Here is a 71,674-nt window from a genome sequence, read left to right on the forward strand (position 1 = left end):
GGAAATACCAGATATTGTGGTTGGAGCCCACATGGATAAGGACTGCAAATACAACCCAGCACAGCAAAAGCAGAAGGTAAGGAAACTGCTGATAAAGTCTAGACTGCCTGCCTAATGCTTGTGAAGTTAGGTCTTCTGACAGCAGAATGTGTAGAAGCTTGCTCGGTTTCATCTTAATTCTAAGGCGAGCTTTGTGTCCTCTATTTAGATCTTCACAAACAAGTGCTTAAAGCCAGGCTGCAAAAGGAAAGAGATGATGAAGGTTGTTTGTGAGCAGTGTGGTGGCAACTTCTGCATAAAACATCGCCATCCTCTGGATCATGACTGCAAGGGGAGCAGCCACCCCATCTCCAAGGCAGGGTAAGCTGTATTTATGGTACTTTGAGCTCATTCCAAAATTTCAGAGCTAGCAGCAGGGGCTGGTGGGGAGCTCAGACAATAGGGAGTTCTATAAACTACTGGTCAGATCAATAAAGTATCCACTATTTTCTCCTTGTATCTCAAGCTTAGCTTCTGCAAGTCTGTGAGCCAGGATAGAAGCTTGTCAAATGCTTTCTTGAAATTCTTCCAAGCTTACCTGTGTCAGTGTCTGCTCATTGAGAAGAGGCACTGGCTAATTCAAGTACCCTTTGGGGTCTGGATCTAAATACTAAATCCTGAAGTTCTGCCCAGCACCTTGAAGTAACCAAGAGCAATAAAAAATATCTTTCAGGCAGATGTACCTTCGTTGTTCTGTGCAGTAGGACTTTAAGACTTGTGTGACAGATGGAGATAATTAAACTGGATGGAAGAGTGAAACTTCACAGGTGTGTACATAAGCCTGGTTGTATTTCTTTGTAGATATGCTGCTCTGATGAGAGCTTCTCAAGCTGCCTTCAAGTCAATAGGAGCAATTGGAGTGCCATCTGATGGGAATCTGCAGCACAACAGGTACAAGCTGTAGAAGGGAAAAAGACAAACATCATTTAAAAGTAGTCTTGTGTCAACACGATGTAGGAGTGCTGCTGTCCTGCCTCTAGCTGCTGTAGAGTTGGTCACCTTTGCTTGGTGTTGGGAATGTAGTAGAGGTGTTCTGACAGCACAACTCTACATCTTTACTTGTCCATCCTGTACTTCTTAAAGTTGCTATATAGACAGAAGCATTAGGACATCAAATTGTTTTAATGGCAGATTGGTCTTCCATCTCGTCTGTGTGAGGCTTGTTCAAGTTCTGGAAAAATGGTGTGTCAGCATAATGTTGAGGAGAGCATGGCAAGCACTGGAATTACAGTGAATGGCCCAAGTCCTTCCCTGCTGGGCTGGATCTGCTTGTGACTGAAAGTTTTAGGCATGTAACTCTTACAGTGTAATCTTATGTCTTTCAGATGCAGATGATACAGGCTTTTCATATCTGGATCAACCCTCTGTCTACGTAATCTTGTCTATAGATCTCTAAATTTTTCTAGGCAATTAACTTATTTTTGTATGATAGTGTTTTGTGCATTCAATAAACTGTTGTCCTTTCTAAGCTAACTTTGTTCTTGTATTTGGAATAAGATCTTAATATTCTGGAAAATACTCAGTGGAGGAAACTGGGCAGTGGTGGTAGGAAGGTGACTGAAATTAGTGAGAAAGACAGCCAGCTTAGCTTAGGTAATGCTAAGTCTCCCATGCTAACTATGAGTCTCCCAAGATGAAAGGCTGAAATACAAGCTGCTGTCATACATCTCAATCCTTTTGGAAGTGACCTGGCACACAATGCAGCATTCTGCTTGACAAATGGCATACATCAACATGAAGCAAGTTTTTATACAAACTGCCTATTGGTTTCTGACTGTCATTGGAAGTGCTTGATTTATAAAAGCCGTACCTAGCTTTCCTGGGCCCTCTCTAAGCAATTCACTGAAGGCTAGTGCTCACAGAGGCATGTGCAATGCAATTCTTCGTAATTTATTGCCCCTTAGAAATCTGGAATTGCATGGGTATTTTTTGCAGTTTGGAAGGGAAAAAGGAAGCCAGATAAAGCAGCGTTAAGTGTTTGCCTCCTGTAATGAGAATGAGGCCAAAACAGTGTTGTCTAGGGAGGCTGTTCTTGCTGCCCTCCTGAAAAGCTTAAACAAATGAAGACACAACAGATATGCTCCATCTATTATCCTGATCAGCTATCTTGGCTCTTTAAAACTGCATGAATATCCAGCTGCTTAGCTTGAGGCTTGAAATATTGTAGGTTGATGAAATGGAAATGTGCTGTTAATGAACAATGCTAATTCCCCAGCTGAGATCTAAGTAGACCTCTCATCCAGCTAATTGTGAGGAAAAATGCCAGGGCTTACTGATGGTGTCAGGAGGTCAAGACCTCAATTTCATGTGTCACTGGAGCAGTTCCTCTGCACACTGGAGCTGGTGGGCTGGAATGTTGGTTTAGGACTAACTGGAAGGTAATTGCAGTCCCTTGAATCAGCTGCAGCTATGAGTGCCCACTGCTGTTCTGCTGTGGTGGGAAGATGAGCAGTCTGCATAGCAGAAAATGCTGTGTTCCTTGACCTGGGAAAAATGATCTTTGATAAATACTGTAGGGGATGTGAGTGTAAGTGCTATAATGCTTATGCTTTATACAGCCTTGAGGTTGTACTGCAGCTGTGCAAAGGCTGCTGTGTGCTTCTGAAGAGGCTTATTCCTTAGAGTACAAATGCTGCCTAAAATGGTGTAGGCAGTTAGGGTCTGGCGGCCGGAAGATATCGCGCTGTACGGAAAGATAGGGCCCCTCTCCTGCTAGCCAATGGCGTTTAGTTTATGATGTAAGCAGACGGAAGTGACGTTATAAACCCAAGCTATATAATGCCGTGTCATTAAGCAATAAACGCCATTTGCCATCCACCACATTGGTGTCAGTGAGCTGATGGCCCGAGCGGCCTGGGGTTGGTCGCCGTGCCGTTCCTGAACCAGGTTGCCACGCCAACAAAGGCAACAAGTGGTGCCGAAACCCGGGAATCATCGCCTGGCCAGGTGAACGGCAGCTGGAGCGCAGGACCAGCCCAGCGGGGGGGACGCTCCCGGTCCAACAAGGAGAATGGAAGCCCTTGTGAAGGTCATATCACAATTACATAAGCAGTGGGGAATTAATTGTAAACCCGAAGATTTTACTCTCGCAGTTGCGAGGCTTTTGCAAATTGGGGTCATTGACCAGCCGGTGGATATTCTCCACCCCGAAGTGTGGGATAAATGCACTAAAGCATTAGCCGAGGAGACAATGTCCTCGGGTTGTGGGAAACACCTTAAATCGTGGGGGAAAGTCCTACAGGCCCTGCAGAAGGCCTTACAGGAACAGGAGACCTGGCAGGCGGCAAAGAACTGTTTGTTGGCCATCCCGAAATTGGGAGTCGGGGCGGCCACACAGACTTTGCACCCCCCAGACCACAACGATCCTGCTGAGCCCAAAGGCCTGCAAGAGGGCGACATGTCCCCTCGATTCCCGGGCCCCGACCCGCTTACGGAGGAAAAGAAGCGAGTTAAATCCTTCGGGGCTGGGTTAGCCGAGGAGGCCAGGGTCGCCGCGGAGAAACCAGAGTCAGGGGAAGTCTGGGCTAGGCCACCGCCCCCTGCACCCCGAGATGGCCCCGAGCAGAAAGGGGAAGAGCGGGGCGAAGATGCCCTTAGCGGGAACAAGCAGAAAGCGCTAGCAGTAACAAGCGCACACAAACGGGAAGGGGAGGAGAACGAGGAGGAGGAAGGTGGTGGGGGCGACCGGGAAGGGGAGGGGAGCGCGAGCGAAGGGCGGGAAGCCAATCAGAGTGGCCATCCGAAAAAATACGCTTGTAGGGCAAACACCCGGCCGAGCAGAGGGCGGGACGAACCAAGAGGAAGGAGCGGACCAGGAAGGAGGGGCGAGCCAAGGGGGAGGGAACGGCCCGCCCGCAAGGGAAGCAGGCAGGGCCGGAGCCCGACAAAAAGGTACTGGAAAGCGGAAGTAAGCAGTCAGTCGAGCTCCGACTGTGGATCAGACAGTAGCTGGGGATCAGACAGTGGCTGGGGCGAGTGGGTCACAACTGATTCAAATTTAGAGTGGCCGGAAACGGAGATAAACAGAGTCAAGAGCCAAAATATCCCCATGCAAATTAAAGAGGAACCGCGAGGGGAAGAAATCCCTCTCACGGACTGGAGGAAAATAAAGATTGCATGTGCTGACTGGGCCCCATCGGCCGCGTTAGCGTTCCCGGTCCGAGTGATGGATGGGGGACAGAGGATCCACTCGCCAATAAACCCTAAGGATATACAAGCGATTGTTAAAGCAATTGCAGATAAAGGGCTTAATTCTGCCATGGTCTCCACCCTCATAGATGGTGTCTTTGGGGGGGACGATATGCTCCCATTCGATATAAACCAGACTTGTAGATTGATCTTCAACGGGGCAGGGATGATTGTTTTTAAACAAGAATGGGAGGACAACTGTGCGAGACAACTAGCCCAAGTAACCGGGGCGGATCACCCACTGCATGGCTCCAGCCTGCAGCGGCTGATGGGTACAGACCCAACAATGATTACCCCCCAGGCGCAGGCCCAGGGCCTGCGGGCCCATGAAGTTATGACAACTACTCGCGCGGCCAGAGAAGCTATTCGCACAGCCTCTAGCTATACACAATTTGTGGATCACCTCCAGGCAGCGGTCGACTCCTTGACCCTGCCCGCGGAATCAAAAGGCCCGGTTGTTGCAGATGGCTTACATCAGCAGTGTAATTCGGCAACCAAAGGAATCCTACGATCACTGCCAGTGGGGTCAAGTATCGCGGACATGATTAAGCATGTCGCAAAAGAAGAACACCTAGCCCTGATTCAGGTGGCGGTTCGTACCGCAATAGCTAATGCGATGGCATGTTTTAAATGCGGCCAGGCGGGCCACGTTGTGGCAAACTGCCCTCGGTTGGGGGACCCACTAACAGCGCTTCCCCCGCGCCAGAACCGACCCAGAGGACCGTGTTGGGCCTGCGGAAAGAAAGGACATTTTGCTAAGGACTGTAGATCTAAAACTCAGAGAAATGGGAAGGGGAGAGGGCACCTGGGCTGCACACAGCCCTCTCCCACTTGGGACATGAGGCGGCCCAACTATGCCAACCCCGGATGGGGCGAAGCGCTTCCGAACCCGCTACCCCCTCGAGAAGCGACCAACTTCATGGTCCAACCGACGATCCAGCCGAATCAGTCCCTACCTCGGGGACAACAAGGACCACCCCCTGGGGGCGAGACCCCAGGGTGGCCCTGGCAGTAAAGTGTGATAACCCTCCAGTGGTGTCCGCTTAAGTCTATTAAACCGGACCTCCAGAATAAAGCTAATGAAAACTGTGAGGTTTTGTCCACAGGACCACATTATCGGACGTCCTCGTAACTTGTACACCCCAGTGGCAAGAGAGGACGACAAGTCAACAAGCATCCTGTCCACACCTGGGAGCTCCACACTGGCAGAATCCAAACAACGGCGACATAGACCCCATGGAGGGGGGCTACGATGCCATTGTGTGACCTTGATTTTAGGGCTTGTCACTATAAAACAGGTGGAATCAGAGTACCATCCCCATCGGCCATTCAGATAGGTCCTACGAGACCCTGCACAGGATGATAAAGTGATAAGGGAAAACATAACGTCAGGTGCCCCGGCTTTTACGATAACAATTGGCGACTTATTCCCCATAGTGGGAGGACCCAGATCTAAATCATTATGGGGAACATATTGGTATCTGAAGTAGTATTGCAAAATTGAAGGGGATTAGACCTGATGTTCTTACAGCAAGGGGGAGTATGTGCTGCGCTAAGGGAAGAATGTTGTGTATATGCGGACCACACCGGAATAGTGAGGGACACTATGGCCAAATTACGAGAGGGCTTGGAAAAACGAAAAAAGGAACGAGAAGCGCAACAAAGTTGGTTTGCATCATGGTTTAACCATTCACCATGGCTGACCACTCTGATATCTACCTTGATAGGGCCGATCATAATGATCGTGATAGCATTAATCTTTGGACCCTGTATATTGAATAGCCTCGTGTCGTTTGTTAAGAGCCGGCTAGAGAAGATTAACATCATGTTGATAGAATGCCGACAACTGCTTTAAGAACGTTCTTGTTCAAGATTTCCTGTTGCTACCCCCAGTTATGCCCCATTACTCTCAGTTACCCCCCAGTTATCTCTTGCTTAGCGTGCCTTATGTTTTCTATTCAAGTTTGTGATATATATATTTTTTAAGATTGTTATATTTTAGCCAATTTAATTAGGCATAGGGAGGGGGGAAATGTAGGCAGTTAGGGTCTGGCGGCCGGAAGATATCGCACTGTACGGAAAGATAGGGCCCCTCTCCTGCTAGCCAATGGCGTTTAGTTTATGATGTAAGCAGACGGAAGTGACGTTATAAACCCAAGCTATATAATGCCGTGTCATTAAGCAATAAACGCCATTTGCCATCCACCACATTGGTGTCAGTGAGCTGATGGCCCGAGCGGCCTGGGGTTGGTCGCCGTGCCGTTCCTGAACCAGGTCGCCACGCCAACGAAGGCAACAAAACGGAAATGTGGATTTATGGTCTTTGACAGGGGTAGTGTGTAAATAACCACCCTAGTGAGTTGTAGGCCTTTCATCTGAAGGGGCAGATAGAATGGAATTTTCTAGCCAACATGGAACAAAATACCTGTGCTATCTTATCACATTGGGCCAAACATTGATATCTTATGAGGCCGAAGTTTTTGAAGAAGGCTGAAGCTATATGGAAGACTAGTTTGCCAAACTACATATGTAGTGTAGGTGTGAGTTACTGCTGCTGATTCAACGTAGTCTATTTTTATGCAACCGTGGTCAAATTTGTGACGTGACAGTATCTGTAATACTGCGTTTAACCACAGGATGTCACAATAGGACATGCAATTAAAAACCACGATCATTATTTTAGGAAGTCTAAACACAGAAAACATACCTTCCCTATTCACATTGGAACGAAAGCTTAAATTAAGCCTCTAATTTTAGATACCACCACCTGCTCATTATCCTGTGTGCCCTAATGCCGTAACACATCCCTAGCATCTTGCTACAGTATTGAGACTTTTATAATCTTTCTATCTGGCTATGCCTTCCCAAACAATGCTGTGCACCCCACTGGTGGTGTCGGAAGGGGTTTCTAGTGGAAACCCTGTCCTAGAGGCTTTGTCTGGGACAGCAGGATTGGCACCCCATGATGAGGGGAGGAGGTGGAGGGAGAGGAATGGCAGAAAGTGTGATGCTGCCTTGAACAGGAGTAGGAAGCAGGTATACCTCTTCCTACCGGTGCATGTACAGGGAGCTACCACCAATGTCTGCTACCACAGCAGCTACTGGGATCAAACTTAATGAAAACAAAAGCCCTGTTTCAGGCTGTCACGAAAATAAAAGAAGCTCTATCTACATGTGCGTTTGTGGTAAATGTTTTTGCCCTCAAATTACCGAGGGGAAATGGGAGTGTTTGTGCACATGGTATTTATAGAAAATGAAAACATGGAAACCAATTTGTTCCCTAGAAGCCTAGTCCTAGGAGCTGTTTTCTTGCCCTTTCAAACCGCAGCGTCCGCCTCTTCCCATCACGTTCCCTCAGACCCGATGGGGACAGCAGATAACGCTGCCTCACACACAGAGCCCCGAGGATTTGCTGGCTGGAAGGCATCACCATTGTCCAGAAAGCAGCATCCCATTGCCTTAGCCACTGGCACGGCACCCACGGGGTGACACAGGAGCCGGCTGTGGAGGGCAGCGCTCCGGCTTGTGTGTGGGGAAACTGGGTGTCCTGCACGGTCCATGCAGGGGTGGCTGCTGCCAGATCTGCGGCTTCCTGTCAGGCCCTGGTTGGATCCCTGTCGGGATGCGGGCGGGCCCCTGTTAGGCCCTGGGCGGGTACCGGGCCTGGCGCGCATCACCCCGGCAACGGAAGGGCGGTGCGGTCCCGCCCCTTCACGGGGGAGGAGGTGGAGACCTCTTCCGTGGCGGATCTCGTCGCGGAAAGCTGACGTCACGCGCACCTCTAGAAGCCGGCCGAGCACTCCTCACAACGCGTGTTCCAGGTGGGCGCTTCAAGTCTGAGCGAGGCTTTCTATTGGCCAGCCCGTGGATTGGCATGGCGAGGGCCAATCAGGCGCCTCCGTTCTCTCCTTGTAGCCAGTGAGAGAGAGGGGGCGGGCCGCGGCGCCAAGCGTGGGGCTCAGTTAAATGTGCGAAGGAGGCGGGATCGTGAGGTGCGTGAGGGTAGCGGGTGAGGGAGAGGGTGAGTGCTCGGTGTCCCTCACTCCGCGGGGCCGCCATGAGGCGGGGGTTGTCCCTGTCCCGCATGGGGGGGTGAGAGGGGGTCGCTTCTCAGGAAAGGGAACGCAGCCCCGGGGTTCTGGGATGGGAAGGCACCGGGTCGGAGCCTCGCCAGCGCAGCCCGGGGCCTGCTCCGGCCGGGCCCCGCTGCATGTTGTGCCTGGAGTGTCCCTGTGGTGGAGGTGCCGGGGGTCGAGCTCTGTCAGGTGGTACAGGCTCTTACCACCTCCGGCTGTGAGTGTTAGGCTGTATGGGTGCCTGGGTTTTGGGCTGGTCTGTCTTTCAGAGTGTGCTTCAAACTAAATACTTGTGATGGAGACAGCTGTTGTGTTTATGCTGTTACACAGAAAGCGACTGTGTTGGAGCAGCTGTTAGAAGCCTCTTAAATCAGATTTTCTCTCAGAGAAATAATATGCAATTACAACTAGACCTGATTTTACGTCCAGGTTCCCTACAGCTCCTGTTTGCTTTTGCCCTCAAGTAATGGTAAAATGAAAGATAAAACTCATAAGACGTAATTATTTAAGCATGTTTTTCCCCATTAATCTACATAAAACCAGGAAAACTTAGAAGTTTTAAAGAGAACTTACGGTTTAAAACTATCTGTTTAGTAATCAGGTAGGCTTACTTTTTGCTTATGGGTATGTGTGTATGCGCATGTGTATTAATGAGATGACTAACAGTCACGTGTATTAATTTTGAGGAGAGGTCTGACTGGTGTTACCTGAGGTGGACAACTGATCAAACAGATCAGTGCGATGTGCTATAACCTGCAGCAAGCACAGCGTCTGTTACGGGGGATTACTGCCAAGAGGGTCAGGGAAGCGTTTCACGGAGTGGGGCCTGAGAGGACAGTATGTGTTGAGTTTTCTACAGGAGAATGACATTCTAGTTCTACAGTAGCCTAATTATGCTGTAGTCCCAAAGGAAACAGGATGGAAGTTCTCCAAAATGGATAAAAATTCAGTGCGGATGTGTGTTTTGTAGTTAAGTAGCCACAAATCATTCTCGCACTGGTGTAATTATGATATCCTGTATACCAGATTGATGTTTAATATAAAAAAAGGTTCTAATTCCAGTTTGGTGGTTTCTGTTACAGAATAGTTCTGGTTTAGAATGTCAAAAACAAATGTGGAAAAAAAGAAAAAGAAAGCAGAAAAAAGAAAACAGCTAAAGCAGTGTGTGGCCCACAAGGGAGAGATGGAATCAGAAACTGAACCAGAGAAAAAGAAACAAAATCTGCAGGTAAGTTCTCCCATTTTTGACTATTTAATTCAATAAAATGTAGATATATCGTTACCTGTGATGTGAGGGGTTCAGGATTCAGTACTGAGGCTGAATATACTATTTGATTCAGTAGCATCAAGTTCCTTGATGCAATATACCCAGTGTGAAAGCTAAAAGGTGAAGATAAATTAAGCCAAATGTAGATATAGTTGTATCAGGTTGTACATGTTTGCTTTGGATGCTTCTGTGAAAGAGTGGGTGAGAGAATGTGGGTGAAAGGTGAACTAAATGACTTGAAGCAACTGTCATATGGCAATATAGGCATAGCATAAGTCTTCATGTGATCCTGAGTGGCTGGAAAAACATGAAAAGTATTTTCTTGGAAACCCTCTTGATTTTTGGGCAGAATGTCAAGTGGCCAGAAGGTGTCAGCAGTCTCTTTGTGTTATTGAACATTTTATGAATTAATTTTATAAGCATGAAAGTAGCAATATTGAGTTGTTATTTAAGTGGAAACTTAGAGCAGTAAGGTTTTTTTGATGGAAATGGTACATAAACAGGGTAATTCAGTTCTGCTGCTCTGAGTGGTTACTGTAGAATGCGGATCAAAGAAATATGAAGTGGTTTGATAATGTCAAGAAGCAGAGAAAAGAAGGCAAAGGACTTCCAAGGGACTTTTTCTCAGGACTTCTCAAGGTGATGTTAAGCCATGGTCTTAAAAACTCTCTTAGGTTTCCTGACCTAACATAAAATAGATGTGAAAAGCTGTTCATTTATCATGAGATGTATAGGTCAATGGAGATCATATAAGTGAAAGGTAGTACTTCTTATTTCGTTATTAGACTTTAATAAAGTCTAATTGGCAAGAATATTTTTTGAGAGGTTTTTCATGCATAAGCATCTCTGGTTATTACATTTAGAGTTTGTGAAGCGTACTATACTGAAAGCCAACCTACTAGCAGTAGCTAGTCAGAGGTCTGTAAATTCATGCAGTTATGAACTCAGAAGAAATGTTCTTAAGTAGGAAAAGATTGCACCTTTGTCTGTATCAGAGCAAAACCAGGAAATCTGGTATTTACAGCTTAATAAAAGGGAATGTTTCTCATTTTCTATATAGGGTGTGTATTATAGACTTTAGGTTCACAGTACTATAATTCAATTTGCATGAGAATAATTTTCTAGCATAAACCAGTGTGAATTTGAAATGTCAAAATTAAAAATATATTGCTTGTGTCAATTTCATCTAGAAGTAGAAAAAGTCCCTGTTGGGCTTCAAACCCTTTGCAAGTGGGACCTTGTAGGACCATTTGATGTCAAGTGGTAAATTCTTGGAACCCCCCCGTTTTTGTTGGCCATGCAGACTGTAGGACTGTGAAAGAAAAAGCAAGTGCGAAATGCAAAGAAGAATCCTTAATGCTACTGAGGAACACTACTAGGCACAACAGTTCCTGGAATTATAGAAGTTGGTGTCAGTGGGTGGCTTAAACATGTATATAGTGTTCGTTTTAGGGAGTACCATATAAGGTCTATGACAAGCCATTTTTTGGCGTCAGCTTTATAAGCTGTAATTGTTGATAGTAGGAAAGTGTAAGTTAGTAGGCCACTTTTTTTCTTTTTTGTTTCAAATGGCTGTAGAGAATAAAAAATGTTTAGGCAGATCTTAAAACAATTTTACTTCAGAAATGATTAATGGAAGTTACCTCTTTGCCAGTTTATGATTGTTGTTCAGGATGTATGCTCCCAGCTTTGGGTGATGTACTCAGTTAAGTCACAGTGGCAGTTATGCTTCAAAATGCTTTTGGTCACCAAACCTTGACAGCATGGAAAATGTAGTAGAAAACAAGGTAAAATTGTTCTGTGTGTACAGGAAGATCAGGAGGCACTCTGAGGCTGCAGTGATATGCTTAGTTAGTCGGGATGGTTCCAAAGAAGAAATTTGGAACAAAAATTGAGGCAGCTGCTGAGAATGTTTATTTTGCAGCCTTACTTTAATTTTATTTCTGTTACTTTAAAATAAACTGGAACCTTGATATATTTACAGAAATTCCTGAATCATGATGACTGGACTCTGATGAGCTGTGATTGACTTTTAATGCGGCAGCTGAATTAAAGAAAACTTTCTTTTGGCATTCTTAAAGTAAGGATGGGTAGACTCCAGTTTCTCCTAAGGAGTCTCATATGTGATGGAAAGAACTCAGAAGATAGCTATATGATACATTGCTTTTGGTGGGAGAGAGTTTTCACTGGTTCATTAAGTCACTTTCCTGTGATTTACTTTTTTTTTTTCCTATTCTAGTACAGCACTTTTAGTCTCCAAAGTGGAAAGTGTAAATCTCTTAATTGATTTTGTTATAGAGCTGCAGGCAGGCAAGCTGAAATGTATCTGAAGTGACTGGATTTAGTGTACATTGGTCATTCCTTCCTGAAATTTGTTTCAAAAACTCTTTACCAGCCTAATACCAAAGCATTTTTCCTTGGAACAGCTTGACCTTTCAGAGTAATCTTGATGTTTTATTGATTTTCATCTACTCAATTTCTTCTATTTATATTAAATAGCGATGAGCAATTCAAGACCAATATAAATGTTTTCATGAATGATCTTACAACCACACAGTTTTAAATGACACATGTCTAGTGGAGCTGAGCAACGCAAGTTTTAAAACTTAATTCAGACCTGTGTTTATTCTGACAGATTTGCATAATGTTACTGTTTTATTAAGCTACTTGGCAATAAACCTTGGATTTTAAACATTGATTTTATTGTTTGTTTTATTTAAATGCCTGGACATCAGTTTCACCTTCTTCCTTTCATTGATTTTGTAGTTTACTAACATACTCGTATCTTAATCCTTCTGACAGTTTTCATTTATTCTTTTGACTTGTCAAGTGACACAGGCATAAAAAAGAGAGATTTAAATTGTGCTGTCTTTACTGGTGGTTTGAAGTTAAATACTGGCTTCTAAAAGAAAAACTTTCTGAAGGACCTTGTCCGAGACAAATCAATGTTGTTTCAGTTCTTTGAAAAAAAAATCTTTATGATGTTGTTAACATGTCATCTTGAAATAACAGAAGAAGCATTAGAAGTGCTTGTTTGCAATTCCCTTGTCTGGCTTCTGTTTATGGATTTCCTCACTCTTCAAAATTTCAGCTGCCTTAGCGCCACAAAACTTACTGAAACAGCAGTACTGACACAACACTGTAGATAGGGAACAAAATGTTGTGGTTGCTTTTATGAAGGCTATTTGAGTTATACCCAGAATGACCTCACTGTATCAAAGGATCCTTTAACCTTATAATTTTAAGGGGAAATCTTGTTTCTCCAGTTGTTTTCAGAGCTGCAGGGTTTCCACAGAACAGTAACAAATTCTTCCAGAGCTGAACATCTATTAGGCAATTTATGATCCGCAGAAAACAATATTAATTTCCTGGTTTTCCCAGTTTAATGTGGTAAACATTGTAACTTCAAGGAAAGTTACAGTAATTAAGAGGCAGTCAGTCTTTATGAATCAAATCCTGGTTGAAGGGTACTTTAGATAAGGCTCATACTGTCAGTGGTTTCCCTTGTATGTTCCTTGCTATCAGCATTGCAAATGGTTGGAGGAGGGGGAATCAACGTTTTCCCCAGATAAAGGCATAATCAGTGGGAAAGGAATTTAATTTTTGAGATTCCATACGGAGAGTACAAACAATGGCAAATAAACAAGTAGCTCATGGTCTTTCTTTACTCTGAGGGCTTGTGTGCAGGTGCCCAAACAGGAAGATCTGTTTGCTAAATGGAAAATGGCAAAATTTGTAGTGAAAAGGTTTTTCTGCTCAGCTTTTTGGAGGCTATCAGAAAGACCAATAAGGAGTTATTAAGCTAGTACTACAGCAGAGCAAACCACAGAAAAATGATTCTTTAAAATCATTATTTGTTAGTGGTGATGAACCCCATAAAATTATGTTTAAGCTGTGGACATAAATGTTTTGGCATGAGCTTGGTGGAATAGCTGGGAATATTACTTTGATACGATCTCTAATGCTGCTTGTCATGAGGTAACTGGGGTAGTAATTTGAATGTTTAATAAATGCAAACCAGGCATTTGTGCTACAAACTCCATCAAGCAGACACTGTAAAGCTGTCATCAGAAAGTGTATTTATTTATTTGACAACCCACTAATTCATATCAAAGCCTGTTGTTGAAATATTGAGCTGTGGATAATTTGCAAACAAACCCACTAATCCCTTATTGTTCCATTAATTATTTTTCTTTAGTTAATGGGAAGTTTATCTTGTAAGCATCAAAATAACTTGCTATGTATTTTCCCATCCTAAAAAATGCCATAAAGTTATAACGTAATATGATGTTGCAAGATTTTCTTCTGATTACCAGGCTACCAATATTAGCTGTATCTTCTATGCATTAAAAATGTATTTTGGAAACTGCTTGCATTGCAATTCCACTATCAACACTTCCTGCATTTGTTTTGTTTTGCTTCACTGGCTTAATCCTCTATTGTATGCATTAGTGTTATCACAGAATCACATGATGGTTTAGTTTGGAAAGGACCTTAAAGCTCATCCAGTTCCAACCTCCTGCCATAGGCAAGGGCACCTTCCATAGGGCAGGTTCCTTCAAGGCCCTTCCAACCTGGTCTTGAATGCTGCTGGGGATGGGGCAGCCATGGCTTCTCAGGCACCCTGTGCCAGTGTCTCACCACCCTCACAGTACAGAACATTATGCAGGGTTGTTATTTTTGTTTAAGACGTATGTAGAAAAAAGAGACTAAATATTGAAAAAAGGAAAGTAAATTCCAAAAAGTTAATTTTATTTTGTGTAACCCCATAAGTGTATTGTTCTGTCTTTTTGACAATCTTTGAAGTATTTCTAACATGCAGATAGAATTTGGCCATGTTATGAAGAGAAGGTGACATAATCTTTCATATTTTTCCCCCATCTCCGATGCCTGATGTGAGGATGCATCAGCAGTTAGCAGTGGTCTGGTGATAAAGGGAGGTGGGTGGGTGATAGCTATTTTTCAAAATAATGACGTTAAATGTCAGTATGGATATTAGTGTGCTTTTGTTAGTCTGCTGGTTTTGGTCAGTCTGTAACTGAAACGTTGGGCCTATATCTCTTTTCGTTGGGCTGTCTTTCAGTTGAATGTTTGTTCTTGGTTTATTTGTAGGATTTTTTTGTTTTGCTTGCACAGACAAGTTTACTGTTTGCTGGCCCATTGGCTTCTCATTGCCTTACTATATGATGGCCTTCGTGATAGTTGAAAAACAGTCGTGAAGCTATAAAACCATCTGGCATTTCTGACTCACTGTGTGACACATTACTTGGTGGTTTGTCTGCTTTCTTATCTATGTAGTATTTCTCAAATTAGGAAAAAAAAAATTAAAAAAGCCCACCCAAACTTTGAGGGTAGCTGCTTATGGGACTGAAACATTTGTTTCGTGTGAAGACTTTTCCATCAGAATATTGATAGAGTTGCTTTAAATAGTCTTATTAATTTAGCCATACATTTATTTATTTATTAGAAGAGGTAAATTTGATTGTGACACAATATAGTGTTAATAGAGAATGGGAGGCTTTTTGTAAACAGACAAGCCTAAGGAGGTACAAAGTAGTGTCTGAAATATGGATATGCATAGATTAGGCTGAATAATTTTACATTCCTTTGAAAATTATTTTTGTAACGGTAGGAACAGATTTCCCAGGAAAGAGTATTCACAGCTGGGAAAACAGTTGCTACTTTGAAGATGGTTTTCCCAGGCGAAAGGCTCACGTCCCCAACTGTGTTCGATATAAACAATATGTGGTGTATTTCTTACTTTTGTTTAAAGGAATTGTGCATTCTTCATTACATATTAACCAGCGAGAGTTTTGTGCTAATTCTGGGGTTTTGTCTTAATCTGTAGACATTCAAAGTTAATTCTTCACTTTTATTAGTATAACCAAGGTACTAAAGCGAGTTTGGTGGTGAAACACAACCGTCCTTCCTTTGCTATTAAGAGGGGAAATTCTTCATTCTCTTCTTGGAGCCCATACTTGATGTTTCCTCTCAGCCCCTATATTTTACTTAGTGGTGAGACCTTCCTTGATGGTTCTTGTTAGGTTTCCAGTATAAATCTTTGCTTTCATGACTTAGCTGCAAATACTTTCACAAAATGGAAGTTCAGCACAGGATTCCCACCTGTGGGCTGAATTTGGAGAGTAACAGTCAAGCAGTTGTTGGAGTAAGGAGCAGAGGGCAGGTCTGCTTGACTGCGGGTCGCTCAGCTCCAGTCCAGTGACAACACTATTTTCTGCCTCTTGTCAGTTATGATTTTTTTGGGGGGTTCTGTGTTAATGACTTCCAACTCATCATAGAGAGAGATCATAAATGAAAATGGCTGGAAAAGACCCAAACTGCTGAATCTAGAAAATTTGGCACAAAACCTCAAAATATTTGTAAGTTCAGTTAAAAAAATAAAGCTCCATTACATGTTTGAATTCACAAAATGTATTCCGTTTGGCAAGAAATTAAGTTGTAAGCTTGAAAGGATAAATGTTTGCTACACTCTGATAGAGTATAAAGAACAGAGAAATAGGCATTCAGAGGCAGGGTCTTGACAGGGCTTGAAACTTGGAAGTGTGCACAGTATAACAGATTAACGCAAGCCTGATTCTTGTGTATTTGTTACTTCCTCTTTATTGCTCTTGGTACTATTTTTTTTATGTTAATTTAGCAAAAAAAGCCCCAAATAGGACAGACTTGGATATTTAAAATACGCTTATTCTACAAGCAGCTGTTTTTCCCCATCTTGACAGAATGATACCTTTTTCTTTTTTAAACAATGTGGGAGTCTGGTATAAGGGTTTTAATAAAGTACAAATCATTGTGTGTTGATGGAACAGGTTTAAAACAACCATCACATTTTAGATCAGATAAAGGGGGGATGATGGCTGCTTCCACAGTATGAATGAGAAACTAGAATTATTTCATCAGAAGTTTCCTCCTCTAAAATACCTTTTCTGTTTTGATCTAATATTGTGAACCACAGGAAAGATTAGTGTATATTTATGTATGTTAATAAATTACAGCATAGATAAAATGGCTCTTGGGTATTAGATCAAAGCCACAGACATTAATACATACTTGGAAAGTGCTTGTCTGCTACATCCAACAGGTAATTAGAACAGAAAATTCATCTTTAGACTTTTAGAAGCTGCCTGAAATAATGACAGTATAAGCATGAAGGTATTTGACAGGGGAATCTCTTGCTTAAAGAACCAGAGTCTGTCTTTTGAATGCATTTACCTGTTTCTAATTGAATCGCACAAGAGTTCTGCAGGACATTGAACAGAACATCATTAATTAATGTTTTATTAAATTTCTCAGCATTATCTTAATAATTTGCATCTGTAAACCAGGCTTTTGCAAACAGCATGTATACCCAAGGGAAGACAAAACTCTGCTCCTACCATCTTCCAATCTGAAATGTTGAAGTTGTTCAGAGAATGTACTGGAGCCTTAGAGCTGCATCGCTTAAAAAGGGAGCAGAGAGGGTTATATAAAAGGGGATAGTGAATCTTAAGTATGCATGCTTCTAAGAATTGTCATTCTATCCTACCTTTACATACTGAATCATAAATGGGAGTTATTAATATTTACCCACTTGTAAAATAACTAGGTGGTTACAGAACTGTTACACTGAGCTGTAACATAAAACTCATTGAAATCAGTCATGGCGTTTTGGGGGACTCACTGTTGACCTTGGAGCCTTCATGCACCTCATTGGCTGGTTCTTTTTTTCTAGTTACCTTTGGAATAGGCAAGGTTTTCCTATTTTATTAAGAATTGCTTATCTTCCATTGTCCAAGTCTGTAGCTCCATGACTTCCTAAAGGGATTTTTGACAAACCTGTGGAGTTTGAGGTTTTTTTGATTGTTTGTTTTCATAGGTCTTGTAATAAAAGCTTCTGGCCAAGACCCAAAAAGTCTTACTCTGTATCAGAGAGAGTCAAGAAGAGCACACATCTAGCAGGGGATCCTGGTGGACCCCTTGTTATGAACTGAGTGTGCCATGAGGTTTCTGTGATCTGATGTCAACTTTAGCAGCACATCTGCCAGCAAGTGTCTGCTTCTGATCACACGACATTCAACAGGGCCAGGCAGCATCAGGCGTCTTTACATTATAATACAAAAGTAACATCGCATTTCTCACTGTTCTAAGAGTTGTAAGCATTTAATATCAGAAGTAACTCTTCTTGGCTGTACGTATTCGAAAACCAAGCGCGTTTATAAATATGTTCTCACAGGTGTCACTGTATTATCTTCTTGTCTTGCTACCTGGTCATCAGATGGATGTTTGGAATATAATCACATTGTTTAAGTGAGCTCTTGCCTTGATTTCTTTCTCCGTTTGCTGTGTGCACTTCACTCATAACTAAGTATTGGAACACTAGAGTTAACAGGTTACTGCAGTCAGGTAAAGACTGTTTCTCTTTTGTAGTTCTGAATGGGGAGAGAATGAAAGGAAGAAAATATATTTGTCATTATATTATCGTTTCTATTGAGAGAATGCCCAGGAAAGGAAATGTTTTTGCTGCTGAGGCAGAAAGCCAATTTATTTCCACCACTATTAGGCAATTCTACCACCGAGCTCTTTCTGTAGAAATAGTTTTAACTTCAATTTCTAAGGATAATGTAACACTATTCCAATAATTTTCCTGTTTCTTTAGTATGTCCTTTTTTTCACAGTTTTTCTGAAATCTTTAAAGAAAACACATTCCATGCAATTTGAAAAGGTTTTTAAACCTTTTTCAGTCATTTTGCTTGCAGGTCGAGAGAGCTGGGTCTTTTAAGCAAAGTTGCTGCTTTGGAAAGGCTTACCCTGCTGCATTAAAGGCTTATTTAGAGTAGGTGTATTTAAAAAGTTAGGTTTTGCTTTTTGGTAATGCATATTTAGAACTTTAAAACTTCTGTATATATCTGTAGCAGACTGTTTGAACAATCTGAGATCATAGGTTGGAAACTTGAATGTGGTTTTGTCACCAGGGTTGAACAATTTCAAAAGCCATTCTAAACGGTCTCACACAGGTTTTTTGAGACTGAGAAAATCATCTCTAAATTTTGTAGTGAAATTCACTGGACATAAGTAAAGTAACTGAAGTAGTATGTAAAAGGCCGAGTTGAAAGTTATGAGCAGATCTGGAGTGTCTGAAGTCCTGAGGAGGCATTGCTCTTTTGTTGTCATCTTGGGTGGCTGGCTCAGTGTGCCGCTGTTTATTCTTAGCTCCTGGCTGTGTCATGCTGCCATAAGATGGAATGGAAATCTAAAAGGAAGCCAAAAGCTGAGGCTGAAAGTTTGGTGTATCATATGTCAATGTGGAATAAATAGTTTGGACAATGCTGTTGAAGAAAGGACACCTAAATTATAAATATGAATGGAAGGTGTTCAGGCTTTCAAATCTAGCGTGTCTCTCTTTAAAACATAGCTCAGGGCACGTACCACAGTATACCTCTATGGCAGCACGGCTTAAGAGCGTACAGAAAAGATGGTCTATATGCATGTCTTAAAAATTGCTTGTTCCCTATCCTCTGTCATTGTAGACTTAATATAAGTAAGATAAAGTGCAATTCCAAGGTGGAAATGGTTTATTAGTGACATATTTATTAAGCAGAAGGTAGTAATAATAATAATAATAATAATAATAATTTCTTAACATGAGCAGTCTCTGAAGGAGGACTGACTGGGTCTCACTGTGTACTGCTGGGCTGCTGGAGATGTCATCGGTAATGTAAGTCTAAACTTACATTGCAGATGTCAGATTACATTGCAGAGATTCAATCAGTTGAATTAAGGAATTTGTCCCTATGCTGTTCTCTGATGAAAGTTTTAAATATTTGTCTGATGGTCTAAATGTGTAAGATGAGACTTTTGGAGTGGAACAGAAGGACACTGTCCCTGAAATTAAAATCAAACCCCGATCTTTGTTGTTTTCAATCAAAATCAAATTAATTCATTGGTTCACCTTCATGAATAGCTATTAAAATTCAAACCTGCCTTCTTCATACACAAACTTGGTTTTCCTGCTTATGCAGAAACAAGTTCAAATGGAATTAAATGATAATCAGGGTTGAACTTTACGTGCTTTTACTTACGGTAAACCACTTTTTAATGCATTTTTTAATGTGATAATCCTAACCATTTAAAATTGTCCAGACAACCTTTTCCATTCTGCAATCTTCATAAGCAGCTGAGAGAATACAGTAAAATCCTTACACAGGAAAAAATTCCACTAGTTTCTAACACAACTTGATGCCTGGAAGAAGGATTAGAGGCTGCACTGTACAGGCAGTGAATTCTGTTTAAAACACAGATATTTAGTCTGAAATTCTAAAAGCATTTCCTTGTTAAAACTTTGTGCTCAATGTTTTTTTGAGCTTGCATCTTTGCAAATTTAGAATGGATTTTCTATGCCAGATAAGCCATTTTTGATTAATAATAGAAATGTCAGATTACATTGGGGAAATGGAAGATGAATCTGTATCTTTTTCATTTACTAGAAACAGTACTGAAGAAAACAATGTTTGAAGAATTCTGATTTGTTAAATTTTGTTACTTATTTTATAGCTTATCTTGTCTTTTGGAATTGGTGGATTGGCTGTTCCAAATGCCAGTGTTCTCATTTTCTGTGGAGAAGAGAGGAGTGACTTCTCTCACGTGTTGTCTGTATTACGTCAAAGTCTTGCAGAGAACTTGGGACTGCCTGACTCATTGATTCAAAATCCCTTTCACATGCCCTCACATCGTCGTGGAGCACTTCTCACAAACGGATCAAGCTTTAACTTTAGGCAGACTGTGGGGTTTTTTTTAGATGTGAATGTGTTGTGTCTGCAGTCAGTATTTAGTGTGTCTCCCAACACTGTTAGAAGGATACAGAGTTACAGCATCTCTTTAAATGGTCTCAGATAAGTATTTTTCTCATACATTTTGTTACAGGTGAATGAAGACCATTGCTTTCAATCACATCAGGTTCAGACTGGTGCTGGTTTGTGCAGCTTGAATTGATTTTGTTTCTAGATACTCAGTAATACTTTGTGCATTCAAGACCTTTTTGGGTTAAGGTGTTATTTTCAAAAGCAGTTAGTGGTTTGAGGGATTCTTTAATTTTATTTCTTCATTTTTTTCTTTTTCTCTGTGTGCTTTCCTTAATATTAGTCTTTTCTTGTCTGGAGACTTGACATAGACTATTACAGTACAGATTGTAAGCATCTGTGATAAACAGGTTTTTAAACTTCATAGTTTTTATCACTGTAGCATTTTAGGGAGGCCTATGGAATCTTTTCCTTAGACAATTTGTGAGACACCAGAGAGAAAAGTGAAAAAGTTATATCAAAATTCTTACTCCAATTCCCTCTTTCCCTACACTTCAGAAAAGGTTTTCTTAAATGTTCATCACGCTTTTTAATTTTAAAGAAAGCTATGTAAAGCACAGGTCTTTTTGGTTCATGGGTAAGCCATGGTAATGAGTTACTGGAAGGTGATAAGCTGCAGAAAGCATGTTCTACATACAAATACATGAAAGTTGTATGGCATTTCTGTAAATGCCACTTTGTACATAGTTGCTGTTAAAAAAAACCCTAAATTTTTGGGAAGAAGTGTGCAATTTTTTTCACTTGGGAGAGTACCTTTTATTTGAAGGAAGTAGTCTGTTTAGCCATTTCAGGCACAGTTCATAAGCCTGTACCAAAATACTGACATCAGGAAACTCATCAGGTAGCTTAGATTTGTAATTTGGTTTTAAATATGCAATAGGTCATTTCAGCTTGAGTAAATACTGTTTTCTTCATACTACAGTAATCTGTTCTTTACTTTTCACTGATAGCAGGACATTATTGCATATGATCATGTAGAAACAAACTATTTCATAGTATGCATGAGCAGGTATTTGCTGTTATTGTCTGTTTATTATCATAAGCGTCTGAGCAAAACCACTTTCTTGGTTTGTTACCTACAGTGGTGATGAAAGGGCTTCTACTGTAGCCTTGATCAAAACCCAGATTCCTTTATTGGAAGGAAGGAGGAGGGGAAAGAAGTTTACTCCTATAAAAGCAAAATAAGCAACAACTACAACTGGGAAAGTGTATTTCTGTACCCCAGGTACGTTATTTATTCATGGCAAGTGTCAAGATGACACAAACCTAATACATCTGTTATCTCTGAAGATGTGTCTGACTTCACAGAATTGTATTGCCAAGAGAATTATCCATTCCTTCAGTTCTGTGTTGTCTAAAATAGCCATCTTTCAAGGTGTGATTAATGTACATTGGCAGTCACTAGGACATGAGTAATTGTGGCTAATTCTAAAGTGAACATAATGAGGAAGATGTGTGATGGAGCAAGGTGCTGTGAATTTCTTGCTAAGTGTTTGGTGATTAGTTCTATTCAGAGAAGGCCTGACATTGCTTGCACCTTTCTTAGGAGAAGATCTGTTTGGTGTTCCACAGGGAAGATGTGACTAAATGACGTTTTTCCTTAGACTGTGATTAGCAGTCACTTGCCAATAATCAGCACTTGCCACAAACTCCACCCTCCACTTCCTGTTTCACTTGCAGGAATATCTTAGCTATCTGTTTCAAATTCAGTCATCGTCTTGTGGCCTTTCTGTTTATAGGTCAGGTCTTTTGTGGCCAAAGCTTCCACTAGGAAGCTCTAAATATTTCGTGAGAAATATGAGTGGAATCATTGTTTTCACTGTTGGTTTGTTGTTTTTTTTTTTTTATTGCTTAGTAACTTTAGTTATTGTTTTGTGTGTATCTTTAAAAATTCTTTAAAACCCATTAATGTGCTAATTAATTCATATATGACATTTGAAAATAGAACAAAGCATCTTATTCTGCAGAGTTCTGGTGCTTAACTCAATGAGCACAGAAGTGAAATGAGTTTGTTCGCTTCAGAGATGCAGCAGGTGACGTTTTAATGATCTTGCATGCTAATCTCTAGCAACTTTATAGCTTCCTTTGAACAAGTTCAGCAGTAACTTGTGCTAAACATCAGTCAGATTGAAACCCAAGTTATTTTCTAGCAGAAATTAAAACCTATCATTTTCAAGTACATGGTGCTAACCTTTGTTTTCTTAGTATAATTAATCTTCAGATGAACAAAGCAACCAACATGCATCTTAAAATCTTGAAAGACCAGTAGTTTCTGGAGATGGGATGAAGGTTGCACAAAGTGCAGATCTGATAATAACTAATCACACTCCCCACTGCATAAATTCTCCCTTTCTGAAAACTTGGGCTTCTGTCGTTTTCATAAGCATTTTTTATACTCTTTTGCAAGAAGGAAACTTTAAAGCCACAGCAGTTTGTCCTGGCAATCAAAATAGGCTGCTAAATGTAAAGAGATCTGTGTAACTTGCATTTAAATCTGAAGGCAGATATGAATGTAGGTATATGCGCACTGGTCTTTCTGGCGAAAGGCCCAATTATGTCTGTCCTGGGAAAGATTGTCTTGGGCAATCCTTAAAAGGTAGAATGAAGCATTACATTTTGCTTCTGTGAAATTCTTTGAGATGAGCAATATAGTTATAGATGATTTCAGTTTTGATCAAGTGCTGTTGTAAACAGTAGATTACATTTATGAGACGAAAACTAACCACTGTGCTAGATTATATTAAGATTTAGAGAAAGCTCATCATGGAAGACATGCTAGAATACAGTGACAATAGTACTCTGTAGTTCTTCTAAGCAAAGTAATTTATCTTAACATACTTGGATAAAAAAATCAATGTTTTCTGCATCTCCATGTCAATAAGTTGTAATGATTTTTTCCCCACTGCTATGGCAGCTTCATTATTTCGGTGAAAGTACTTTATATACACCAGCAAAGTAGCATCTCTGATCAGTGGGTTACATCTGGAGTCTTTGTAACTTGATAAAATTTTCCTCTATATTGTTGTTCATACATATATAATATAAAATAAAGCTCCTTCAGTGCTCAGCTTTTAATAATCCTGTTCATAATTAAATCTGACTAAAACATATGCTTCTACATTTAAGTCTTGTCGTAAAAACATTTTGAATATAAAGCTTCAATACTCAGTAGAGTGATACTAATATGTATACACACACACAAATGCACTTTTTTCTGTTAGTAGCAAGCATTTTGTTCACTGTTTGCACAGCTTCACAGTCATATGTTTTATACAGCTACTCCTAAATCACACTTCTGATTGCTCATTACTGTCAGGAATGACAGACGTGAAGGCAGCCTGACAAAAGCGATGCAATGTTGACATTTTTGTTTTCTGTTCAATGTACAGTCGCAGTTTGTCTCTGAAGGTTTCCCCTAGAAAACTGTAAATTAAAGGGTTCAAACAGCTATTAGAAAAAGCTGCTAGGTTCACAATATGTCCTGTTAAAGGATAATCATGTCTGAAGGATGGGCTGCTTGAAGACACAGGCTCGCTTTTCTTTTGAAGAAGTTGAACACTAATGAAGACGTTTTCAGGTAGCCAGCAGATAAAGAAAACCAAGACAACAACAAAAATCATTCGAAGAGCCTTCTGTCGCCGCAGACGAAGACTCCTGTGCTTGTGGGCTTTTATAAGAACTCGAACAATTAGTGAGTAACAAAGACCGATGATCACAAAGGGGATAATAAACCCCAAGGTTATTTCTAGCCATTGGATTTCTTTTACATCTGCAAAACAAAAATAGACCTCTCCGGTGTGTTGTAAATGCACAGCTGTAAATGGAACTAGTGCTGCAGAAATAGATGCCATCCATATGAGACCACAGCTTATTCTAGCGTGTTGCATAGTGCGAAATATGTTGGACCTCATTACTTTTGCCAGTGCTATGTATCTGTCAAAACTCATCCATGTCAGAAAGAAAATGCTGCTATACATGTTGATCTGAAGGAACAAAGACATAAAGGTACAAATAATAGTGATATCATAATACTTTTCATCAAGATTAAAAACCTCAATAAGAGAATCAGCAACTAAAATGAGATCAGCTACTGCAAGGTTTATGAAGTAAAGGTCTGGAATAGTCATTTTTTCACGAAAGCTTATGTTGACAACCAGTATCAGAATGTTTCCTACAAAACCAATGGGAAAAAGAAATATTGTGTAAAGACATGATAAGAAAAGACCAATAACATATTGTTGGTGTTCTGATTTATCAGCTAATCTAGAAGATAAGCTTTCATTACACAAATGTGATCCATTTAGGTTAAAAATTGTGCCATTACATATAATGGGTGATAATGAGGCAGAGTAAGTTTCCATGGTTGAAATATCTGCAGAAAAGATACTAGTACTCACAGTTTGGTGATAATGCCAAAAATATCGGGTTTTTGGTTGTTTTCAACCAAGTTCAAGGTAAGCATTTTGATTGGATTGAAAAAAGATGTACACTTTCATATAGGAAATTAAAATTCTTTAGAAGTCACATTAGTTAACACAGACTGAAATATAACAGTACATATAGTAAATTTCTTAAGTTTTTTTTTTACAGGACACTATATACATTGCAAATGAGAGAATTTGCAGTTCCTGTATGCCTTAAGATCATGTAGGAATCTTTTTACCATTATGGTACTTGGGTCTCTTTAACAAAAGCTTTTCATCAATGGTGTTTCTTCATGCAGGCTGGAAGGCAGAGTTTTAGCTCCATTTGTTTTCTTTTAATAATCAATGAACATCCTTGGACCTGCAATTTGTAAATGGAGAATGATTAATCTCATAATCCAGCATTGTACTATGTGCCATAGGCTTCTGCTAACTTAACATACGCAGCTGACGTTGTAGAAAACATCATGTTTGAATATATATACAAAGGTTTAGTTAAAATTATTTCATTTTGCTCTAGATTATAGTATGTCATGAGGGTAGAGCTGTAAAAATTTTGTGTACTCTCAGTATTGGAAAATGTAAAAATAGAGAAAATTAGATGAGTGAGTTTAGTCAACAGAGGAAAAAACCTTATCTATATTTATATATTTGCGTGTGTGTATATATTTATTTCATTATCATCTTGTAAGACTATTGAGTAGCAGTCTGTGTCTGAGAAGGCAACAGATAAAAAGCAGTTGGTTCCTCCTGCTTTCAGTAGGAAGGAAAGTCAAGTCTTGGAAATGAAGGTAATACAAGCAGCATATTGATTTACACCAACACTATTATACCCAATTTGCTTTTCTTTGGGATTAATTACGTTGCACTGACTTCCAGATAGGAATGGAAAATACCAGTTATCTGATTTGTTTACTTGTATGCAGTGAATGGTATGGACTTAAAGGATTGCTGGAAGTTTATATAAAACAAACAAAAGACACCCCAAACAAATAAAACAGCGATAAAATTATAACTCAGGGTACTGTGTGTGAAATTTTAAATATTGTGAATTGCTTTAATCTTCCTCTGACTCCCAAACCCTTGATTTTAATTACACTAAAACATAATTAAAGAAGTTAAATTGTTTACTAGTAAAATTCGTGCATATTTCCCCATTTTAATGACTCAGTTCCTGCCAATTTACAATCTGGGGGAGAAAAAGGAGCAGACCACTAATGGAGCAGGAGTGTAGAATATTTTCAGGCAGAAATACAGCTCCAAGCTTGCTTAAATATATTCATATTAACAGAAGTAGCTAGCAGACACTTAAAGAAATAAAGGTTATCAGTTCCAAAGCTTTTATTTCTTAATGAAACAGGCATAAGTACACTGTAGCCGTTGCTATGCTTTAAATCATCATCATAATGTGAATCTTTACGTTAAAATATCCATATGAAATTACACTTATTTGAAGAAAGCTTGGTGTTTGTTTCAAGCAGCGATGGGAGTCAGATGTTATCTGTTGTTTTTTATGTAACATCCTTTTATTTTTGAATGAGGCAGTAAAACTGCTTTAAATGCAAGACAAGTTAACAGTCTAAGCAGTTGATTTTAAAAGGTTGGTCTGTGGTCAGATTTTAATTACACCTGAAAGGCCACCAAAAGCCAAGCAATTACAAGCATTGCAGGTAACCATGTACTGTGAAACACTTTTATTTTACCTTAATTCCATTTCTGCAGAGCTGATTTTCCTCCGGTCAACAGAAGGCTGTTTCTTGCTCGGGTACACGCTTAATGGATGTGCCAACTTCAACAGTCGTGTCGGGAAGAACTTGCATTTAGGTGTGTAAAGCTGCAGCGAATGCCACCTGTTGATGATGCAGCAGTAAAAAACATCATATAAAAGTCTATTCTGGTTTAAAATGTCTTAAATAAAGGATAGTTTACAGCAGCAAAATGCAGATCTTGCTGCATGTCCTTGGCAATAAAACAAGCTTTATAGATTCCCAGGGTTGTTCTAATTTGTGTGCAGTTGAAGTACTGCTGAACAGCCTTATAAGGCTAGAATTAACCCTGTTTCTGCTGGTTTCTTTTTTACTAGGACTGGTCCAGCATCTTTTCTCTTGTATTTGCCCATTTTATTGTACCTAATGTCCATTTCATCCTCCTCTGCCTCTCGCATTTTTAAAGGTTATATAGTTCATTTAAACCTACAGCTCAGCTGATTGATAATGAAGAGATTTATTTGCCAATCATAAATAAGCATGTTTTACGTAGATATAAAGCAATAATTACTGTTATATTCACTACGATTTTAAAAACCCCTGGACAGTCCAAAGAGGAATATTCTATTGAGAGTAATCTAGCAGCTGCGAAGGGTTGTTTGCTAAACTGACAATATAAATTCCAGTTTTCCTACCTTCAAGTTGATCCCATTTTGCCTATTTGTATTTAAATTTTCAGGTATACATCATCATCCTCATGGTTCTTAGGATTGCTCAGCTGAAAAATCACATGGATAAAATGAGCCTATTTTGCAGAGAATGTGGAGCCTCAGCCTTGCATAAACCCACCAGTGTTGCAGGTGGAGTTTAGCATTTCATCTGTAGGGGGGAAAAAACTACTTGACATTTCCAGAAACACCACCTGCTGGTGGCCAGGATTCTTAGAACAGGAAGAAAGTTAAACCTTTCTCATAAAAGAAATAATTTCTGTAAATTGCTTTTTAGGATGACACTGATCCGATTCCTGAATGTTAAGTGCCATAAATGGATATGCTGAAATGGATGTGCTGTACATTGATGCATTGTTCTGCTGCTACAGGAATAAGATAAATTGGATTTCAGCATTTAGGATTTCAAGAAGACAATATTACAGTTTCAGAAGTGTGGGGTAAACAATTAACAGGTCAGTGTAATGGATGTGTTACATCTATTACAGTGGCCAAATATCTTTAGATTACTAAAGATCTCATCTATAGGAAAGTGAAGCAAAAGTTCCTTACACAAGTGGCTTTGGGAGTAGAAGGCACTTTGCCTTCTAGTGCTATTGAGGCAAATACATGATTTACTGGCTTTTTGTAATGTGCTTTGCATAGGAACACAGGATTTTTGCTGTGTTACTAAACATGTTTTTTAAGATGCTCTTACATGATGGCTCTTTACAAATAGGTTTGGGATAATTATCATTTAGTCAAAAGAAACCTTGCAAAGATTAGTGCTGGACACACAGCTTTCCCTGGAATGGTTTTCTGGAGTATCTTTCTGCAGGGTTATAAGGACGGGAGCCTCAAGTGTTTTACTTTGAGAAGTATACGAATATGTTTGCGTTGTATACTGGAATAATTGTGCTGTTAGAAAAAAATCTTGTGATACCAGCTTTGAAGATCTTAATTTTTTGTTGTCCTGAAGAACAGGGTTATAAAGAGCTGTTGTTGTTTGCTGATCATGTGGTTTTGCTGTACTTAATTCCATCCTTCAGAGCTTTTACTGATCTTGTAAGGGCCAGAAGGATTTTTTACTTTCCTTATTCATAATGTTAGCTTCTGGGTGTTAGCTGTTTGTAATTTTGGTGGCCTGGATTTGATAATCAGCTGGTCTCTCTGTCTTTGGTTTTCTATCTGTGAGTATCAGCTGATTTGCTATTAAAATGTAATATTCTGAGTGCTATTTTTCTGGTTTGAATTCATGATAACAAATATGTCACTGCCATATTTCTAGAATTGCTAGGAAATTCTCTTCTGAGAGACCCATGAAGCAGTTGCTTTTCCTGCTAGGAGAACTGTGAAGCGTAAGAGGCCAAGTCGAGTATTACTATATTGTAACTAGTGTTTTTCACTAAATATGAGATGATGTGAATCGTCTGAATCCTGTTTCCTAAACCAGATGACAACATATTCAGGGTCTTGTTTATGCAGTCAAATTATTGTTACTGATTAATCTATTTTAATCTCACTGTTCATCACTTCCATATTCCATAAAATGCTTAAAACTCATTTCAGCAGTTGCTGAACATTGAACTCTTCTTCTTTCCCTGTCAATTGCTGATACTCCATAGGACTTCATAGGGAGTGCCTTAATGATCCATTCTGATTCACAGCTGTGACAGTATTAAGCATTATGGTTCTGCCTGTCATACCTTACCTTGTTTGTTGCTAAAGCGTGTGAAATGCACTGATGTGATAGCATTTGTATAATGTCAGACCTCAGTAATCCAACATTTAAGATTTTCCTTAAATAAAGGAAATTAAGGTTTATTTTTAAATCTGTAGTAGACAACTTCTGTATAGATCTCAACATGTCTATGACTGTGGAGTCTTTAAGGAACACTAATTGTCCATGATGTACTTAGATGCACCAAGAGCCTAAAAGTGGGTATAGCAAAAGATATGCTATATAATTTAGCAGACTTCAACATATGGGCCTGCTGTTGTGTTGCAAAAAGGTGACAGCTGAGGAGGAAGAAAGTGTGAGGTGTGAGTACAGAGAAAATAGAGATGCTGTCATAATGTTCATGAAGTTTTATGAGTAGATGGATCTCATCCTCCGAATTCTCTCTCATCTTTCTGTTACATGGATACTGACTGTGACTTTTTTCAGCCACTGAATGACATCTGGTTGCGTCCATTACGCTGTTGTAGAGCAGCCTCACACTTTATCCTGTCGGTTCTCAGTAATTTTCCCTTTCTTGCAAATAATCAAACTTAGTTTGACTTGGAATTGTGTTCCATGCCTGCAGCAAACCTTGGCTAGGGTGGATTTTGTGTTTAGGCATTTCAGTTGCCAGTAACTCAGAGAATGCATTTTTCTTACTAAAAATAAGTTTTAGAAGTTCAGCCTTTTCTTTGGCAGGGACAGTGCCCTGCAAACTATTTTGGTAAAAAGTTTTTATTTTTCTTAAAGTGTATATTGCAAGTCTCTTGGGGATAATATAAAGATTTTATAAAACTGGACCACAAAATGTTATCAAGTGAAAGGTGATTCATCACATGACTTCAGGCTCTACCCAGATATGATGAAGAAATACAATCTGCAAAGCATCAATGGTTTTCACTTTGGTTGTGCAGTCTGGCAGCCCTTTGCAGGGCGCTTGTACCTGCATGGAGGTGAAATGCATTCTTTAATTGTAGTCAGTTAGTGAGAATTTGTCACACATGTGTAGTGTAAACGTTATATAGAGTACTTATTTTGGCTGAATTGCTTTAGCTTTCACCCTACCCCAAAATGTCTGCAACTACCTCAAAATCAAGATAAATAATGCTGTAGCCCTTTCAGGGTTTGTACATTTGAAATTAGAATGTAACTAGGGCTTAGTAATACATGGGCGTAGCAGCTCAAGTTTTGATTCAAGTGTGCAAATCCAATCTCTCTTTAGCTCAGATGTTGTTTTGCAGTGGGATAAGAGCAGATTTGAGTCAGCTGGTTTAGCAAGATGAGTCTCTACATGTTCTTTTCCAAAATGTTACCAACTCAGAAATTCATGCTTAAACTTCAGCAGCCAGCTCGTTTCTTTTACTGGATGGAAAGGTCTATTCAAAAGCAGGCCAAAGTCTTACAAAAAAAGGAGTATTACCAGTGCAGAAGTAAGATAGTCTTCTTTGAATTTTCCAGTGTATTCCTTCAGTTAATTTTGACATCGTGCCTATAAAAATATATGCTCTTTTTCTTTTGGAACATACTGTTCAAAATTAAGGGAAGCCTGGAAGTAGTAAGCGTTCAGCAAAGCTGTTGCTGGTGTAGGGGAAATTAAGCTCTCAGACCAGGGGAATTTTATTTTGTTCTTAAAATACACTTAAAATTATTAGTAATTTAAAATTATTACTTTTAATCTTAGTCAAAGCTGCTCTTTTTTCCCCTTGTGTCAGGTTGTTTTAGAATGCCTTTTGGGGACTGTTTCTATTCCTTACTCTATTGCACATAGGGGTATTTGTGTTCATCTAGTTGGGTACAAGTAGGTTTTCGCTAGGACTGTACATTCATTGTCCTGAATTTTAATGTAAGCTCTGTGTAACTTTATCAAGAATGATTTAGGAAAACATTTATGCACTACTGTAAGTTAATTTATAACTATTTGAATTATTTTAATGCATTTTTCCACCTCTTCTCTACTGTTTACTGTTGATTTCTCCTATTCAAAGTCTTTTCATTGTGCATAGAGATTTCTTTATGACAATATAACTGGCCATCCAGAAAATGCTCTTTTCCCCATGACAGTAGACATGGACAGGGAAGAGGCCAGAGTACATTCAGTCGCATCTCACAGACTGCAGCCAGGAGCTATATCCAGGATTACACAGTCTTGGTCATTCTTGACAAGATATACTTGTTCCCAAATCCTAGATCTGACAGTAAGGCCCTACTGGTTTTATTACTTTGAGACATTTGGTTATGGTTCTGCTTCAGCTGTGTTCCTTGCTGAGAGTATCATGAAGCATCATCCTTCCACCTGTGTTGAACCTTCAGGTTCCTTACAGATTCACTCATAGTTAGACCAGTTTCCAGGTCCCAGCCAACATTAACTAAAGCCAACATTTACTAGGTTTTCTTTTAGGCACCTTTAACAGTAACTCAGGACTCAGAAACAGCACAATATTTATTCTTTCATCCTCAAATATAAAATATATAGAAGCAGTGAATAAAGTAGAATCCTTTGAGCATAATTGCCACACTGGAAAACAACCTACTTATGTATGGCGCAGCTGAAACTGTGATGTTCATCTGAATTGTGATAAACAGCTTGCATCTTGTGACATACTCTTTCACTCAGTCTGTCAGCTTTTTCACTGATGTACAGCTCTTGGAAGTCATCTCCTCAGACTTCTTTCTGCAGGGCTGATATTTGGTCCCTGTTATTTAATCTCCTCCTTCTCAGGTGCAAAACAAAATCTCTGATGCCAGCTGAGAAATCCTTTCAGAAGTACGAAATTGGGTCTTGTATTCAAAGAGATGATTATCTACATACTTCCTTTCTGACCAGGTTCTATAATGGTCTGTTTATATGTAGTGTCCTTTAATTAGCCATCTGTTCATGCTGGCAGCAGAACAAAATTGAACAGGAAAACAGGCTGACATAATACAGTGCAGACATCTTACCAGTTGATTTTTGCATCTCACAGAAACATTGGTTCTCATGGTCATAGCTGACCGAAGACTACGTATTGCCCTTTATTTGCATGTGATGCAGTCATGGTCTTTCAGGACTTGGATGTCTAAGACTAGATCCATATATCTAAATACTGGGTCTAGAAACTGTATTACTGTTGAACAAATATAATTCTTCCATTTATACACTTAGTTATTGTTTTATGGAAGATGTTCCTCTTGACTGATCAGCGCTCACTTTCTCTCTGGCTCAGGCAGTCCGTGCTGATACGCACCAACTCTCCACACAAATCTGGACCCTGTCGGGAAGACCTTTCAAGCATACAACTGCTAAACCAAATCTGTCACTTCCATTAGCATCTGGGTGTCAAGCAAAGGCACATATTTAAGCATAAAAGTGGCTTTTCTCAGAACCCGTCAGGTCACTTGAGCTTTCACCATCACACCACTGTATTTTTATAACTTTGCAATTTAAGTCTACATCTTTATAGAATTATAGAATCACAGACTGGTTTGGGTTGGAAGGGACCTTAAAGATCATCTAGTTCCAACCCCCTGCCACTGGCGGGGACACCTTCCACTTCTGCCCAGAAAAGGGTTGTCCTGGAAGGTGGGGCACCCGCAGCCTCTCTGGACAACTTTTGTTCTATTGTCTCATCACCCTGCTAGTGAAGAATTGTTTCCTAATGTCTAATCGCAACCTCCCCTCTGTCAGTTTAAAGCCATTCCCCCTTTTCCCGTCACTACATGCCCTAGCACAATTTTCGAACTTCCCTGTTGTTTCGGTTCCCTCCAGCTCTATGAGAGGAAAAGCTGATGTCTAAAAAAAACCGAATGTCTAAGACGCTCCTGACCAAATTCAGTTACAGTAACAATGTGCTCAAAGCAAGCGTTTAAAACTTTGCACCTACATCTCGGTCCGCATTGGCTGCTGATTCTGCAGGGCTACAACTGAACTCCTATACTACAGCTGGTTTATTTGCTGATTCAGATTTTCTTCCCCATTTTGCACCATTTACCCAGGAATTCTAAACTAAATGTATTATGCTCCTGTCTTGTCTCTAGCAGAGCCCTGATTTCAGTTTGAAACTTGGGTTCTGCCCAGTTTCAAACATGCCTCACTTCTACTGTTCTGGGCTGGCTTTTCTCCTGTTCTTTTAGTTAGTATATTATTGTGTGACTCTTTCAAGGCATCTTCATACTTCTGAATGAACTCATCAAGAATGGCTTAAATCAATAATTGCTCTAAGTCTTAATGCAGAGTTGAAGCTTAGAATACATTAACAAAAAGCTTTCATTCTTGCGCAGAGTTTTAATTAGCCATCCTGTTGATCTTTCCAGTTCAGTGCCTCACAAAGGAGCTGAAGCTTTCCTTTATGGACCAGCCTTTCCACTAATTTGAAATTTACTTTTTTTTTTTGGCACACAAATTCAGACAAAAACCTTAAGGGCTCCAATAAAAGTATAAGAGGAAAATGGAAAAAGGGAAGAAATGCTTAGTTTGTGTGTATGTGTGTATATATATAATCAAGTGCTACAGTAGACTTATAGTATTACATGCTCTTTCAGGGTTATAATGGATTCTTAAGCCATACTTCGCTGCTGCTGCTGGAATTTACCAGTGTTATAATTAGTTTGTAGGCTAAGAAATTAGAAGCAGCAGCACACCTGAGAAAACACTTTGGCTGAAGATTTTTACCTTTGTTCAAAGTTGCTTTCTGCTGTGTTTTTGCTTGCAACTTTGCCGGGGCAGTGGTAATATTACAAAAGCACACTTCTATGGCAGCAGTACTTTTCTTACTACTTGGTTTTGAAGTAACACTGTAGGCGATTTAAATATATATATATATATATATAACTTGCATATATATGTATATGCAGAAAAACCTCAGACCTTACATGTTTGCTCATAGATCACTGCTAATACTAGCACTAAGAATCTTTTTTTTTAGTTCAGAACTGCTAGCTGTAAGACAGTTCAAGTTTGGTTTCTAAAGAAGGAACAATTACCCTTTTTTGAAGAAGTGAAAAAATGAACCAAAACCCACAAATAAACTCAAAAGTAAAATGGATTGACAGTTCTTCAGAACAACAGGGTATTACTGAGACCCACTTTCATGGGTTGTAACTATTACTGGTATTTCCAGGTGATTGTTGGCAGTGTTCTTCCTTCGGCAGTTCTGGATGACTTTAAGTATTTCATCCTTGCATGGTTTATGAAAACAAAGTATAAGTACCAAACTAGCACAGCTCTCACAGAACAGCACTATTTCTGCAATATTCATCACAAGCTCATTCTTTGGAGTTCCAATGCTCTTCTGTAATTTGAATGTTGTCCTGAAGAGAAGCATAAGGTTGTAAAAGAGATGGCATATAAATATCGTTATGCTTATAATATACGCAGCAGGGTAAGCACGAATGTGCTGTTGTAAGGCTGGAGCTTCAGCAGGTGCTGCTTTTGCGAAGAGAACAGTAAAACAGAATATCTGAAGAAACGATGGGATTGCAAATCCAAAGGTGAATTTAATGATCTCATATTCAGGCCATGCAAATAATGGATCTAACTGGCAGTCTGTTTGCAAGTGGTAGTTATCTGTGCCAACCAGTACTGCCTCAGTCAGTGACAAGCAGAAGGCGTATATAAGTACAAATCCAACACACAATATGGGTCTTTGAGTTGCTTTGCTGAGAGCAGTCCTTGGTGGAAATCTCTTCAGTAATAGTATGAGAAGTGTCAGCAAGAAAGCATACTGAGAATTGAAATAACTGAAGTTGAAAAAAAATGACAGTACATTACACACAAGGTGAGTTGCTTTTAAATAGTCAGGTCTAGTGATAACAGTAAATGATAAAGGAATCATTATAATATTGCTGATGGTGAAGTCTAGAAGAAGCAAGTCTAAGTTTTCTATGACTTTGTGCTGCACATGATTCTTTATGAAAATGATCAAAATACATATGCCAGCTATTAATCCTGTTGGTACAAAAAAAGCGATGTAGCAGTGCATAAGTCTTGATATGATGTTTTGAGAAGCTATGAAGGCTTCGATTTCTTCTGGTGAGTTGAAAGCCAAGTTCTTGCTTGGGTAGCTGATCCAGGTCGTGTTGTGAGAAGCCATCCTTCCCTCCCACACCGTGCGTATTTCCCGTTCAATGGAGTTTGAATCTGAAATGGAAAAGGAAGGTGAAACAGGTTTTAAGGTACAGTTTGTAATTTCTGTATTAAATATTATGTGCAGTCAGGAGTATGAACCATTTGTTCAGAACAGCTGTAGTATATTTTTGGTGGATTTTACATTCCTATGTTAATTTTAAGCCAACTTGCATAATATTTTTAGCCAGAGAAATCTACCCTTTCATTTTTTTGTCTGGTTCCTGCCCTCACCACTACTCCCTTTTCCTCCCCTGATGCAAGCCAGACTTCACTGTGGCTCAGCTCTGTAGACAGCAGCCAGGATTCAGCGCGCTCATGTTGCCTGTAGAATAGATGGGGGAGTTGGCCGTTTGGCGGGCGAGGAAGGAGTTGGCTCTGGGATTAGGTGGAGCCACTTTTCCTCACTATCCTGCCAAAAAAGGGTAAGGACAGCTCCAGTGTGTGGGTTGCAGCTACAGCCACAAAATAACTTCTCTGTGCTGTTGCACGGGTGGGAATTTTGTCTGAACTCAGCTCACAGTCTCAGGGCTCGCGCTGAATACTGAGGAAAGTGCAAAGATAATCACAATATGAAGCAAGAGCCACATTCCTTCTTTGTTTTTAGTTTTGCTTCCTTTCTGGTATGAAAAAAAAAAGCCTTTTGTAACAGCAGTCTGTACTGAGGAGCTCATATAGAATCAATGTGAATGCTTAAGAACTGTTATGAACAAGCTGCTTTCATGCTAAAGCATCTTTATCATTAATAACACTGTCATTTTTAGATATAACTGTTGCATAAAACTCTGAAAAATGATTTTCTGCATGCTTAAATTTGAGAAAATTATTACCAGTGCATTATAAACCTATTGATAAAGTTTTAGCAAGGAATATTTTTTACAGCTGAGTTATAAATTCCTGAAAATAGGGAATTTTAAGAGTAATATGCACAGGCTGTTAGCTGTAATGACTCTATGGTATGTTGATACAATAATTCTGCTACCATATAAATGTTTGGAGGATCCTTTTTTAAGCCAAAAACCTTTGTAAGAGAACATAATATGTGCTAAAGAAGAGCAAGATAATAGACTCACTATTCCTAATGAATTTTGAACATCTGATTAAGTATGGTCCTTAGTACTGGAAGAAGTTAAACATACAGGCAGTTTTACAACAGTGTAGAATGTTGTTTCCTGAGAGAAAAGAACCTTTTTTACTCACAAGGATTTCAGTTTTGTGTTAGGTTAGGGTTTGGTGGTTTTACTTTGCTCCGTTGTATGCAAAGCTGGTCTGTACAAGCAGTGTTATGTAGACGGCACATCAGGCAAAGACAGGACAGCAGAGTTCTCCCGTACAGAAGTTTCTGTACAGTCATACTGGTAACAAGAGTGATATATTTAGTTGTACATAATGCATTTCCCATAAAAGGATTGTAGTGATGTTACTCTTAAAGTGAAAGTAACTTTAAATTGGTAAAAGTTCATAAAGTTGCATTAATGTTTTTAAGCAGTGTTCATTATAGATAAGTGAGTGTCTTAATACTGTTTGACAATTCATTTATGGTTGTTACCTCTGACACTACTTCATATTTCTGATATTTCTAATCTCTCCTCAAAATTGGAATTCTAATACTGGTTTTAATTAGAAAAGTTGACTTATCAAAGTGGCTTTGATTAAGTGTGTATATAATCTTACGTAATTATGATTTCATTTATATAAACCCCGTGGAGTTATGTTTTGATTCAGTGGTGTTCTTTGTCGCCTTTTAAAGACAGAGCCTCTTGCTTTCTAGAAAAGGTTATTTTTTGAGAGATTTCACTCCAGGAAGGCCTCATGCACCCAGGGAAGTTAGTTTTTGTTACAGGTACTCTTGCAGGAGGGGAAAAGTTGGCTGGTCAGAACTCTGGCTGTGTTCTAACCTCTGAGCTGAAGTTTACTCTGTAGGAAGGCATTGATGGGCAGAACTGGTGGAAATCTCTGAAGCAAGTTAAGAATCAATATAATTTTGAAGCCTAAAAATAGATTGTGAACAATCTTAAGGAAAATGGAGTGAAAAATCTCAAAAACGATAGGTGTTGGGAGAAAATACTGTCTCCTTAATTGCGGAAATGCGTGTTAAATGCTTGCAGTAGAGCGTTTGTTTCTGTTCACCTGATCTTTAGTATGAACCACTAAGAAGGTTTCAAGTTTGTACGAAAGTGCTCAAACTGAAGAGTGAGAATAATTAAAAAGAAAAAGCACAAACTTAAACCACACACGTAAAACCTCACAACTGTAGTTAACTGGTTGGCCTTTTGTATTTCTTCATACCGGTGATTTCCCCATCTCTTTTGAAATATAGCTGATCTGATTTCTAAATTATGTCCCATGTGTAATACTGAAGCACTGGGGGGAGGAATCTAGAAAATTTCTCAGTAATCAAGTAGCAGCAGTGCTCTCCACTTTGCTTTGGTTCTGTGCCTGAAAGTGATGTACTGTGCTATTCTCTTCAGACAGCTGCAGCCATGGAGCATGACAGACTTGCTTCTTCTGACTTCCTTCTGCTGCTTTGATTTATCTTTATATTTCCTGGAAATCTGAAGGCCATGAAATTCTAACTTCTACAGTTTATCTCTTCTTAAATACTTGGGAGAAATCTCAAGAATGAAGGAAAGTGAAAGTCAAATTTTGACCTTGTCTTACAAGAGAGATTTGAAGCTTAATCTGCTGAAGGATAGGTACTTTGTGACTGTTAGAGACAGTGGAACCACTTGAGCATCTGCAGAAAGCCCACTCCGTAGTTCCAGGAGGTTAAGAAATAATTACATTTTGAGCTCTTCCACCAGAGGTTTCCAGCGTTACCTTCTAGTCCCATTAGGCCTTTTGCAGAGCTGAATATTTGAATTTAGTTCTGGCACTCTGAAGGTCTTTATTATCTTCTCAATAACTTTTATACCATGAGCCAACTAACCGTGCTTACTGTCCTTGCAGAGACTCTCAGAATAACTTAGCAACATTCAGCTTTTATGGTAACATAATTGCAAAGGAAACAAAGGACATAGTTTTGGGTTTCACAAGAAATCGAGCTGCAGGAAAAACTGCAAGGCCAAAACTCAATTGAATTTGCTCAGGATCTGGCCTTGGTACTGACACTGGCTTCATTTTTGACCCCACAGGAAAGGATTTTCATTTTAGTTAGCTAATCTTTGGGCATTTAAGACAAAGTAAGGAATGTTAGACTTCATGCGGCATATTCCAGTAGTTGCAACTTACTGTGTAAAAGTGCATCATCTTGTTTTCTCTCTCTGTACCCACCAGTTTGCATGTTGTGATATTTTAATCACAGACCATCACCATATTACATAGAGGCTATTGATGTGTTTAGGCTTCATTTGTCATAGGTGTCAAAATGAGTGCCTGAAATAGTTTCATTTGGGTTGTAATGCCCATAATCACAGACCATTATTTAACATTACTATCAAATAGTAACAGTGATGTCAATACTACACTGATTTTCCACCGAGACATTGTTATTCTAATATAAGTGTGTGTCTTTTAAATTGCCTCATCTGGTAAGGGATTTAAACTAAAGAAAAGCCATGTATTCAACTGAGAATTAACATACTCACTTGGGGAATAACACTGCAACTGTATGTGTATAATTATAATCAGGGTATTAAAATTGTGACTTAAGGAGAGATTTCCAGGTGTGTTGTTTTAAAGAGAACTTCCAGAAAATCACCTTAGGATTCCCAAGCAAACAAAATTTTACCACAACAACAGGCTGTTTGCAGATGGGCTGTGGTTAGTCCGCATGAGCATAATGCTTGTTTGAATTCAGTAGTGTGCTCATCACAGGAGAAGAAATATCTGCTAGCAGTTTGTAGCTTATTCCGCAATATTTTTGTTTTGGCAAATAAGGTTAAAGTTAATGCAGATAGTATTTCTACTCCCCCTTAAATTATTCCTAGAACTTTTTATTCTGCTTTAAAAAGAATAAATCGCAATGATAATGGCAGACTGTCTTATTTGGCTCTGGTGTCTCACTAATTATTTCAAAGAGAGGAAGTGCAATTTTGAGTTCAGATTGTGGTAGGAAAGGCTCGTGTGCAGGTGTCTGCAATCAGATATGCCTAATACTTAATACAAGCTAATATAAATAGGTTCTTCTCTCTAACATGCTCACACTTAGATATCTATTTCTAATTTATGACCTTATCCTACAGTCTATTTCTTTTCAGTATTTGTCTCTTCATAATTATTTCAGTGAAGCTTAAGGATATATATAGCACTTTACAAGATGTATTGCTTATCACCTCATGAAGTCGCTGCATTAGGGTTTTCCAGGTGAGATTATAAATTGGACCTTATCAGAAAAATCTGACTCCTTTGCACCCTCTGCAGCTGATGGCTTGAGTATAGTCACAGATGGCATAACCTCTCTCTATATTTGCTTACACTGGAGTGGATGGCTTTAGAGACTTTTATGACTGTAAGGTGCACATCTACCATGGAAAGCAACTCTTACAATTTCTAAGCCTATACAGTTTTAAAACATTCCCAAAGTGTCAGTTTCTTGCACTGAAGTAAATGTATGCTTAGAATAATAATGGGATGGAGGAGCTTGCAACTTCTGCTGTAGTAAGATGAACATATTTGCAAATTTTAATAGACTTTTTTTGGTAATACTTATTTAATTTAAAATAAAAAAATAAGTTCCATGGGAGCAGCAGAGCACCAAAAGGGTGTTTTATTTCTCACATCTTTTATTTCAAAATCCCCATGCAGCTGACCACGTTTTTCATTCAGTTTCCATCATAAAAAAGTAAGGAATTTATTATGCCTTTTTCATCTACTGTGAGAAAATCTGGTATTCCCTCAGTTCTTGTCTGGGTCTTAGATTTACTGCAGGGGCATACATTTCATTTCAAAATGCATGTAATGTTTATGCTCTGCTTGGTGGGGGGCCGTGAGTCCTTTACTCTTTTAGAGGCATCTGTCAGCTTTGAAAGCAAACACCTTGAGACCTGAATGTGGGGTTTGTTTTATCTCAGAACATACTATGAGGTAAACTGACTGTTATTTCTGTTTACTCACTGGTAACTGAGAGTAATATGTAGCGTGTCAAAGCTCACATACATAGAAGCTATGGCAGAAGCCAGGCCCACTCCTGTTGCTCCTAAGATTGATTAGTAAGGCTGATTTGCAATATGCCAATTGCATTATCTGTCCCTGTATTGTCACTCTCCAATATTCTGTCTTTTCTTTAACTCTGTTTCCTCTCACTTTGTTTTAATTGACCATCATTAGTATACTGTGAATTCTTACTTGACTTCATGTGCCCTCGCTTTTTTCTTGTTTGCCCCCTTCCCTTTTTCTGGCCCTGTTTCCCCACTATCATATGCTCTGCCTTTTGTGTCAGCAGTTAAAACAAAAATGTTTGATTCTTACTCTCTGAAGCATGGTGCATACGTTATCCCTCACTTCCAACAGATGGAGCTGAGCAAACGAGCACAGTGTTCAGAGGACAGCTTAAAAATAACAAGCTCTGAAAAGCCTACTTTCAGTACTGAGGGAACCTAGTTTCTAAGATTTCATTGTTTTTAGTCCCTCATCCCCACTTTGATGGTTAACTCATGCAAACGAAGAGCTTGGTTTCAAGGAAACTTTTGTTTATTTGAAGTCTAGAAAGAAGAGCTCCTAAAATGGGGAGTTTCTCCCTGGCAGCTAGAACTCTTCCTCTATAAAAAGTCTGGCAGGGCAGTCTTTCTGCATTCTGTCACCAGCCTTTTGAAGGAAAATATTCTTTCATCTAGTTATAAAAAATACACGATATTCCTTATGAAACTCAGCTTTCTGGGGGCACGTCCTGTATTAACCGCTGAAACCACTGCACATACTTTGGGGGTGAATTTGTCCTTTCTGTTCATATTACATCTGCCACATTAAAAGAAGGGAGCAGCTCACAGCATATGAAAGACTGAAATATAAAATACTATATTCATCTTGCTTGTAATGTCAGAATTCCTACTGAGGTGGTAAAGGTTTACAAAATCCTACCCTTCTGAGAAATTAACCATTTCCTGAGAATCCAAAAGCTTCTATTTTTACTTTTCCAGAATATGAATGAATCAGCACTAACTGAACATAATCTCCAAGCAGCATTGCTGACGTGTTTCCTGTCCTATACAATTCCCGCTCTGTAGTCCGAATTATCCAACAATGTCTATCCTTTAAAATACTGCTCTTAGGCAATGGTTGGAGTCTTCTCTCCAGACCATGGAAGAGTGTTTCATCATCCAGCTATCATCGATTCAAAGGGAGTTAGGTACTTACCGGAAAACAGTCTCTTTTACTCTATTTAATGCTCAACTTTATTATAAATTTCAGCTTTATTGTAAGTTTCAGCTTTCTAAGGATATTTTCCAGATACAGTATTTTACTTTGTGTAGTTCAAATGTTGTTAAAGAAGGGAAAAAAACTAAACCCTTTAAATTATAACTTCACAGTCTGAGCCTCTTGTGATGAATAAAACATTGCATATTCAAAGTAATATAAAGCACTTACCTTCTCAAGAAAATGCTCCACAGATACAAACAGCCTGAGACTTTCACTATGAATAGTCAGATGAAATATAATTATTGTTTGGAGCATATAGCCCTTTTTATTTATGCAGAAAGCAGAGTGTATATATTACAATAACTTCTTTAGCTGCTGTACATCACGATGAAAAATCCAGACGCTCGCTGACTACAAAAACATACAGTTCTGTAAAGGAAACAGGAACTTGGTTTAAGTCATTCAAACCATACACGTTGCCTGTTTAGCAAACCCATGATTTCATCATGTGACTTTAAAGTTCAAATTATCCTCTGCAGAGAGAGATTTTAGAACAGAAAAGAAGTGTTTGGCCCTGCCATTTCTAAGTATGTGAGGCCATCCAGTGGATTTTTTTCCTCTGTTCATGAAGTCATCCAACATGCATTGGCCAGCCTTTGTATTTACATTTTCTTCTAGTGTGCTGTTTTAAGTCCTACAGGTCTAGAAAAGGAAAAGCCTGTTGAATACATACCAAGCAAGGCCCATTGCTTAACAAGGCAAAAGCTCAGCGCAAGTAGTGCATGTGAAAAATATTAAGATCCCTTCTTAAAGATAGAGTGTATTTCTATTTTACTGTGGGTCCTGACTCATGGAACATTCCTAGTATTGTATACATGCAATAAATTATTTTTCCAGATGCTCTGCAATGACCGTGAGGTGTTAAAACACAGGATTTTGAGTCTGTGGTATGTTTTGAGTCTGGCTCAACATCAGTCTTCTTAGTGTCTGTGTTGAACCTCAGAAAAGGTTGGCACATGATTTATATTTTCTGTGGTGCATGCAGCCTTTCTGTCTGGATGCATCAGTAGCATCATGTTTTCTTAGTCCAGCACACAGGGAAGAACATTTTTATTGTAATCTTTTAATAATCTGCAGTGGCTTTCATAAGATTGAGAAGATAATTTGTGACCAGGGTTTGAACAGTGCTCTCTGTTTTCACAGTGTCTTTCTTGTTGCACTTTTATTGAAAACATGTGGAAAGAGCTAAAGCACTTCAAGAAAATGAAAAGAGACAAATATGAATGAGCCTAGATTTCAAAACTGGAGTTGTGGGTTACTTGGAGAAAATATTTCAGCACTGAGTCTACATCTTCACCTGAAGGTTAGCACCGTTGCCCCCAATACTTCTTTGAAGCCAAAGATGCACATAGAGAGTCTTGGGTTGCAGCAGTGGCCCAGATTTCAGCTTTCAGGTTGAAGGTTTATGTTCTTTCTGAAGTAGATGTACTCCAAAACAGCTCTTCAGTAGTTAAGTGGCTCTGTGAATGTGTTTTCCTATGAGCTTACACATGTTATTCAGAATGCTGTAATGCCTATATTTGGTTTGGATCATCCTAGCATAGTAGTTAGTTGGACTGGGTAGGAATATTCAAACTACTCTTTACAAAGGTTTAAATTATTCTCAGTTAATTAGCAGACAGATGGTAGGAAGTAACTCAAGTGAAGGTAAGCGTTAACACAGCAGTGTTAGGGCCCCATTTCCTGTTACTCAGTAACTGCTTTTCTGACAGTGCAAGGTGTACAGCAGAGCTCTAAGGGAACTTACCCTCTGCTGAGAAAAATTATATAAATAGGACCAGAAAAGCAGAAAGAGAAAAGCTTTTTCTTATGTCTCCCATTTTTAAAAAGAAAAATAACCTAAGAGAAAGCTCTCATCTTCAAAATCATGTTCACATTTACAAACATTATTTCATACTTCAGCTGGAACCTGTATTAAGCTTAGTTATTCAGTGGCATTTAGAAGGCAAGAGAACTTATCATACTTTGAATTAGTGTCAAGTACCATCTTACAATTTCAGAGCATGTTCAGAAGACCACATCAGACAGTACCCCCTTTTTACAGGTGGAGCACTTGGCTTCTGAGAAACATATTCTCCCAAGTTGATGGAATAAATTGAAAGTCAGAGGAGAAAAAGAGGTTAGAAAATCAAGGTTATCCTACCCCGTATTCTTTATTCTCTTAAGGTGGTACTCATTCCTATCTTGGTAGCTGCAGTTCCGCCTCATCTAAGGAAGCAGACAAAACCAAGTCTGAAGTCTTGTAACAGATGCCTGGTGTGGTTCTGGCAGCAGCTAACCATGCTGTTACTGTCACAGTTAATGTGTTACTAAAAGAAAACCAAGATATTGCTGTTGTGTGGCCAGCTGTGTCTTTCCTTAAACAATTAAATAGTTTATTTAATTTGCTTAAATGATCACAGGGTACAAAGTCAGATGAGAACAGCGGCAAACAGACTGTTCTGTTGTTTCATGAAACTGCAAAAAACGGTGGTTAAGTGACTGTTTGGCCTGAACCATACTCCCACTGTTATTTTTATTAGTAATTTGTGGATTTATGAATCCTTGACAGTTAGTATCTCAGTGGAAAAGGCTGATGTATGATAATGATGTTCCGGATAGGGCAGAGGCAGGAAAGGTAGAAGTTGCAGAAGGTAAAGACTCATGAGATGTTGTGACATTATTTAAGGACAAGCACAAACAGTTCCAGGAGCTGCCTACGGTGTGCTGTGGTGGGCAAACCTTGGGGGTTTTTTTAACACATTTTATTATTCCTATGGCAAAATAAATATACCCAGTACTGAGTGACAGATGTTATTATAAAGAAGGCACATGAGAGCCCCTTTTATTTTGACCAAACCCAGTAATTTCTCTTAATTGACCCTGGTGGTATTACTGATGTGTTTATCAGAATACAGACCCCTGACAGTAGGTTTAATTTGAAGTGAAGTCTCTTTCTCTCATGTACATGTAGCCAGATGAGAGAAACTTCTCTGTCTTCTCCACCAAACACCATTCAATGCTTCTGGCTTGCTGAAACCATGGAGATTTCAGTCTTTTTATTCTCTGGCTTAAAGCATATCGATCCAGTAAAGTATTATGGAGGTGGTGATTCTGTCTTGCTTACCTGCCTTCTGAATCATCATGGTCAGTTGTTCAGCAGAGTCATCACTGCCGGAGACCAAAGGCTGCAGTGAGCTTGCAGTTACTCAAAGGATTGGGCTGGATTGCTTGAGGGTAATGATTATTGTTTGGGAGCTAATCCTGCATGAGAAGCCTGAAGTGTCTTTTTAGAATATGTTGTTGTCGTCTTCTGTTCTCAACTGACATATCTATTTTACTTTTTGCCTTTTTGATGTCGTGCTATTAAGTGTCCCTGTGTAGTGCGATCAGATTGTTTTGGGATAGGAACAGGCTTGTTAATGCCCATTCCCCAGTGTATTGTGGTGAAAAGCAATTGCCGTGCTACTGGAATTTTGAATTGTGAAATAGTCTACACTTTTTGCAGATATTTTTCACCAATTACCATGTATTTATGTCTTATTTTTTCCTCTAGTGTTGTTACGTAACAAAAACAACCACAAAACTTGAGTGCGGGATGTTAGCCCCCCTTAGTCATAGATTGCTTTGACTCTATTCAAGGACTGAGCTGACATATGGGAAGCTTTTCTTTGTGGAGTTTTAAGGATACTTGTGACCTTAAGGACACTTGTATTAACGCAGTAACTTAGGATTCCTGGAAAAAGAATGTTTTCTTGAGAAGAGCATCTATTCTAAGGCTTTTGTTACATTGACAACACAGTCACCAGTCACTCTGTGAAATAGTTCTTGTGAAAGGCCTTGACATTAAAAAAAAGGGGAAAAACCCCCTAGCAACCAGAAACCCCCTAAACCAGGAAGGAAGTTGTATGGAGAACCAAGAATTGCTAGCTTGAAGAAAGTTGAAGGAATTTCGGTTATGGATTAATTTTAAGAGGACAAAGACATGCAGGGTTTTTTATTATATTCCCTGCATGTTTGGTTTGGGGAGGGCTTTTTGAGTGTGGGTTTTTTGAAGTGTAATTCAGTCGCTTACACTGATTTATAGGGCACATGGAGCTGCGCGTATTTGTAAAATCTGGCAGTCTTACTGCCACTGCTTGGAACTCTGTGCTTGGAAAGGGTCAAAAGGGCACAAGTTGGAGATGTGTATACATAAGCACTGGTATTAATAATTACTCATGCCTCATAGGCTGGTTGTGAATAACGTTTCTTCCTTTTATTCTAGAACAGCCATGCTCTGTGCTGTGCAATTGCTGCCTTTAAATCTCAGGATTCCTTGCCCATTATTCATTATTAGTGATTTTATATTGGCTTATTTGGCCATTGTTTGTAATGTAAGTTGCTTTATAAAGAGTACTTTATTATTATTATTCTTCAGTACTGTTTCTATCAATCACAAAATAAATTCCTCAGTGTGGGTAGATCATCTACATAACTCAGCTATGAGAGCTCAGAAATTGCCTTTAGTTCTAAATAATACTTTTACTTCTGTTAAAGGGTGGAAAAAAGCTTTTTCTAATGGCAAGTTTTAGAAGAGAGCTGGTCTCTGCATAGCACTGTAGGTGCTAGAATGATTACTGAATTGCACATAGGCTGACCTGAAAAATTTTGGTACCTTCTGTATTAATTATGTATGAAATCTATTTCATTGTGAACCAGTGAAACCATAACTTAATTAGAAAGAATTACAATGCTCTGGAGCTGAACGGGAATGGTACTTTCTTTGATCTTTGAGCATCCTGTCAACCACAATGACTAGTACCAGATGTTTCATGAAACAATACAAGAAACATATGCTTTTTTAATAAATATTTCTTTCTTGTGAATAATCAGGCCTAATGGCCTGCTTAAATGCCCTTCTGCTGGGTTCAAAACCAAATTAACTGTTGTATAGATTTGTTTCTTGCAACAGAATATTCTGTTATATGCCTCATCCTCGCAGCCAGTCTGTTGCAGCAGTCATGGTTAATTTTATTCCTTCTTAGAAATACTTGCAGCAATGCCCTTAGTGCCTGCAGGCAGGACCATCCAGTACAAATCTGTGTCTCGCCAGAGACTGGGACTTATTTCTTTTTCCTAATGACTAATTTAAATCCTTTAATTCGTTTTAACTGATCTTACTGCTTTTGGGAACTGCAAGAGTATTCTGCTAGTGACCACCAGATGGAGTTTCTAAAACATCTTTGACAACAACTTTCAAAATGATCCTTTAAAGGTTTTAGAAATGAGCTAAGAAACAGTTGTGGAAACTCTAACTGTTTCAGGTTAAAATTTAGCTTAAATTTGCAAATGTTGTTGCTAAAACTTAAGCTTTTCAATTAATTTTGTAATTGGTGATCGTATTGGGCTTGCACAGCAAGGGTTTGGCGGCGGGGGTCACAGGGGTGGCTTCTGTGAGAAGCTGCCAGAAGCTTCCCCATGTCCAGTGCCAGCCAGCTACAAGATGGACCTGCCAAGGCTGAGCCCATCAGTGGCAGTTCTCTGTCCATGCCTCCAAGTTGGGAGTATTTATGCTGCTGCTTATCTGTCTTTTCATATAATGCATTATCAAGTACTTTTGAGCTATGAGAAAATGGATTCTCTTATGGTTATAGATTTTGTTTGCTTTAAAGGGCTTTTGGTACTGTTTTGTTTTTGTTTGTTTGTTTGTTTTCTTTGGGTTTTATATATATTTGTATATGTAATTCATAAATACTTTGATAAAAATCTGGTGTTTAAAAAAACATTTACCGTCTTGATTTGTAACATTGCAGTAATTCTGCCTGCTGTAGACTGAATGATTTTGACCATGCTTGTGAATGTAATTGAAAGTCCTAATTCTGTAGGAGGAAGGAATATAAGGAAATCACATAGACTTCCAAGGTAAGGAAAGGACTCAGTGGGAAGAAAGTGGAATGACAAAGAAGGTAATAAATCCTCTTCTCTGCTGATGGGAAAAGAATGTATTCAGCATATGTCGAAGTGTTTTGATATATAATGGAAAACTAAAGGAAATACAACAGAGGAAACATTTCACACTTCAGACCTGTTGTCATGGCAGTCCCTGCAGCTGGTTTGGTTCCTTTAGACTGCCTTCACTTGGAAAACATGTTGCATGAGATATTTAAGAAATAGACACGGTTTTGCTTACGAAGAAACTGCAGAAATTAATCTTGGAGCATATGGTTCAGATTCATCAGTGCACTGAGCACTTCACAGCTGCAGAAACTTAGGTGATAGACAGTGCTGCTCCAAGTGCTCAGCTAACAGCAGAACCGAGAGCAGCACTTGCCTAAACTCTGTGTTTGTTTTCTCTTGCCAGTCCTGTGCCGCTGCAGTAAAGCTTGTGAGAAGGTCTCCAGCCTGAGCCCTGTACTGCTTTCATTTTTACTGAGCAATGATAAATGGGGTTTTGGCTTGCTTTGTATCGGGAGCACAAAAACAATTTAATTGAATCTTAGGTTTGGGTTTTTTTTTAAAGTGTAACTTCCCTTGAGTTTTCTGGTAGCAGTGTCGTAATTTCTTTGCAGCTTTGGGGCCTATTTTGGGGCCTGTTCCTATTCTATGATAATTAAATGCCTGTTTTCTGTGACTGCTCCAAACTGTGGTTGTGTTCAGTGAAATCTCTTTGTATTGACAGGAAATGGCGGATTCTGATGCTGTGGTGGCCTAGTTTGTACTAGTGTAAACCTATTGACCTGGTTGTACCTCAACAACTCTTTTTACTTGCATTTATGGAGAAGTTCCCCCTTTGCAAACCTGTAGGTTTGTTAACTTGCTGCTTAAGTAACTAACTGTTCTCATTTAATGTCCTTCAAGTCTATGTTGTATAAAAGGGGGTTTACTAATCCTGATGAGAAATAGCTTTTTTATGCATGACAGTTATACCTTAAAGCTCTTAGGAATGAAGCAAAAGAAAAATCACCACTGTTTGTTGAGAGATGCTGGTTTCTTAATTAGAGTGACTACTATAATACTGTAAATACTCTTTCAGTACTCTTTAAACCCTTGTATGGAAGTAAGGGCATCTTGTCAGATACTAGGGTTTGACTAAATGACATAATATTGCAAATTCCATTTTCACAGTTGGTTTTTAAATAGAGTTTGATTTCACTTACTGTCTTCCTACACTTTACAGAAACATTTAAAGGCAACAAATTAATGAGTTTGGAAGCGTAGCCAGAAAATATTTTTATATATGTGGGATAAACAAACTGATCCATGGTGAGTGATCTTTTTGGTTATCCACAGTGGTTACTGCAATAAATGTGTCAGGAGCTACATTATATTCTTAAAGCTGAATTTTCTTTGGGATGCCAAAGGTACGCGATATTATATTACGTGGTTCTGGGAACCAAGATAATTCCTGCAGGGAGCTGATTTCCGAGATCTCTTTTGTGGCAGTACAAAGGAGAGGAAGTGACAAGGACATGGCCAGTGTGTGCATTAATCACCAGCCTTGTATTCCTGTGGTACGATGTTACTCTGTCTTATTAGTTGCAGGACTCTATGCTGAAAAAAGGTATGTTGTGTGCCCTTTTCCTTTCATTCCCAAGTAAATTCCTGCTGATGGACAATGAGATTTTAATGATGTCAAAATTATATCCTGGACAATCTGTTAACATGTGTGATTTGACATTCAAGTCATGCAATTTGTTATGTTTTACTTCAATGAAACAACACAGGTTTAACCTTCTCTACAATAGGTTTTTATCAAGAAGGCCAAAAAAACAAATGACACATCTTACTGACTGGATACACTTGAACACTTTTTATTGAGAATGTATTAGAGTCAATAGCTCCTTTGTGAAGCTTTCCAGAAAGTCCATTTCTAGAGTATTTTGACATAATTTTGGAGGCCACATCTCTTCATTTTAATAGAAACAGAAATTTTCTAGTGATTGATGACTTCTCCTCCATTAGCTGAAATTATGTCTTCAGAGACCAGCTCAGTTGGATTCTCCAATGGAAGCTTTTGAAAGTAGGGCCTCTACTCGGATAGCCAACGAGGACCTATCTTGAGCTTGCTACATTAATAATTCAAGCAGAAGCAGAGCACAACATTTTTGTTAGTTCATTGAATTGACTTGATTGGCAGCTCGACAAGAGGGCTGTAAGCCATAGATCAATTCAAATATTAAGTTTGATTTTGTGAGAAAATAACACTGTTAATAATGGCACTTAACTAGTGCTTAATTTCTAGTATACAGTCTATACATACAGAAACATACAGTACACCTTCCTGCTCAGAGGTTTACATTCCAATAATGTGCTTTAAGAAATAATTTAATAAAATCTTTGCAAATTCCTTATACATCAGTAGGCTGATTTTTTTATCTTGCATATATACAGTATTTTACTCATATTTGAATGCAGAATAGATAAGCCCCTATTTACAGCCATCAGAAACCTTCAGGTATTTGAAATGGAAAGGCCCCATTATGGAGAACTTTGTATATTAAAGATTTTCCATAAATGTTCTTTCATATGTATGATACATGTATTTCCTGAAGTATTTTACTGCACTCGCTCATCTGCTGTTCTTTATATAGATATTGCAAAGTTCTCACTTTTTGGGATACTGCTTTTTCAAGAAATACCATGTGAGGGTGCTGCAATGAAGTTCAAAATCTCCTTATGAGAATAGCAGCCAGGCAGCTCCATGGCACAGTTTCTTTGAGGCAACTAATATATCAAATTAACTCTTAGAAAAGTTGAGTGGATATCAGAGTTGCTTATTAAACTCTGATATTTGTTTGTCTATATGATTGCCATCACATTTAGTATATGTATATCTATACATATATATGTATATACTTTGCTGCAATAAAAAAAGATTAGGAAAAGAATAAAAATTGAGTTTTCGAGGGTAAATAATATAAAAACTTGTTCTTTCTCCATCTCTCAAATAGCAGCTTCCATTTTACTACATAAATCCATTTGTAATGTCAAATCATTGAGTAAGATTTGGGTCATCATAGAAGAGTCAGTCTAATGAAGTAAATCTGAGTGGTGAGCAGTACCAAGTGTACAAGGCCAAGCATGGGTGGAAATGGAGGAGCAAAATGAAAATAAAACAGATAGTGCAGAGAAGTGCAAAAGATGAGAGAAAAAGAGAAATGATAAAAGATCCATGATGTGAAACTGTGAATTTAACACGGAGAGAAAGGAACAGAAATAAATGCGACAGTCCTGTGAAAGACAGGAAGATGTCTTAATAGAAAGGGAAACAGAAGTAAGGGAGCAAGTGTAAGTTAAAATTGCACTTAGTGCCGCCTGTTCAGCCACACAGTTCTGGCAGTGTCCCAGTTCTGGAAGCCTCTATTCACACCAGATAAGCCAGTTCCTCCCTGCTGGAATTTTCCTGCCTAATGGGATAAATTTCTTTAACAGATTTTTACATGAGAGATTTAATGTGGTGCATTAGGAAACCTAATTTTCTTCAGATGGGAAGAGGAACCTAACTGCTTGACAGTTGTAAGGAAAGATTTCTTTCTTAAGCACTTCTGTGTGGAATTGAGTTTGAATGTTCAAGATGTGTAGAAATTCACAGAGAACCTCTCAAGGGAAAAAAAACCAACCAGAGCAGCCAGGATCATGTCAGCATAGAGGCACAATAAATTAATATGTGAATGGGATACAATGATAAAGGCTTCATTCCTTAACATGGTTTTCATCAATGGGCTAAAAGTATGAAGTAAATTGATGTAGTTGTGCTGGGTAGTTTTTGTGTGGAGAAAACAGCACAGAAATAGATGATGAACAGTATAGGCTTTAAGGATTAAAAAAACCCCAAATTAATAAATGAAAAGCTATTTTAAAAGTAAAGAATGGAAAATCTTTTCCACCAGGATGGTGACAAACAGACATGCTTATATACGAAGAAGACAAGCAAAGATGGCTATGAGAAGAAATTACTTGAGTAACATTGATGAAAAGGGAAAAGATCTGAAAAGGCTGTTCCTCACCTGCTTTCCGCTTAGAATTTAAGCATGTCTCTATGCTAACAAATGAGGACCCTTTATCAGATGAGATTGTGCTATAAGCAAGGGAAAAGGTTAAATTCTGGATTTGCTCCATGTTTTTTCTATACCAGAGGCTTGAAAAGGCACAATTTTTTGAATAAAGTCATGTGGAATTCGAGTTGTGTTGTGACAGAGGAAGCAATGAAATGATTCTGCTGGGTTGCAGAGTGAGTGACAAAGATGTCTTGCTGCCCCCAAACCAGTGGGAGAGTATAAGTTTAACTTCTGTCCCCCTCTGTCATTAATAATGCCATAGCAGCTTAGGAACAGGGAGTTCTTGGGTCAATGTTTCGTTGTTTGATGTTGCGGGTAACTTAATTTGCTTCCTGCAGCATGTTGGTGTTTCTTACATATTTCATATACTCGGTAAAATTTGGCAATCTGGATTGGATTTCTTCATCCCCACTGTGAAATACAGAAACTGTACCTTCACTGTGCATTCAAGAATCACACTGGGAGGCACTCCGTTTCTGAGAGGTCAGCAAAAGGCTGATGCTGACTGGGATTCCTACATATTACTCCTATTTTTAAACCTTGTACGTATTCAGAGATTTGGTATGGTTTCCAAACCCCCAGTGATGCCCTAGATTAAAGAGATGTTAATTTATTTGTTGCAAACATATCCCTTGAAAATACAAAATGTTAATCATAAACATATTTATTATTAAGATAATTACTTGTTACATGAACATATGTGGACCATAACACTTAGCCAGACAATCTTTACTAGTTTAACTTCGTAAATCACTGTGTCCTTCATTTTAATATGCGGAATAAGCATCTCTCAGTTCCCTTAGAATTAGTCAATAAATATTTCTGAATTCCTGAAATGTTTAGGATGCAAACAAAGCACTGGAAAACTAAAACACATTTTTGTTGTACCTAGAAAAAAAATCGATTTACCATAAATGTTAAAACCTAGGTTAGTTTGTGTGAGAAAATAATTTCTGAACATGGTAAATCAGGCTTCTTTCAGAGGGGATTCAGTGATAGAGAAAGAAATTAAATAATTTAATTTATAATTCACATTTACTATTTTGACATGTATAACTGGATAACATGATCTTTAGTAAAGATCATCTGTATCATCTTCATTGAAAAACGCTATTTACTTCATCAAGGATAGCACTATTACTTCTTTGTACAGAAAGTAAGGTAATACCTTTTCCTATACAAGATACAAGGTGCTGTGTCTTCAGGCAAGACTTCAATAAACTGCTTAGTGATTTCTTCAGACAGGAATATTAGAGCGATGAAGACAGAGTTTTTGCTTTGTAACCCATTCAGTGCACAGAAAGTATTAGATATCACAGGTATGACAGCACATAGGCCAGAGTCTCACAAGATTTCAGCAAACAGTTAACTATTTGAAAATTAAGTCCGTTTCATTGAACTGTAATGGAAAGCTCCTTCTAGCCCAATTCTTTGGGACTCTCACATTAATGGCTCTGAGTACCAATAAGCGATATCACAGTCCCAGTACTGGTACAGCAAGTACTGCAATAACAGAGCAGCAGAGGGTTCTTCCATACCTACGTCATGACCTGCTGTACTACTGTGTGCTCATGAGAACACCCTTGATTCCCACAGTGCATCTTCTTAAGCAGACGTCGTAATTTGTTGGGAAAGTTTTTGTTAATGTATCTGTAGAGCAGAGGCATTACAAAGCTGCTTGAGAACGCCAAGAATTTTGACAAAATCTTGGTAAAATGTAGTATTTGACTGTAATTCTCATCTGCAATTCTTCCTTGTGCATTAGTAAATGTGCTTACCAAGAGAATAACATAATAGGGCGTCCATAAGGTAAACTGTGTACAGACTGTGGCAATCAAAAGCCTGTGCACTGATGGATCTAATCGTCCAGTGTCTTGATCCAGTGGTGTCGCCTCTTTGCGTATTCGCAAGATTAATACAAGTGCATACAGTACAGCGATAGCTGGTACAACATACCCGATAAAGACCATAATGGCATCTGCTGCTTCTTTGTTCTGCATCTTGGAACATTCAATTATTTTAGTGGATACGTGATTGCAGACATAGAACAGGAGAGATGAAAAACTTGTAAGCATGGCACCACCCCATATGAATCCACAGACGTGTTTGGTGTTGTACACGCTTGACATGTAAGTTCTAGGTAGAGCACGTTCAATGTAGTAGTCCAGACTGAGTAATGTAGTTGAGTACATGGTAACTAAAGATGAGACGTTGAATAAAATAAGTAAGGTAATATAAACTTCATTGTTAGAATTCCAAATGGCCCACTTTGTATTGGCAAGACCTAGAAGATACATTGGTGCCAGAGCGTTTATGATGAGGCCGGCAATGGCAATGTTGACAAAGTAAACATCTGGCATAGTCATAGTAGCTTTGTTGTAGAGGTTAACTAGGACCAGCAAGCCATTGTAACACAGGCCAACTGGGAAACATATAATGAGGTAGAGTAGGGAAAAGATGGAAAGCACAAGGTGGAAGTCATGGCAGAGATGCTGGTCCTCACTGCTCTTGGTACTGTTGATCAAGGCTTCACAGCTCCACATAGTGATTTTAGCTTTTGTATCTTCTCTGCTGGTTACCAGCTTTTCTGTAGAGAGAGAAATAGTAAAATTATTGTTGAAATATTATATTGTAAGTGAAATGCAATGTAGTATGAAGAAAACATTCTAAAGATAAGACATTATACACTTCATGTAACTGTTCAATTTAAGGTCAGTGACTGAAATGCCTTTTGATCATGTTAGAAAGTCACCTGTGATTCAGAACTTCATGAGACTAGTACATGTTCTGAAGTTCTAAATTAAATGAAATTAATGGCAAATGAGTTGATACAGGACACTCAATAGAAGTAAATAAACTATACCTTTAAAGTAAGTACAGATATAATATACCTGAAGTACAATGTTTTTAAAATTATGAAACAGTACCTTTTATATAGTGAATAATATAGAAGAGTGGCTGCTGAAGATCTGAAGGCTATAAGCTGAAGAACAAATCTTAGCAATAAGATCAAGAATAGAGTTCTCTAAGGTGTTAGATAAGCTTTATGTTGAAAAGATAGTTTCTTAGGAGACATTTGCAAGGCAGTACGGTGGATGTATACTGTATCACTGATAAAACTGACAAAGACTAGAGGGAACTGGGAAATGAGGTGAAGGGGGTTTTTATAGGTCAATTTGTAGTCAGACTTCCGACCTATAACCATTTAGCTGGAAAAAAAACAATGGACCTCTGTAGTCTAGGGAACCTAATATCAGGGCAGCCCGACTTTCCGAAAAGGCGCAAGAATCAGCTATCATTTCCTCTCAAAATAGCTTGAATTCTTTAAAAAGTATGTCAGTATCAGTAGTTGTTGTCCAGCTATCTTTGCTTTTGTAAAGAGATAACATTTTAACTGAAATCAGTGAACTTCAAAGCAATCATGAGCAGTCTCTTTCCAAAATGCAGAAATAAGAAATAATCTTTCAAGTACAATTCAAAACATCCACAGCCTTAAAACTGTGGTTCTTATTCCCCTATCTGGGACAGCATAGAATTTATGCAGCAGGTGATTTCCCATGTCACGTGTACTCTGATAGTCAGATACTCAGCATTGCGTTGTGTGTCTCTCTTTCAGCACGCATAGGAAAGTACAAATACACGTACCTGCATTCTTTCCAGAGAGAGAACAAGATTTAATCAAATCCACAATAAACATTGTGCAATTAAAATGAATGTTACTAGACAACATGCTATACTCCATGAACCATATGGCTAAATTATACGGTATGGGTTTTGTAAGCATACGGATATGTGGTTGCATCTCCCTAGTGCTAATCCTTTGACACTTCAGCCATAGTACAGAGTGTATTCCAGAATCATGTCAACTTCCATTTTTTATTTTCCCCTGCAGTTGTGTGCATTTTTCTTCTAAATACCATAGCCCGTGCCAGAAATCAGGCTAAAAATACAGTAAGTTTAACTGGGCAAAGAAATTTTTATTCCACTGTCATACGCTGGATTTCCTTAGATAAGTGGCAGCAGCACAAGACGCAGTTCTATTGTTTTTAAAGCTTGCCTTCTCACCTTAGAGGAAGCACTTTGTTTTCTCAAATCAGTTCTTTAGCTATAGTGTGGACATGAGTAGAAAGTACAGTATCTTTCTGTTGTCTTTCAGTCGTCACACTTCTTGAGCACTGAAAACCACCCAGTTTATTTTCAGGAAGCATCTGTGGTTTTAAGTTTTTAAGAAAGAAAAAGAAAAGCTGTTTTGTACAGTTGAAGGCAACCAGAGTTACATCTCATTGAACTGTTATGACTTGATCCAACCAAAGCAGCAGACTGGAACTAGATATGGCAAATAACATGCACTATGGTGAGTGCAAGGGTGACTAAGCAAAGGCATGGATACAATCACGTAATTCCATTATGTAGGTTTATCCTTAAGCATGTAGCTTTGATTACTCCAGACTGAATTACATCAGCCATAGAATACCTGCCTGTATATTGTCTCAGAAGATCAACAGTCTTTGCTACCATGCTTTATATTTTATAGAGCAGGAGAATGTCTGGTTTCACAGGTGTTTTAGTAATTACCACATTTTTCTTTACGTCCTTTAACTGCAGTTAAATAAAACAATTCTATGTTAATGGTAGAAATGGTTGGCAATTCATTGTGTTAAATAGTAACCGTACCAAATTGCAAAACTGAACTCCGAAATTACAAAACTTACCTCCAAAATGACTAGGAATAAATTCCAAAGCAAAAATATTTTCAGAGGAAATTTTGTTGATGACTTCTAAATTACCAGATGAGGTATTCTGGCCACTAATGCAGGAATGACCCATTTTAAATTGTCACTTACCTCTGAAGGCACTGAACCTGTTTGCTCTGCTGCCCGGGCCCAACTCAGCATTTCTTACCCAGCCGTGTCTCTTGTCATTTTAAAGGCACTTGTGTCTCCATAGACCACGTCTGGGTAAGTCCTTCCGATGCTTTGGGCGCAGTTGTTTTACCCGATCAATCAATACTAAACCCCTTCGCCACTCAAAAGTACATTTGCAGTCCCAGGTTGACTCTGTTGCATAAGTGACTGCTGCAGTCCTCTTGTTTACTGTGGCCTGACTCAGCCTTCCCTACTGCTTCCCCAGGTCTTGCCTGATTTTATACTTCTGTCACGCTGAAAATCAAAGTCAGAACTCCAAGCGTAGAAGGTAAGAGCGTCCTGGCAGCCGCCGCTCGCTCTCCAGCCTGCCTTTCCCACGGCCCCAACCTCGGCAGCGCTGCTGTAAAGCCTCTTACCTTTAATTCACGTTTCACATTCCTCCGCGTTACCGGATCCGCACGCCTTTGATAAGCAGCGTTTCCGAGGAAGGAAGCTGGCTGCACAGCCCTGTCGTGTTTCGCTTAGAGAACATGGTGATCGCCTCCCACCAGCGCCTGGGCAGCGTGCGGCTCTGCGTGCCTGCCTGCGCTGCACTTGTTTTTCCTCTATAACTTACTCACAAGTTTCTGCTTGGCTTGGCAGGCGGCAGGCCCCTCCCTTTCCCTGTTTACAGCCAGTTTGAAGAAGTGAGAGGCTGTGCTGGGGGGGGGAGTGAGCTGCTGGATCCAGCTCTGTTTGAGTCTCTGGGTTTCAGATTTACTACTTAAAATATAGGGGCTGCCGGAGCCCACAGGTTTGTTATGGTATTGTCATCTGTGCTGGGGTTCTCCGGAGACATTGGACGGGCTGTTCCATTCCATCCAAGTGCAATCAACAGCTCTCGGTCACGAGCGTGGGTTTTATTTAACCTGGGATGAGAATATATAGCTTTGAGGTTTCAATTTTATAGGCTATACATCCTAAACAATCAGTATTTAAAAATCAGTGTGCAGGTGCTTGTGCTGTTTGCAAAGGTGAGCTTGCTTGTAACAGAACCTAGTAGGAAAGGTTTGTGAGCATTTACTTTGAATTTGGAGGTGCTTCTGATGTTCTGAAAAGGCTTTACAGTGTGAGCCTCATTTTGTGATGGTGTTATGGATTCCATTCTGCCTCCTTTTTGAAAAGTTGAAGAGACAATTGTTCTCAAGAGTATTTGCATGTCACTCGCAATTAATGGATGTATTTATTCTGTGTATATTCTCTGCATCTTTAAAATGGATCATTTCTTGAAGGAGTTTTTGAACTGTTGGTTGGTAATTCGTCTAATTCATCCCATGCTGAATTCTGTTCTGTGATTATTGGTTTATTTATGTGGAACCTTCTCAGATTAATGAACTGAAGTTACTATCTTCAAAGTATGTTTTTAACTGACATTGTCAACCAAAGCTGAGAGCTGCCTTTTTCAAAATAATTAGTCTTATATTTAAAGATTCTGAGGCTTTATTCCATAGCAAACAGACACCCATGAAAATTCCCTTAATTAAAAAGCAGGTGTTTATGGGATAAATGCCAGAGAAACACTAAAAGTGGTTATTCAATTTGTGTCAAGTTACTCTATCTGATCACAGTTGGGGTTTTTTTTTAGGCAAGGTCTGTACTTCTTGGTTTGTATTTAATAATTCATTAAGAATATTGTAAAACCAATACAACTCCCACATGGCAGGAAGTTCCTACACTCCTGTTTGATACATAGTCCACAGATAGAATTGTGTGTGTACTATGGATAACTGTTACAGACTTGGTGTCAAGCCTTTGCTGCCTCGAAACTTCAGGAGGACTTGAATCAGCCCAAGTTCACTGGGGAAACAATAAGGTAGGAAAGGTATTATTGTAGAAGTACTTCTAGAATTCTGATACTTGGCCGAGCACCCATTTCTTTACATGCCATTGAAGTTGAAGGTGGTTTTATATAGATACAAATTTGCACAAGGTACTTAAGAAAAATTTCTTAGAACACTGCACGAAAAGTGAAGAGCACTTGGTTGCAGGGATTGTTTTAGAAAAAATACATAAAATGAACTTTTAATGAGAAAAATTAATGAAGTGCTGCTTCCTTATATTACAGAGTTCCTAGCTACAGTCTGTTTTTTCAGACATTTTCATTCATACTGCAGCACCAAGTTGCAGAGCAGGTTGGTTAACAGTTTCAAGCATGACCATTCCACGCTCTGATTATTTTATTTGACTTAAAAAGCCCCAAACCTTTATCCAGCTGTAGCAGTATATCTTGCTCTGCAGATTTTTTTGTTTAGACAATGAATGATTTGTCTGTTTGGTCTGTTATCTGCTGTATGCAATATAGCTCTTATCTAGATTATCTAACCTCTAAATATATGTTTTCACAAGCTGTAATACCATTATAAACCATACATGGGCTGTTGCCAATGAGCTGAGTTTCTAGATGACCCTAAGACTCCTACTTTGATCAGGTCTTCTGGAGTTCTCACAGGATCTCTTAATTCCTGCAGAGACTGAAATACCATAGGGGAAGGCTGAGCGCTGCATGGCACAGGTTTGCTTCAGATCAAGATTGAGGAAACCGAAAAGCTTGGCCAGGAGTGTTGCATATATGCATAAACCATTGTTAGCTACTCATGAGGGTTTGAAAAGTGCTTATTGAAAGTGCTACGCTAAATATTACTTACGGATTATTATTAATATTTTAAATAAAGGGTGATTGGTATTTCTGGAAAATGGCATACCTGCAATTAGTTGTACCTCAAGGGGAACACACTGAACTCTCAAGTGTGAGAGAATGAAGTGTCACACTGTTGTTACCTTTCAGTCTGGGTAACATGACATATTTTTAGGCTTACTAGCTTATATACATACCATAGGGATTAACAGAAGACGTGTTGGCTGGATATACAGAAAAGTAAAACTAGATTGCCCAGGTTAGATGTGAGGGGAAAAAAAATGCAGCAGTGCAGGCAAGTAGGTTCCAGAAGATACTTTCCTTATGCAGTTGATGAGTTGCTGCTGTTTGCAATACAATGATATAGCTCAGATAAAATGCTTTTAACATTAGTGGAGAAGAAACTCCTGCTTGATTCTGGGTGCCGGGCTGAAAAACAGGCCCCTTCAAACCCTATCATTTATGTCTTTGTGGTGCAATCCTTGACCAGTTTGGCAGGTGCTGTGTTTATAATCAATAGCTGTTCTATTTTACAATGTAGTTAATTCAGTGCAGTATAATGTGAAAGAAGTCATGACTAAGTAACAAGAATGCCTCATATAAAGTAGCATTGAAAATAACTCAAATTTCCCTTTGCAGTAGGAGCTTGCTTTTGTAGCAGCATAACAATAACTAAAGATTTTTTTAAGAAGTCCTTTGACTATTGCCTACTTGTGCTAAATTCTGCACAATTTGAGTGCTGGGAGCCCATTTCCAGCTTTATATTTTATTGTCTTCCCCTGATCCAGTGTAATTCCTTAAGTGTTCATTCTGTCCAGACAGAAATGGTTATGCGCATTTCTCCCCATTTTGCTATTTTTTAAACCCCCTTGTTTTTCACATCTGCCTTGCCCTTGTTTTCCTCTTTATCTCTCCCTGATGACTCGGTTACAGTTAATGCTGCACCTCCCATCATTTGCTCATATGACACATATACGGTATCGTAGCAGACTTATCACAGGATTTCTAAGTATGATGCTATTTCACCTCTTAATTCTTTGTTACCTTTCCCGTGGGAAATCTCAGGCTGTTCTTAGGGGTGTCAAGTCAACAATAAAGAATTCCCAAGAACCGTAAGAGCCTATTTCTGTCGCATGTTGTTGAATGAGTACAGAGATACTCATGCTTCTGGTCACTGCATTTTGCTTTGGTCATCCTTTGAGGATGCTCACTCTGCTTTCCCAGAAATTCTGACTATGTCTTTCATACATTTCATATATGTCTCCTTCATGAGGTCCTCTCTCTGACTTGCCAAGTGACCTTTTTATTGTTCCACAGATGTTGGCAACCACTGTCACTTGTTTGTTCCTTTCATTCTGCAAGCACCATCTTTGTAGTAAATCACCTGCATAGCAGCTACCTGGTCATCCAGATCCCACTTGTGCCTGATAAACTGCTTACTACCCCTGGCCTTCTTTCTTTTGTGTTAACCTTTTGTTCACATTATTATTATTATAAATATATATATATAATTCCATATAATATAAAACTATTAGCAATGCCAGTTGCACATTTTGTTTCTGTTTATGTTCGTCTGTGGGAATCTGTATAAGGCCTTGGTCAGAAGCAAGTCTGCAAATTGCTGGCTGGTAAGCATCAACAAGTGAGTTCAGATATGCCTTTGGTTTGGAAGAAAGAGGAAAACTTGATTTTAGGATATGGCCACTGTTTCCCAAGATGCACGTCTTCCATATATTAGGTTAGAACTGAACAATTTATGTCTTCAGAGTTCCTAGACAATTGCTCACAACATGTGTAGCCATCAGCAATGGATAACTGTATTTGCTTTCTTTTCTCTTTCCTCACTCCCCCTCAATTTTTAAGCAGCTTAAAGCTTATGAGAACAGATAATACCCACCAATAAAGAAAGACAAAAAAGATCAACTACTCTGGAAACCATAATAAAAACTGCCCAAGGGTGTTTTTAAGAGCCTGTTATATCTGTTGGAGAATGGCATTGTGGTAGTGGTGTTTAAGGTTGTAATAACAAAGTGCTACGGGGTAGAAGAGGCAAATGAAATTCCTGCAGAATGGGGAGACTTTAAGTTCTGTGGACAGGAGATAGTCCAGCAATAAGGCCTCTAAAGAGTTGCATGGGAGGAGTCCCGTGTTCAAACACATGCTATCTGCCAGGCACATCTGCCACTCCAGATAAATCCTCCTGCTCTATGCTGTTTATTCCTTTGTAATGGAGCCTCTGCAGGAGTTAGGCTGTCGGTGGCTGTGCCCTCCTTGCAGCTGCTCAGTGCACTTTGTGTACTGGGGCTCTGCATGGGTTAACTTGATAAACCCCATCATGTTTTGGTAATGTCTCGCAGTATCCAAGTATCAGATGAGTGTGACTGATCTCCTGCTCCACCTCTTCCTGACTTAGCTTTATCACTGAATTCTGAATGAGCTTCTGTATGGAAAACCTGACAAACCTTTTCTTTTATAACACTTACGTGCTGTGAGAAAGGTTTCACCATAGAGTGAACAGTGCGGCTTTTCATACATCACAGATGTGATGTGGGTTAAGATTTCATTACTGCAAAAAGTGAAATGCCTTATTTTTGTGCAGTTCTAAAGATAAGGTATTCCTTCAGGCAGCATGAATTTATGCAGCAGTTACCTGTATTCATCTACAAGCCTTAGCTGCCTTGGTTTCGGAAATGAGATACATTTCTGAGATGCCCAGCTATGACTAGGTAATGCTTTCCTTAAAAACTGAGTCATATGAAAACCAAACCCCCTATAGCTTTCCTGGTATTCATACTGACTTCCAGTAACTTACGGTGTGTTAAATAACAGGAATAATTAGAATGAATGTAATATTAGAAAATAGGCATCATTACATGCTTTGAGTGCCAGATTACATAAAGGTGACTACTTGGAATACAAGAAGTGTTAGCTTTTAAGCAACAGCAGAGTAGATGCTGCCTTTCAGTGGTGGAATACAAACAGCCAGTTAGCACCACTGTAGTTCCTGGTCCATGTTTTCAGAGCACTTGGAGGCTGATTTTCATGCAACTGTCCTACTTTAAAACTAAGCTGCAACAAACCTGAATAAAATTCAGTATCAAGATGATTGGAAGTTGCTACAAAAATTTATCCTGTGGCAGAATTTCCACTGTGCTTATAACTGGTGAGCAACAGAAACCAAAGGGCATAATTAAAACATACAGTGTTGTTTTCTTGGAGAGCACACGGACCCATTAACTGTAGCAAATACTTTCATTCGATTTAAAACTGAAGGTAAGTGGAGGTTTCTTGCCATATGAAATACTTCAGCTCAATGGATCTATCATGCACCTATTACATGCACCTTCAGAAAGCATTCTTGCTGTCATGGTGGTGATGTTCGGAGTAGCTGGGACTTAGCGGATTTACACTCTTTTTAATGACGGTATTTAGTTCATTTTTCATGACTTAAGGAATTCAATACACAAGGAGAGTGATCTCATTAAAGGATCTTTCTTATATAGTAATCATCAATGTTTAACTGTAAGGTTTCCCCCTTTGCCAGTAGCTACAGACACTTAAACTGTAGAACAGCAAGTCAGTTAAGGCTGGTCTGGGGGAAAAAGTGTTTATGAAACTGATCATGTTCCTTTCTTTTATGTAAAGTCCATCACATCATAGAGATTAAATCAGAATTTTCTGCTAAATCTTTTTTAATATTGGAGAAAATACAAAATTACAGGATAGTTTTATGGTAAATTTTTTTTGTTTAGCTAAGTTCTCTGTTTAGATCTCTTACGAGATAGCAAGTGGCTAGATCCCTGCAATTCTAGCATTTTGGAGTTGCTGAGGTTCCAGGTAAGGAAACTTTACGAACTGAAGATTCTGCTTCTGGTCCCTGTAAATCAGCATCACTCTAGTAAAGAAGACAGATTCTTGCCAATCAAAATTAATGCAAATTATCCCTATTCTAGATAGTGCAGACTGAATTTATCCAGGGACTGAACGTCAAAGGCGCACCGACACTGCTGGAATTACTCAGTAAATGAGTTGGCAGGGTGGAACAGCAGCTCTTATCTTAACCCGCTGTTTGTTAGCTTCAGCCGCGCTTAGGGCTTCTGACAGGGAACACTGCTGAGATTTGGCAGCACGAAAGCATTCCCCACAGATACTTTGCTGCCAGTTGCAAAGACTGACAGGAGGCACAGATGGTAGTTTTCCTGGAAACTATAATATAATGCCATTTCCTATTAGAAACACCAGTGAAAGCTGACCCTGTGACTTATCAACAAGACATCACGTTGCCCATGTAGGAAACTCTTGCGAAACAAACGGACTGCAGGGACCAGGTTTCCAGTAAATGCAAAAATATTGACTTAGTTCTTTCTCAGATAACATTTATAAGAACGAGTATGAAACTGCTTGGAGTTTAGAGTTCGAAGGGAAAATTGGCCCTCAGCAGAGTTGCTGAAATGACTTCAAAATGTGTCACATCCATTAGAGATAAACAGAAATCTTTCTGATAGTTGTCAGCAGGTCTAAAACCTCTTGTTCTTGCCACTCCTGTGGCTTTTAATTTCTATTGCTTGGTGAAGGGCATATTTGCTAGCTGCCTCTTGGATGAACTTGCATATTTGCTGATTGCGTCTTATTCCATTTATAATGTCTAAGTAAAATATTTTGCATTCTAGGTGAGCTAGTATAATACTGTTTCTGATAATAGGGGTGGCTATTATTAGACTGCAAGATTTGGAGGAGGGATTTTAGTTTTACCAGGAGCTTGAAATTAGTTAAGAAGCATCTTACTGACATGAATGGTTCTGGTTTGTCCATCTACTGCATGTCATGTGCCAATCCCTGCTCCTGCTTATCAGTGACAGGGTTTTTTACCCCTTATTCATCAATATTTTCTGCCAATAATCTTGATTTCTTACAAAGCTCCCCATTGCCTCTGTATGTATGGAATGACCCTTCCATGAAACTTGAAAAAGTAATAACCTTTAGCACTTTCTGTTCGAAGATGCTGGCAAAGGCTTTGACAGGTTTGAGTATTTGACGATTTCACTTCAGTCCTTGGCCTGACTTTCACAGGTGTATGAGTGGGGATGCTTCCCTAAATATTCTTGATGAGTGTTGTTCTTCCAGCCCAATATGAGGCTGGGCAAATGCTTTTCAAGGGGAAAAAAAAACTCCAGAAGTAATTTTGAGGGAAGAAATGTTCAAAGGGACCTCTGTAAACCAGGACTCTCTAAACCTAAACCAGGATTCTTAAACCTAAAGTCTGGCATTACAAAAAACATCTGTGAATTTACACCTTGAGTATACTACTTCTGTAGCAGATTTTGTTACTTCAGGAGCTGTGCGGAGCCTTGATATATAAAATTGCATTGGGTCTGCATGGCAAGGTTTTGATAGCAGGGGCTACAGGGGTGGCTTCTGTGAGAAGCTGCCAGAAGGCTTCCCCCATGTCCAACAGAAGCAATGCCAGCCAGCTCTAAGACACACTGATAGGGCCGAGCCCATCAGCGGCAGTTGGTAGCGCCTCTGGGGTAACGCATTTAAGAAGGGGAAAAGGTTGCTGCACAATGGCAACTGCAGCTGGAGAGAGGAGTTGAGAGCATGTGAGAGGAACATCATGTTGGAGACGTTTGTGGAGAGCTGTCTCTAATGGGAGGGGAAGAGTGTGAGGAGTCCTTGCCTGAAGAGGATGGACCAGCAGAAAACACGTGTGATGAACTGACCACAACCCCCATTCCTGTCCCTCTGACCACTGGGAGGGGAGGAGGCGGAGAAATTAGGAGTGAAGTTGAGCTTCGGAAGAAGGGAGGAGTGAAGGGAAGGTATTCTGAGATTTGGTTTTATCCTTATCCAGCTCTGATTTGATTAGCAATAAATTAAGCTAGTTTCCCCAGAGTCGAATCTGTTTTGCCCCGTGACTGTAACTGGTGAGTGATCTCATCTCTGTGCTTCTTTTGGCCATGACTCTTCTATTATGTTTTCTCTGCGCTGTCCAGTTGAGGAGGGGAGTGATAGAGCAGCTTTGGTGGGCACCTGTATCCAGCCTGGGTCAGTTCACCAGAAAATTAAATTTATAATCTGCTTCCTCCTGTGCTAATGGGTGTAGGTTTGACAAGTAATTAGCTTGTCACGGAGCCAGTTTCTTAGTAATGATTGATAAATGGTTGTTTTTACATAGCCCACACAGGCACAGGGTGCGTATGAACAGTAAACCGCGGTTTGTAGGGAGCTCACTGGAGCCTACTCACCTCTCTTCACTTAAATAACCCCTACGTGGTTTAGCTGTTGTGGAAAATATGCAGAATATTCTGATAACCTCTTATCTGATGTTGAGACCCTGCATGCAGAGGTTGGCATGGATCTTCTGATGTGCAGATCACAGCCATAGACATTCACATAAATCACTTTGTGCAGACATTTGATTAACTTTCTTTCATCATTTGAGAATCAGTCCAAGTTCTGTTGGAATCCATGGGACACTGATGGGGCCAATCAAATAACGTGAAGGACGTGATTCTGGCATGAGAAAAAGGTTGCTGCCTTTTTGTGCTGCTTTAGCTTTTCTATAAGAAGGACATAAAGTTCAGCTGACAAAGCCCTGAAGGAAAGTAGGGCTTCTGCTAAGTACAGTAGAAAACAGATTTGCAAATATCATGGTGATTAGCATAGTTAAAAATGCTTATGGCGGCTAAAAAGGACAGCAGTCATTCTGCTTATTCAAAGCTTCTCCTGAAAGCAGTGAGATTTTTTGCTGCTTCGAAGTTTGCCTTTGGCTTACCTTCTTTTAGAATAGAAATGAAAATGAAGCTTAATTGTGATGAATTAGTTAATTACTTACTGCTGTGTCTCTTAGCAGCTCTGCAGTAATATTTCACAGTACGGTTTGCTGTGTGTTTTATTACGCTATGAATAGAAGATTCATAAGTATCTCACTTTGAGAACTTTTTTGTTTTACTAAAGACTAATTAGATTAACTTTTGATCAGTTCCCTTGCTCTACTTGTGCTATACTGTTTTACTCCTAGATTTAATATACAGAAAGATTGAGATCTCATATTCAGAGCAATTAATAACAAACTTAAAATGCTCAGTACATAAAGAAGCCGTAAATGAGAAATCCAGCTAATGTGCAAGAATGTGAAAATTGATACAAATAAGAAAAAGCCTAATGCAGCTTTCTTTCAGACAACTAGATAAAAGTAGGAGCATGACAAACTTAAACAAGGACATCGTTCCTAAAGCACTGTTGTCTAAAACCTGAACATTGGTTTCTAACAATGGCACTATTCATTTTTACTGATCCCAGGTTTATATGCATTAATGCAAATTGGTTTTAGGCTCTTAAAAATAGAAAGCAATCCAAAAGGTGAACTTCTTAAAATCTCACCTGGGAGGTAGTGCCTTCTTGTTCCTTGATGGCTGGCTGAAACATTTTGCCCATCAAATGAGACCCTTTTCAAAGTGAGCTCAGCAGAAACTCCAATATCTCGTGTCTCTTGTAGGAGTAAACAGCAAGAGAGTTTAGGAAAGGACTGCTGACGCCGCTGCACTGCCTGGGGTAGTGGCACTGGGCTCTGTGTATACATGTGACTTCCCCTGCACATACATACACATAATCCTTTAAGCTTCAGCTGCACGCTCGTATTGGCGCAAAGGGCCGTTGCAAAAGCAGGGGGCCTGATCCTGCCATAAGGACTGTTCTGCGTACCGTGTTCATAATGGTGAAAGGGGCTTTCAGGGGTGTTTTTTTGGAAAGGACAAACTGAAAGGACATTACTGTGGTCTGAGAACAGTTCAGCCTTCGGTGTAGGTACGTAACGGGGGACAAATAGCAGCTGCATTGAACTGGGGGAGCTGCTTGGTGCAAGAAAATTTTACCATAGGAGTAGCTATTCTGCAAAGCTGTGCATGTTAATAGTAATAAATCCAGAGCAAGATAAGCCAAACTGGCGAAAATAATATGTTAGTAACATTTTATTTTCTTTAGAGGGACTCATCACAGCTGTGTTTGTCGGGAGTCATATCCCTTCCCAGCTTCAAGAAACAATGCTACTTAGCAAAAGCCTCTAACATCCACTTGGCCTCTGGAGAGTTTAGACAGTAACCAACATTAGACCTGAATAAGAGCCAGTGTATGCTTTAGAAAATGCTTTACTATAAACCTCAGAATTATTTTAAGCATTCAAAAAGAACATTTTAATTAAAAGAAAAAAACTCCAAACTTGTAAGGAAAATGCTGCTGTATCATCTGGCTTTAATGAGATGGTAGGAAATGTAAATTCTTTCCATTGGAATAAAAAGCATGTAATATCATGATTCTGCCTACTTAGCTTGAATACAAATAGTCCTTAAATAATCTGCCTTTTAAAGCCATAATGAAGAATTAATTTATATGTTTTCTTTCCTTCCCAAAGCAGTGAAGTGTAATATCTCCTTTTACTTATCAACCAGAAAGGAGTTGATCCCTAAAATTAACGAAGAATTTGTCATTCATGTCATTCATGTATGTAGCATTGTATTTACTGTATGCGATACACATGTGTTTTCTTACTTTATTCTTTTAGTTGCTTAATTTTATTCCTACAGTATCTTGTTAGCTAAAACATCAGAATAGGGCTCTAAGAGAGGCTCTAAGGTTAACACCTGAGAACTTTGCTTGTCAGTATTTATGATCTGAGTATTTGCCTACATCAGTTATTTTTTTGTTCCTTTTGGCTAAGCTTTTATTGTTTATATTAAAGTAAAATAACCCCAAGTCTCTATTTACAATCCGCATAAGATAGCGGCTCTGTTTGTAGGTCCCACGTTAATATTTTCCATTGAATGCTCTATTGCTGGAGATTGGTCAAATTGTTAAATAAACAAGCCCTTCTGTAATCTCAGAAGTAATACTTCTATGAGGAGACTATGTGGGGCAGGCCAGGATTATGCTTTTTCCTTTTTGAATGGTTTGTAATATTTCATGCTTATCACTCATTTGGTTAAGCCGTTATATGTGGTTTGTGTTTTGAAATGCAGAGCAAAGCCCTCAAACGCTGTTGATTTACATTTGATAAAATACCAGTGACAGCTGGGCACAGAGTTTAAGGTGAAGTGTGCTTTCCTTTTGAAATTCAGGCCTCATAAACTTTTGCATTTAGGCTTTTTGGAGGAGAAAAATGCAGAGACTGGGAGATGGAATTGTACTCCTTTGGTCTCCAGGGAGAGTGGAAGGTAATAACGTGGCTCCTTCAAGTCTGCTGCTCTCTTGGTTTTATAGAGGTGACTGCTCACTCCGATAGGCCCCGCCAGTCCATCATGCATTCAGTTTGCAGTGCCCACAGCCTGGGAGTTCTTATATTATCCTGGTTGGGGTTTTCTCACATGCTTTCCCTGAGGCTTGTTCGTAAAGATACATAATTCCCTACACAGGTATGCTTGTCCCTGATCGTCTGGGGTAACTTGGGGTAGTTTTAGGGCAGAGGAGACTGTCATGCTTTGACCAAAAGGTCCAAATCTTAACAATATCTGCACTTGTAGAACTTGCCCAGGTATTTCTTGTGGCAGAAGACCCACAGGAGTTTTTGCTGACACTCAAGTCCTGGACACACAGCTTCAAGGGGATGGAGTGAAATGGTGAACAGGGATGTTTGAGGTTTACTTTAGTGACTTAATTTTTAACTCTGCCTGATTGCAAAGTAAGCAAGTGCCAGCCTCAGTGAAGGCGGAGCCTTTTCTGTGACCTGCCAGGGAAAATTAGCCCATGCTTAAACCACATTTAAACACAAGCCAGATAATTTTTGTGTGCACTTGGTGCAAGTTCAGCTGGACAGGAGTCCAGTATGAGTGTGAAACACACAACGTAACCTCATGTACTGCCACTAAGCAGCAGGGATCACAGAGCCTTGGAGTCTTCTTTTCAGATGCAGTACACTGTTGCTTGTGGCTTGATATGCTGAATTAAATATGCCAGTTGCCGGTCCATCCTCCTCAAATATAGTTCTCACTGCTGATGGTTCTATGAATTCAACGCACAGTCCTAAAGTTCATAATTACAAGTAACTCTGTTAATATGAAAGTTGTATTTGAGCAGCGCGCGTTTGTGTTGAAAGAATAATTTGTAGTGGTTCAGGTGATGAAGTTACCATGGATTTGAGGTGCTGATGTTTCTGACACGCTGCCATGTTTGATTGATAGACAATTCAAACTACCAGAATTGATAGACAATAGGATTTTTTACTTACATGAGCTAGATAAGAGAAAACTTAAGAAGTTCTGTTCAATTTTCTTCAGCAATATAGTGACTTTCAGAAGTTCATCTTTTAGCAATGCTCTCTGCAGTAACCTAGGTAGAGTTAGTGATTCAGATGGATTAAACAAATCACAAGGTTAAAGTGAAAGTAGTTATTTGGGACTGTGGTTGCCAAAATATGATTTTTATGAGCTAAAGTGGTTTTGTTGAAGCATCACTATGGCATTAGTGAATTAGTGGGTGTACATTTGGGCCCTTCATGCCCATGTGTAAATTGTTCATAATGAATAGTTACTCGTGTAAAAGAGTTGTTCATCTGAAAGGATTATCACAAATATTCCTCAGTATGCTTTTATCTGAAGCTGAATTAATGGTACCTGCAAAGAAACTCAAAGAGTTGTTGGTACATGATAAAGGGACTGTGGTGTGGTCAAACATCTCCTCATTGCATGGGATGTGGTCAGCCCTCACTGAGAGTTCTTATTTTTCAGTACTGTAGGTGTACACTAGTGTAGATGTAAGATGAATGGGGTCACTTGGAATATTGTGTGCAGTTCTGGAGTCCTCAACATAAAAAGGACATGGAACTGTTGGAACAAGTCCAGAGGAGGCCACGAGGATGATCAGGGGACTGGAGCACCTCCCGTATGAAGATAGGCTGAGAAAGTTGGGGCTGTTCAGCCTGGAGAAGAGAAGGCTGCGTGGAGACCTCATAGCAGCCTTCCAGTATCTAAAGGGGGATTATAAGGGTATTGGGGAGGGACTCTTCATTAGAGACTGTAGTGATAGGACAAGGGGTAACGGGTTCAAACTTAAACAGGAGAAGTTTAGATTGGATCTAAGGAAGAAATTCTTTACTGAGAGGGTGGTGAGGCACTGGAATGGGTTGCCCAAGGAAGTTGTGAATGCTCCATCCCTGGCAGTGTTCAAAGCCAGGTTGGACAGAGCCTTGGGTGCCATGGTTTAGTGTGAGGTGTCCCTGCCCATGGCAGGGGGGTTGGAACTGAATGATCTTAAGGTCCTTTCCAACCCCAGCTCTTCTATGATTCTATGATTGTTTCTCTGTGGTTTATCTTAGTGTATTCAGCAAGTTCATATTTGGTCATAACGTGTCTGAAAATGTTTTGGTAATTACTTAAAGTTTAACTTGAATGTGCAAATCAGCTGAAGTAAGCACGACTTACTTGCAAATTTTAGCTTAGTTGCTTTAGAGCTGCCTTTTATATGAGCACAGCTTTTATACCCTTTCATTTTTTTTTAATCTGCTACAATATGTCAGGTTCTAAGAACTTTGATGGAAAACTTTGTAAAGGCGACCATAATTGTGCCAGTGCTGCAACCCCATTAATCATGCATTCGTTCTTCAGAACCAGCGTCTTTGCTTTGAGAAATTCAACCAGCTTTTCCCTAAGGGCTGCTCGTAATCGAGCTCTGGTGAAACTGGCTGCAGTAGCTGGATGCGCTGGGGCTCCGATAGGATGGCGCAGCCTCCTTTCTGGTGAGGGTGAGGGTACGGGATGTCTGTGTCTGCACCTTCCTGGCTTGGTTTCCAAAATGGGCTGTGAAGGTGCAACCTTTGAAAGGGTATCGTGAGGGTGTGAATGTTATTTTCCTGTGTCAGCTCTATCATTACAGAAGCCACCAGCAAAGAGAGGGTCAGTGGGAAAGAGGTTAGAAGAGCAGCGATAGCACCTGGGCCCATTGCAGGTCCTTCTTCTGCTGGCTTGACTCAGGATCTTTATGTGGTTTTAGCAAAAATCCCTCAGAGCTGCTACCCCAGCTAATTCAGAGAGGCTTTCCAAAAGGTTTTAGAGCTTGTGATTCATTTCCGTAGCATTTATTTTGAAAAGACCACGATTCTGTTTCAAAAATATGAATTACACTAAAAACATAGCAAAAACCCTGATAGCTGCATGCGAATGGGAGTGATAATGGGCAACGCAGGAATATTTGCATCTTTTCTAGTCAGTAGGCTTTTAAACTTGGTCTTTTTTATGTTTGGCCTCTAATTTGGATGGTCAAACTGCTGAAATTCACTGTTAGATTATTGTTTGTGTGGATGTATTAGAGACATATTCCGGTGCATCTGTGTGCATCTTTTGTCTCTGCATACTTTGGATAATTGTATTAGCTGTTGTTTAAAAATGTCATTAGACATTAAATCAGTTTATTTAGCTATTGTGGGCTAATCCAAACATACAGGATATAACACACTGCTCCTGACCTTTTCCTGTTACCAGGCTTTCAGCAGCTCTTTCCTGAGCTCTCTTGGACGGTGGTGGTGGGCATGGAGCTTTAACCATCTCGGTGTATTTTGTGAAGGCTACAGGACTGGCTAAAGGCACTACAGCTCACTTTTGCAGCACAGGAGAAACAGGAGAGGAGATGTGTAAGAAGGGAGTAAGTCCAGGACTTTACTATCTTCCTTAATAAATGCTTGGGTGCATTCTCC

General features: G+C 39.4%; 4 protein-coding genes across 10 annotated transcripts in view; 2 read left to right on the top strand and 2 right to left on the bottom strand.

Moving 5' to 3' along the window:
* ZFAND2A (zinc finger AN1-type containing 2A) overlaps positions 1-1,512 on the top strand; it is a 3,145-nt gene extending 1,633 nt beyond the window's left edge. Inside the window, exons 3-6 of one of the 3 annotated variants that reach the window (XR_013956865.1) lie at positions 1-76; positions 209-360; positions 713-806; positions 1,365-1,512. The exon at positions 1-76 is cut by the window's left edge and continues 56 nt beyond it. Coding sequence is in view for 2 of the 3 variants with exons in the window: in XM_080617858.1 (XP_080473984.1) it covers positions 1-76; positions 209-360; positions 841-943 (331 nt within the window). In the remaining variant the exon portion in view is untranslated. Of the gene's footprint in view, positions 77-208; positions 361-712; positions 807-840 lie in introns of all 3 variants that reach the window. The other 2 variants (XM_080617859.1, XM_080617858.1) reach the window with 2 other exon arrangements.
* Positions 1,513-1,660: 148 nt separating this feature from the next.
* LOC308221031 (uncharacterized protein) lies at positions 1,661-12,268 on the top strand. Its single transcript, XM_080617847.1, has 3 exons — positions 1,661-8,048; positions 9,386-9,531; positions 11,555-12,268. Exon 1 carries the CDS (start codon positions 3,050-3,052, stop codon positions 5,240-5,242), a length of 2,193 nt encoding a protein of 730 aa, XP_080473973.1. The 5' UTR covers positions 1,661-3,049; the 3' UTR covers positions 5,243-8,048; positions 9,386-9,531; positions 11,555-12,268.
* Positions 12,269-23,710: 11,442 nt separating this feature from the next.
* GPER1 (G protein-coupled estrogen receptor 1) lies at positions 23,711-24,956 on the bottom strand (the record flags this gene model as incomplete). The annotated part of the gene is made up of 1 exon (XM_080617852.1): positions 23,711-24,956. Exon 1 carries the CDS (start codon positions 24,782-24,784, stop codon positions 23,711-23,713), a length of 1,074 nt encoding a protein of 357 aa, XP_080473978.1. The 5' UTR covers positions 24,785-24,956.
* A 24,243-nt stretch (positions 24,957-49,199) lies between these two features.
* On the bottom strand, positions 49,200-56,926 carry GPR146 (G protein-coupled receptor 146). Of its 5 annotated transcripts, XR_013956864.1 has the most exons (4): positions 56,738-56,926; positions 55,522-55,664; positions 52,625-54,043; positions 49,200-49,548 (listed from the first exon to the last, which is right to left on the bottom strand). XR_013956864.1 is itself a non-coding variant. In XM_080617853.1 (3 exons), the coding sequence occupies exon 3, from the start codon at positions 53,997-53,999 to the stop codon at positions 52,995-52,997; it is 1,005 nt and encodes a 334-aa protein (XP_080473979.1). In that variant the 5' UTR covers positions 54,000-54,043; positions 55,522-55,664; positions 56,738-56,926; the 3' UTR covers positions 49,200-52,994. The 5 variants fall into 5 exon arrangements, 4 of the variants coding, with proteins under 4 accessions (XP_080473979.1, XP_080473980.1, XP_080473981.1 ...); XM_080617853.1 differs by having other exon boundaries at positions 49,200-54,043; XM_080617854.1 differs by lacking the exon at positions 56,738-56,926 and adding an exon at positions 56,301-56,703 and having other exon boundaries at positions 49,200-54,043.
* Between the last annotated feature and the right edge of the window lie 14,748 nt (positions 56,927-71,674).

This window comes from Psittacula echo (genome assembly GCF_963264785.1).
Source record: "Psittacula echo genome assembly, chromosome: 5".
NCBI classification, from domain to species: Eukaryota; Metazoa; Chordata; class Aves; order Psittaciformes; family Psittacidae; genus Psittacula; species Psittacula echo.

What these genes read in the sequence shown, in the direction of transcription:
- GPR146 (XM_080617855.1), bottom strand. Translation starts at nt 53,999, where the DNA reads ATGTGGAGCTGTGAAGCCTTGATCAACAGTACCAAGAGCAGTGAGGAC.
- LOC308221031 (XM_080617847.1), top strand. Translation starts at nt 3,050, where the DNA reads ATGGAAGCCCTTGTGAAGGTCATATCACAATTACATAAGCAGTGGGGA.